The sequence below is a fragment of the Mus caroli genome, unplaced genomic scaffold (genome assembly GCF_978045245.1).
Source record: "Mus caroli unplaced genomic scaffold, Mus_caroli_1 scaffold_4, whole genome shotgun sequence".
Taxonomy (NCBI): domain Eukaryota; kingdom Metazoa; phylum Chordata; class Mammalia; order Rodentia; family Muridae; genus Mus; species Mus caroli.
In genome coordinates this window covers 44232420-44304508 of record NW_028227259.1, presented here as the reverse complement: position 1 = coordinate 44304508, position 72089 = coordinate 44232420, and the positions used below count along the sequence as shown (strand labels likewise).

Below are 72089 nucleotides of genomic sequence, written 5' to 3'. Positions count from 1 at the left end.
AACTACATCAACAGCTGAGAACCAAGAGTAGCTGAGCTACTATCCCTCTGGTAATAGGTCTAGTAACTACCATTCATTGAAATACTTTTATATTTAAACCTTCCAAAAATTGCCCAAGAGATTTGGGATTTGCCTTTATAATTTTCTAACTGAGAAGAATACTGCTGACATGTTTGTTATTTACTGAAGCTATAACATGACTATTGATCTTAAAACTAGTAAAATGCAACCTATTCCTAGAGAGCAGTCAACACTTTGACTTCCTGTTGATAGTAGGCTGGTCAAGTTCATGAAATGCTAGTGAACTCTGTGAGACAGAGAATATTGAACTAGAATTGTTAGAACAAATTGAACTTACAAAAAATAATTTTAAACCGTGTCTTTAAAATGAAGTTGGCTTAGCAATGTCTATTGCTGTGAAGAGACTCTATGTGAAGAGATCACAGCAAACACTCTTCAAAATCTCCAAATCCTTTCAGCTTTGTTGACAGAAATGCACGTCTTTCTCTTGGATTGTTTCTACTCCTCAATAAGGGCTTTCCTTGGCAAGAATCTTCTCTGAAACTTCTTAAGCTGGGCCTCCACAGTGCAAATAACACTCAGAATCACTGTTTTCTAAGCTCCTACTAGGATGCTCCATTAAGCCTTGCTTAGAATGTCCAATTGTTTTTGTAGTCCAGATTCCTAAAATGTTCCATATTCATCCAAACAAAAATGTGTCCAGCCTATCACAGCAAATTGCTATTTCCTGGAATCAACTTCTGTCTTAGTTAGGGTTTCCTTTTTTTTATTGAATATTTTATTTATTTATATTTCAAATGTTATCCCCTTTCCCTGTTTCCCTCTGAAAATCCCCTATCCTATCCCCCTCCCCCTATTTCTATGAGGGGGTACTTCCCCACCCACCCACCCTCTCCCTCCTCACCACTGTGGCATTCTCCTACACTGGGGGCATCGAGCCTACATATGACCAAGGGCCTCTCCTCCCATAGATGCCAGATAAGGCCATCCTCTGCTTCATATGCAGCTGGAGCCATGGGTCCCTCCATGTGTATTCTTTAATTTGTGGTTTAGTCCCTGGGAGCTTTGGGGGGGGGGGTCTGGTTGATAGATATTGTTATTCTTTCTATGGGGTTGCAAACCCCTTCAGCTCCTTCAGTCCTCTTTCTAACTCCTCCATTAGGGTCCCCATGTTTAATCCAATGATTGGCTGTGAGTATCCACATTTGTATTTGTCAGTCTCTGAGAGAGCCTCTCAGGAGACAGCTATATTAAGCTCCTGTCAGCAAGCACTTCTTGGCATTTGCCATAGTGTCTGAGTTTGGTATTGATATATGGGATGGATCCCAGGTGGGGCAGACTCTGGATGGCCTTTCCTTCAGTCTCTGCTCCACATTTTGTCTCCATATTTCCTTTAGACAGGAGCAATTCTGGGATAAAAATTTGGAAAATGAGTGGGTGATCCCATCCCCCAACCTGGTGCCTTGCCTGACCTCTGGGTATGCTCTCTACAGGTTCTCCCTCCCCTTTCTTAGATTAGGTTTTAGATTAGATTACCTTTCTTGGGTATTTCAGCTAATCTCATTCCTGTTGGATCCTGAGAGCCTCATGCTTTCGTGGCATTTGGGACTTTCTGGTGTCTACCCCCAGATTCCCATCCCCCATTGCTGTGAAAAGACACTAATGTAAGACTCTGAGGAATCTTAGCTACTGGGGACCCTCTAAGTGAACCATGTAGAGCAAGAGATCAATGCAAAAACAAGAGGAATTTATTGTTCCAGCGTGCTGGGGTTGCCCTGCACCAGGAGAGGTAGCGACCTGGGGAAGCCCGGACAGCCAGTTTTTATACTGTTTTTAGGGGTAGAATAGAGCAACAGCCACTAGGCACAAAGTGATTGGCAGAACACTGTGACTTTTAAACTGATTGGTCCTTAAGAAATGAGGTCTGCAGGTGGCCAACTGTCAGTGAGCTCTGAGGAATGTGTCTATGTGCTCTGGGCTTCCCTTATCTGCAGGTGGCCAAACCCCCAGTGGTCTTTCTGAGGAATGTAATTAGCCTCTCCCTTCCAGAGGGGAGGGGTGCCTGGTGGAATTTTCCAAAGGTCCTAAGCTAACTTCTTCACTATAACCACAATCCTTAACTTCTTAGCAGTAATTAGAGAAGTCACCCTCCCAAATAAACCCAAGGTTTGACTCATGAAGCATCAATATCAACTAGTTATGTGACCATCTCAGTTATGAAAATTTCACACCTTCAATGGCATTCATCACACTTCAGGTATGCACCTGATGGTAGAGTCCATATTGGACAGCACAGAAAGGGGAATGTTTTTGTTATAGAAGTGTTTTGGACAATAATGTGAAAGTATAGCAAAGTAAAAACAAAATTCTAGGCCTTTAGGCCCAGGCTTGGGAATGTGACCTCTGTGACTCATTGCTCCAAGGTATGCTAATCATAAAACAGATAGCGACATTCCTCCACCCACCCGCTTCCTGGGTTCAAAGAGTGTTCATTCAAAGAAAGTCACCCTGACCATTGAAAGTCACCCTGACCATTGCCAGAACCCGCTATGCAAATGTGCTATGATTAGGGGCTCTTAGAAACTGTCTTGAGAGATAACCTGCACAATTACCAGGTATTCCTTGCGACTCTTGTGACTTTGCACTTCCTTGGGACTCTTAACTGCTATCTTTGGTATTTTCCAACAACGCCCTCCCCACTTCCTTGAGTTGTGGTTTCTCCCTTTAAATAACCCCTTATCCAGCTACTCAGGGCACCACGGTCCTCTATCCCTGCGTGGTGTATGACAGTGGGCCCAAGAGCACTCTTGAATAAAAATCTTCTTGCAGTTTGCAGCAAGACCGTTTCTTGTGGGTGATTTAGGGTGTAGCCTCTCCTGAGTCAGAAGGTGGGGGAGTCCTCACGTTGTGGGTCTTTCAATTGCACGTGAACATGTTCATACTGTCCTTCAGATACAATAATGTAATGCCTTAGCATCATGGGCTTTATATTTTGAGAAAACATTTTCAAAACAGTCTTGTGTTCTTTACAACCTATACCACGAACACATTGCACTTGAGTCATTTTTTTAATTTGCTATAAAATACCATGTTCTTCTCCACATAAAACCAGAAACAGTGAAACTTATAGAAGAGAAAGTGGGGAAAAGTCTTGAAGATATGGGCACAGGGGAAAAATTCCTGAATAGAACAGCAATGCCTTGTGCTGTAAGATCAAGAATCAACAAATGGGATCTCATAAAATTACTAAGCTTCTGTAAGGCAAAAGACACCGTCAATAAGACAAAAAGGCTACCAACAGATTAGGAAAGGACCTTTACCAATTCTAAATCAGATAGGGGACTAATATCCAATATATATAAAGAACTCAAGAAGGTGGACTCCAGAAAATCAAATAACCCCATTAAAAAATGGGGCTCAGAGCTAAACAAGGAATTCTCACCTGAGGAATACCAAATGGCTGAGAAGCACCTGAAAAAATGTTCAGCATCCTTAATCATCAGGGAAATGCAAATCAAAACAACCCTGAGATTCCACCTCACACCAGTCAGAATGGCTAAGATCAAAAATTAAGGTGACAGCAGATGCTGGTGAGGATGTGGAGAAAGAGGAACACTCCTCCATTGTTGGTGGGATTGCAAGCTTGTCCAACCACTCTGGAAATCATTCTGGCGGTTCCTCAGAAAATTGGACATAACACTACCAGAGGACCCTGCAATACCTCTCCTGGGCATATATCCAGAAGATGTTCCAACTGGTAAGAAGGCACATGCTCCACTATGTTCATAGCAGCCTTATTTATAATAGCCAGAAGCTGTTGGGAGCTATTAAGACAACGCTATTGTCCTGATCTCTGAATTGGGCCTCTCGCCAAGAGAAAAGGGGGTCAAAAGTGGGCCACCAATGCACTGTTCTGAGAACAACCATAAAATGTTCCAGCCCTAAGTCAGTGCCAGATGTCCTGACCACACCCTGATACCACCAAGTTCCTGCTTCCCCTTGTAGCTGCCAAAAGAAAAATTTCCACTGCCCCACCCCACCTGCTGAGAAGTACTTGTACTTCCCCTTTTGCTTGTGCATTTCCACTGCCCCACCCCTCCTGCTGAGAAGTACTTCCGCTTTTGCTTGTGCATTTAAGCCTTGAGCCTTTCTGAATACAGGACACCTTGATGCTAATCAGACTGGTCTCCATGTCATTCCTCGCACTTGGTGTCCATCTCTCCCTCTCCCTCCCCATTTGGTTCTTAGGAGAAGGTCCCCTCGAGACCCTTGAATAACTGGACCTGCTGGACGGGTCAAGAAGCTGGAAAGAACCTAGATGTCCCTCAATAGAGGAATGGATACAGAAAAGGTGGTATATTTACACAATGGAGTACTACTCAGCTATTAAAAAGAATGAATTTATGAAATTCCTAGGCAAATGGATGGACCTGGAAGGCATCATCCTGAATGAGGTAACCCAATCACAAAAGAACTCACATGATATGTACTCACTGATAAGTGAATATTAGCCCAGAAACTTAGAATACCCAAGATACAAGATACAATTTGCAAAACACTTGAAACTCAAGAACGAAGACCAAAGTGTGGACACTTTGCCCCTTCTTAGAATTGGGAACAAAACACCCATGAAAGGAGTTACAGAGACAACGTTTGGAGCTGAGACGAAAGGATGGACCATCTAGAGACTGCCATACCCAGGGAACCATCCCATAATCAGCTTCCAAAGGCTGACACCATTGCATACACCAGCAAGATTTTGCTGAAAGGACCCTGATATAGCTGTCTCTTGTGAGGCTATGCCGGGGCCTGGCAAATACAGAAGTGGATGCTCACAGTTGGCTATTGGATGGAACACAGGGCCCCCAATGGAGGAGCTAGAGAAAGTACCCAAGGAGCTAAAGGTCCGCAACCCTAAAGGTGGAACAACAATATGAACTAACCAGTACCCCTGGATCTCATGTCTCTAGCTGCATATGTATCAGAAGATGGCCTAGTTGGCCATCATTGAGAAGAGAGGCCGCTTGGTCTTGCAAACTTTATATGCCTCAGTATGGGGGAATGCCAGGGCCAAAAAGTGGGAGTGGGTGGTTAGGGGAGTGGGGGGGAGGGTCTGGGGGACTTTTGGGATAGCATTTGAAATGTAAATGAAGAAAATACCTAATTAAAAAAAATACCATGTTCCTGATCAGTTTGCTATGAGTTTTGTTTCCAGCTTTGCATCTGTTTCCACGTTTGCCAAAATCATCTTTAAAAGAGATCGACCCCTGATGGATTTTATTTGTTAATTCCCAAGGCATCATTTGCAGATAAATTCAGTCTGCTAAGAGTTTCCAGATATTCTGCTTATTCACAATTGGGTACTCTCTCTCTCAACTTAATTCTAAGCAGTAGCCTCCCTAGGTCAGTGTGGGGTCCCTAGAGACCTTCGTAAGTAAGTGTCCTATTCAAAAGGCATTTCCCATAGAAACATCATGGTATTAGATACTAAGCCATCCCACAGGTTTCTCATGTGTCATATATTAGGCATATAACAGAATTTCTGTAAAGACATTTCTCTGATATTCAGTTAAGAATATCTGTTCCTTCCTCTGTACTCCTGGCAATGGGCAGGAGTTCTTGATGGCTGTAATTTTTGTAATGATATTCTAGAGGTAGAATAAAGAGTTCTGAGGTAGGACAGACTGCACACTCCCTTTCCAATTGACTAACCTACTCTTTACTTTTCTACATTGGTGGTTGTCTGGGCTTCTCTTCCCTAGTATGTGATGAGAGTAAGAAGTCCCTGTTATTTTCTACCTGCACGTCTCCAACACCACTTTGAATGTTTAGTGAAGATTTTAAATTCTTGTTTTGGGGTGGGAAGGATGGCTCAGCAGTTAGGAGTGTGGACCTCTCATGCAGAGGACCTGAGTTCATGGGCCAGCATCCATGTGCAGCAGCTCACAGCCCCTAGAACTCCAGGTCCAGGAGGATCCAAGTGCTCTTTGGCTTTCCACAGGCACCTATCACACATAGAGAAGGAAATAAAAATATTTGAAAAACTTAAAAAAAAATAGCAGGGAATAACCACCACTGGTCTTTAATATTTCTCAACATCAATGGACTCAATTCTAGAATAAACACAGGCTAACAGAATGGATTACAAAACAGGATCCATCATTCTGCTGCATACAAAAAACACACCTCAGGCATAAAGATATTACCTCAGAGTAAATGGCTGGAAAAAGGTTTTCCAAGCAAATGGATCCAAAAGGCAAGCTGAAATATCTATCCTAATATATCATAACATAGAATTTCAACCAAAGTTAGTCAAAAGAGTCAGTGGAAGACACTTCATACTCATCAAAGGAAAAATATACCAAGATGATATCTCTATTCTGAACATCTATGCCCAAAACATAGGGGCACCTACTTTTGTAAAAGAAACATTACTAAAGCTTAAATCACACATTGAACCTCAAACATTAATAGTGGGAGATTTCAACACTCCACTCTCACCAACTGACAGGACATCCAGACAAAAACTAAACAGAGAAAAAATGAAACAAATAGACATTATGAATCAAATGGACCTAACAGACATCTATAGAATATTTCACCCAAACACAAAATAATATACCTTCTTCTCAGCACCTCATGGATTCTTCAAAAATGACCATATTATCAGTCACAAAGCAAGCGTCAACATATACAAGAAAATTGAAATACAGTCTTGTATCTTATCAGACCACCATGGATTAAAAACATTAACAATAGAAACACTGGAAAGCCTACACATTCTTGGAAATTGAACAACTCTCTACTCAATGATCTCTGGGTCAGGGAAGAAATAAAGAAAGACTTTCTAGAATTCAGTGAAAATTAAGGCACAACATACCCAAATTTTATGGGACACAATGAAAGCAGTCCTAAGAAGGAAGTTCATAGCACTAAGTGGCTCCATAAAGTAATTAGAAAGTTCTCATATCAGCAACTTAAAACTACACCTGAAAGCTCAAAAAAGGAGGCGGGGGAGAAGGAATCAAGCACACATGCACATCAAAGATGGCAGGAAATAATCAAAATCAGGGTTGAAATCAATCAGTTAGAAACAAAGAAAACAATACAAAAAAATCAACAAAACCAAGAGCCGTTCTTTCAGAAAATCATCAAGATAAACCCCTAGCAAAACTAACCAAGGGACATTGAGACAGTATCCTGTCGCGTCCGCTCTCGACCAGCAAGAACGACATGACCACAATTTCCACTAAAATCAGGAACAAAACAAGGCTGCCCACTTTCTCCCTATCTATTCAATACGGTTCTTGAAATTCTAGCCAGAGCCATTAGACAACTGAAGGAGATCAAGTGGATACAAATTGTAAAGGAAGAAGTCAAAGTATCACTATTTGTAGATAATATAATAGTATACACAAGCAACCCCCCCTCCCAAATTCCACCAGAGAATTCCTACAGCTGAGAAACACCTTCAGCAAAGTGGCTGGATACAAATTTAACTCAAAGAAAGCAGTAACCCTCCTTTATACAAGCCAAGAAAGAAATTAGGGAAATAACACCCTTTACAATAGCTACACAAAATGTTAAATATCTTGGTGTAACAGGTGAAAGATCTGTATGACAAGAACTTCAAGCCCTTGAAGAAAGAAGTTGAAGAAGATATCAGAAGATGGAAAGATCTCCCATGCTCATGGATAGGTAGCATTAACATAGTGAAAATGGCCATCTTAACAAACGCAATGTACAGATTCAATGCAATTCCCATAAACATTCCAATACAATTTTTATAGACCTTGAAAGAGAAATTCTCAAGCAAAAAAGCCCAGGATCAGCAAAATCATCCTCAACAATAAAAAGAACTTTGGAAGGAATGGCCATCCCTGACCTCAACCTGTACTAAAGAGCAATGGTGATAAAACTGCATGGTATTGGTATAGAAATAGACTCATTGATCAACAAAATCGAATCAAAGACCCAGAAATAAACCCATGCATCTATGGATACTTGATTTTTTATAAAGAAGTCAAATCCATATAATGAAAAAATGAAAATATCTTCAATAAATAGTGCTGAACTAACTGGATGTCTACATGTAGAAGAATTAAAATAGATCCATACTTATCATTCTGTACAAAACTCAACTCAAAGTGGATAAAGCACCTCAACATAAAACTGGATACACTAAATTTCATAGAAGAGAAAGTAGAAAATGCCCTTAAACACATTGGTACAGGAGACAAGTTCCTGAACAGAATACTAATGACTCAGGCTCTAGATCAATATTTGATAAATAGGACCTCATGGAACTGCAAAGCTTTTGTAAGGCAATGAACACTGTCAATTGGACAAATTGTCAGCCCACAGATTAGGAAAGGATCTCAGCAACACTATATCTGACAGAGGGATAATAACAAAAAATTTAGAAAGAACTCAAGAAATTAGACACTCAAATAACCCAATTTTAAAAGAGGGTACAGAATTAAGCAGAGAATTCTCAACAGAGGAATCTCAAATGGCCGAGAAGCACGTAAAGAAATGTTCAAAGTCCTTAGTCATCAGAGAAATGCAAATCAAAACAGTTCTGAGATTCCATCTTACACCCATCAGAATGGCTAAGATCAAAAACTCAAGAGATAGCACATACTGGTAAGGATGTGGAGCAAGGAGAACACTCCTCCATTGCTGGTGGGAATGCAAATTTGTACAACTACTTTGGAAATTAATTTGACATCTTCTCAGAAAGCTGCAAATAGTTTTACCTCAAGACTCGGCTATACCACTCCTGGGCATATACATAAAAGATGCTCCAACATCTCACAAAGACACTTAGTCAGCTATGTTCATAGCAGTTTTATTCATAATAGTCAGAAACTGGAAACAACCCAGGTGTTCCTCAACTGAAGAATAGATACAGAAAATGGGGTACATCTACACAATGGAATACTATTCAGCTATTAACATCAAAGACATCATGAGTTTTGCAGGCAAATGGATAGAACTTGAGAATATCATTCTCAGTGAGGTAACCCAGTCCTAAAAGGGCATGTATGGTATATACTCACTTATAAGTAGATATTAGCCATAAAACACAGGTACCATGTTACACTCCACAGACCAAAGAAGCTAAACAAAGAGGCCCAAGCAAGAATGCTTAACTCTCACTTAGAAGGGGAAATAAAATAATCATAAGAGGCAGATGGAGGGAGGGACCTGGATAGAAGGGAAGGGGGAGAGGACATGGAGTTCAGGATCAGGTGTGGGGAAGAACAGGAGAGTTGGCCATGAAAATGGAGATCTGCAATTGACAGGAGTGAGGAGGTCAGGGGTTAGGGGTGGGGGGGAACATCTCCAGGACAAGACATGGCACCAAAGAATCAATGGAGGTGACCTTTGCTGTGACTCACTACACGGGGGATATGGAACCTGAAGAGGACATTTCCTGTATCGAGACAGGAACCCCAGTGGAGTGATAGAGACACCAAACCCACCCACAAAACTTTCAACCCAAAATGTATTCTGTAATGCAGGCACGTAAGAGGGAACAGAAACTTTGGGAATGGTCAAACAATAACTGACCCAACTTGAGACCCATCTAATGGTCAAGCACCAATCCCTGACACTATTAATGAGTCTCTGATATGCTTGCAGACAAGAGTATGTTGTCCTCTGAGAGGCTCCACTCAGCAGCTAACTTAGACAAATAGAGATACCCAGAGCCAAACAGTGGATGGAGCTTGGGCACCCTTACAGAAGGATTGCAGGCCGGAAGGGGATAGGAACTCCACAGGAAGACCAACAGAGCCAACTAACTTGGACCCTTGGGGCTCTGAGAGTCTGAACCACCAACCAAAGAACACACACAAGCTGGATCTAGGCCTCCCCTCTCAGATGTAACAGATGTACAGCTTGACCTTCATGTGGGTCCTGAAGGACTGGAATGGGGGGCTATCCCCAAAGCTGTTGCCTGTACATGGGATATATTCTACTAGTCAGGTTGCCTTGTCTAGCATAAGTGGAAGAAGTGTCTAGCCTCAGAGAGACTTGAAGTGCCAGGGTGGGGGGTATCCAGGGGACCCCATCTGCTCAGGGGAGAAGGTGAAGGGGGAGGGGAAAGAACTGTGGGATAGGGTGACTGGGAGAAGGGCAGTGAGCAGGATGCAAAGTGAATAAGTAAAAAATAAAATAAAAAGCCAGTCCAGAGCACACAAAGTAAACAGGGCCACTGGCAAGAACTACTTAAACAGCTTTCTAAAAATAAAAATTGTACTGTGCCCCCTTCCCTTTTCTTCAGGTAACTGTAATATCCAGCCCTAGAATCTGCCCTCAAACAGAAAGAAAAAGTGCCTTTGAAACAGGCCAACAATACAGATCAGTGGCCTGGATTCTTTTCAGTCTGTCTGGGAAGTTTTTCAAGGCTAGAGCATTGCTCAAGATACATTGTATCTCGTATGTGAGATCAGTATAACCGGAGCTCCAGAATGCAAGCATGCTACTTCTAAGATTTCAGTAAGTCAGGCATCACACAATTTAGAATATCAATCAGAAATTATCTAATTTATCATCAACTTATACCTGCATACATTTCAGAAATGATTTAGTACCTTTTGTATATTATATGTAAATAATATTTTAAAATTCTTTTTTAAAAGATTTTATATATAATTTATATATATGTATATTTATTGTATGTATATAAGTATGCTGTCTTCACACACACCAAAAGAGGGGATTGGATCCCATTACAGATTGTTGTGATCCACCATGTGGTTGTTGGAAATTGATCTCAGGACCTCTGGAAGAGTAGCCAGTTCACTTAGCCTGGAGCCACAAATTCTTTTTAGCAACAAATACCTTTTATTAATTTTCAAAGTTTAGCCATTGTGCCTAATTAAATTTGTGAAGTTTTTTCAGTTTTATGGATGATTCTTAGCTATTTTAGAAAAGTTGAATTAATTAGTTATATACTTATATACCAAATAAACATTAAGTCTTTTTATATTATATACACACTTGACAACATGCACGTAGTATATTGCATTTCACTGTTAGTACACTAAGGAAAAACAAGTTATAATCTCATCTTGTTGTGAAAACTTATTTTGAAACATATTTATAAAAAGAAAATTATACTAGGCAGGTGTGGTGGTAACACCTTTAATCCCCAGCACTCTGGAGACACAGCCAGGTAGATCTAAATAGTGAATTCAAAGCCAGTGAAATCTACACGGCTAGACCTTGTCTCAAAAAAAAAAAAAATTATAAAAATAAAAAAAGGAAAGAAGAAAGGGAGAAAAGAAGGAATTAAATTATACTTTACACCACTTTAAACTTGACTGATTTTTAATGTTTTTATCTTGTTGTTTGTCTCTTTTTAATTTTTTGTTTTGTTTTTGATACAGAATTTCTCTGAGTAGCTCTAGCTGTCCTGGAACTCTGTAGACCTGTAGACCAGAAGGGCCTTGAACTCAAGAGATTTGCATGCCTCTGCTTCTGGATTAAAAGCACCACCACCCAGCTTTAAGAACAGATTTAAAGTCCCAGGTCAGGCGATTTCCCCCGCTGTGCAACTCTGTATGGCGTACGTGGTTTCCTGATGCGCAAATTGGAATTAGTAGAGTGTCTGAGTGTAACTACTGCTGCGATGAAACACCAGGGCCAAAAGCAACTGGGGTGCGGGGTGCGGGCAATTTGGTTTATACTTTCATTATCACTGTTCATCTTCATCAGAGGAAGTCAGGACAGGAACTCAAACAGGGCAGGAACTAAGCTTCTGGAGGCAGAAGCTAAGGCAAGGGTCCTGGAGGAGTAGCTTGCTCCCCCCACTCTGCATACTTTCTTACAGAACCCAAGACCACTAGCCTAGAGGTAGCCCCCTCCAATGGACTGGACCCTCCTACATCAATTAATTAATTAATCCTACATTAATTCAGAAAACGTCCCACAGGCTTGCCTATAGCCAGATCTTAGGGAGGCATTTTTCTTAACTAAGGTGCTCTCCTCATAAATGACTCTAGCTTGTGTCAAGGTGACATAAAACTAGCCGGATCATACAAGGACTCAGTCTTAGGTGTCACCTAAGGATTAAACGCCTTAACGCGTGTACGGGTCATGCCTGAGACACAACTCTATTCAGATTTCACTCGCTAGTACCGTCATGTGCAGCAAAACCCTCGTAGTTTAAGAGACAGTAATGGGAGGTTGTAGGCTGGAGCAAGTGAGACGGACACACCAGAAACCAGAAGAATGGGATGAGTGGGTGGAAAAATAAATACATAAATAAATAATTAAATAATGAAAAGTCCACGGCTGCTTCGCACTACGGCGGGCTTGGCAGCCGCAACAGTAAAACTAAACCAACGCTTCACTCCTGCCTTCTCTGAGCTGAAGCTACAGGTGGAGAGCCAGCGGGCGCACGCTCCTACCCGGCTCTTAGCTGTTCCGCTTCTCAGCCGCAGCCACCACCACAACTTGTTCCCGCCCGTCTCAGCCTCGTGAGGGCGCCCGCGCCTCGAGGCGGCTGGAATTGGCCCGCCGCGGCCCCGGTAGCCAGACATGAGTTGCTGCTGTCACCGCCTTTTCCTCCTTTCCCTCAGTTCCTTTTCACTTCCGGGGTTGCTCTAGATCCGCTGGTTCCGTAACAACATCCCGTTGGCTTCCCTCAGGCGGCGGGACCTGTGTAGCCGCCTTCCTCGGAGTGCCTGCCCGCCTGGGCTCTCGGGCTCCCCAGTCCGGGACGCCATGGCCACCAACCCGCAGCCACAGCCTCCGCCGCCCGCGCCTCCGCCGCCGCCACCTCAGCCACAGCCGCCACCGCCGCCGCCGGGCCCTGGGGCTGGCCCGGGAGCGAGCGGGCCGGGAGGCGCGGGGGCTGGCGCTGGGGACCCGCAGCTCGTTGCCATGATCGTAAACCACCTCAAGAGCCAGGGGCTCTTCGACCAGTTCCGCAGGGACTGCCTGGCCGATGTGGACACCAAGGTGCGGGGCTGGAGCGGCGGGCGGCGCGGGGACTGGGGTCCCGCATGCTCCGAGGGGCGACTTCCCCGAGCCGGACCCTCGGGACTGCCTTGCTTACCGGGCTCCTTTTGCGGCTGCTTCGTTTGTTGGTTTGTGTGTGTGTGTTTGTTTGTTTGTTAGACTTGCAGCGGTGTGCCATGCACTCTGCAAGGCTTGGAATGTTCATTCATTCCCCTGCCCTTGTGTTCCTTTCTCAGGCTAGAAACACTAGCCTTGAATGCCTACTATGTTGCCAGACAATGCTTGACCTTAGCTAGTGTACCGCTGTGGTAAGCAAGACCCAAGTCGTTGTTCCTAGGGAGACTGGCTTAGAAGCACTAAGGCAAACGGGACTCGGTTTAGAGTTCATTCTTTTGTTTTGCTTTTCGAGACAGGGTTTCTCTGTGTAGCCCTGGCTGTCCTGGAACTCACTTTGTAGACCAGGCTAGCCTTGAACTCAAATCCGCCTGCCTCTGCCTCCCAAGTGCTGGGATTAAAGGCGTGTGCCACCTCTATCTACTTACTTTTTTCACCTAAGTTTGTTTTGTTTTTTTTTGTTTTTTGGGTTTTTTTTTTGTTTTTGTTTTTTTTCCTACCAAAAGTTTCTTCGGCTTGTAAACGCTACAAATGTAGCGTTTGCAGATATCGTAAAATGGTAAGGGAAAGATTTACAATGTATTTTGCTGGATGTTGAGGGGCGGGTGAACTTGCAAAGGTAGAGAGGCAAACTTGGGCAGAGAAAAAAAGTGGGTTGGGAGACGGGACTGTCGTTTGATCTTTTGCAATGACTGCCTGGCTTAGTAGTTTACTAAGATGAGAAGAGGCAGGCAGAGAGAGAGAGAGAGAGAGAGAGCGCCGTTCTGTTGGAACAGAAGGGGAGGGAAGCAGGCACCCAGCACCGACATGGAAGCGTGCTTTAGCAGGGAAACTGTCCTCTTGGCAGCAAGCCAAGGTTGCAGGACTAAGTCAGTGAAGTTGGTGAAAAGCTATGAAAGTGTGTCTGGAAGCAGGCGAAGAGAGAGGTGTTGGTTCCTCTTGTGGGGCATTTGTTGCTTTCCTTTGGTTTTGTTTGGGGGTTTGTGTATCTGTTTACTTTTGCTTCAATGTGGGTTGGTCTGTTGGATTGGAGTTGTGATGATGTAAGGTTTTTTTTCAGACTGGCAGATCTGAATGAAGAACCTTTAAAAGAGGGGAGTTTGCAGGATCTGCATATCCTTGAGCTTTGAGGTCACCAGCACACAGCTCTGTCATCTCCTCTATAATAATTCCTCCGAAGAACCTGAGGATATCTTCTCCAAGGACTCTGGTCCTGGTCCCATTCCCGTAGCCTTTCCAAAATGTTGTAGGTTTTATTCACGGGGACTTCAATTAATTGAATGTGTGTAGGAAATATAATCTCCCCTTGCTTAAGGACTATCACGGCCATATTATAAAGTCCTTGCTGTTGCCTTTTGAAAAGTATTTTAATAGGAAAATATTAGGCATGGTCAGGTAAATGTTTCCCCATAGAAAGCTAGTTGATTGCAAGCAACAGGTGGGTATTACACTCTGATGTTCTTAGAAATCTGTGTGTTTGTGTTGTCACTGTGTGTATTGTGTATAATAAATTTAATGTTTTAATATTTTGATGACAGGTGCAGTTTTTACAATTCAACCTTTTATTTATCTCATCTCCATTAAATATTACCGTTGTCTGTGGTATCCCTGCCCAAACTTCCAAAAGTAGATTATTAAAATGTTCCTTGGGTCAAAGAAGAAAAATTGGTATGACAGTGTAAGGAAAGCTAGGCCTTTCTCTTCAAAAGTGCTGTTTTCAATAGTTGACAGTAGTTGACTGGAGGCAGTTTCATGTGGTTCAACCTTGTGCTATGTATAGAGGGACCACAGAATGTTCTTCTGTAGATAAGAAAGCTTTAAGCTAGATAAGAGTGGAACAGAGAAGACACTCTCTTCCCAGAGAGCAGCACAGCAGGGCATCGTTGCTGAATCTCCTCGATAATCATTCCTTCTCTCTTCCCCTCCGTACCACTGTTTCTATCCGCCCCCCAGTCTTCCTCACCCTTAGATAACAGATGTGTTGGGTTTAACTTAAAATATTTATAATTAAATCACATTTCTATTTTTCCTAATATGTAAAATGCAAACGAATACTACTTAGGAATGTAGCATTTTTAACAACACAATGAGTAGGCCAAAATAGAGGCACTATTCCCTATTCATATAAAGCTCTGTCACTTTAATAGAACTCTTGAGTCTCACCTGCCCCTTGTAGGAAGTATGGTATTCTTCACAATTGAGCATGAAAGACTAGCCTGCTTTCTACCTGAAAGTCTTCCCTGTGGTATATAGGCTATGAACAGTCAGTGGATTGTGTCAGGCACATACATATATAACAGTAGCAGGTGCTGTCTTAGAACAGTCTTCCATTCAGTGTGTCCACACCAGGGTGAGAGGTACCAGTGTCTACTTCCACTCCTGGAGCCATCAAACGGAACTCTCCTGGTAGGCCTCCAGTGGTCCTGAAGCAAGAGCATTTCTACGGCAGATTGACTATCATTCTTGAAAGAGCTGTAGCCTTGGACAGCTCCAAAATCTAGCTACTCCACTAAGGCTGCTCTTTCTAGATAATTAGTCATCAGGTGTCTGACTCAAGCTCTGTGGCTTGAAAGCCATCCTGTCCCCTTTTTATTGATTATCCACTGGAGAATGAAGAGGGACAATTGAGAGGCCCAGCATTCTGTCCTAGACAAGAATCTGATGGACCAAGAAAATTCAGCCTCTATTTTGATGACTGGTGAAGGTAGTTTTGGATACTTTCACAATTATGAATGGTTTCTGGTCAGTTAGTTCATGGATCAAATAGTATTCACTATTCAAATCTTACATAACAGACATATTTTAGAAGCTGGAAATACAACAGTAAACTAGAGTTCTGCTGCTTCATAGTTTATCCTAGCAGAGGAAAAAGAAAGTAAGTAGTGTATAATCAGAGCTGATTATACAAAAGAATAAAGCAAGAAAAGCATGAGCAGGCCTACTGTTTTGTTCTGGATAAGGTTTCAATTAAGATAATATTTGAGCTATCCTTGAAGGAATTGAAAAAAATGGATGCCTTCCAACCCTAGAGCAGAGGAAGTGCCAAAGACCTGAGGCAGGACTGCTGAGAGAGACAGTGGACCCCTCTACACACATTCTAATGCATTGTGAATTCATTGTTTAGGGTTTTTCTTGTAGTGAGAAGTTAGTGAGTTTTGAGGAAAAGTTAATGATCTGACTTGTATTTTAGAAGAGATAATAATTCTTGATCTACTTTGGACTTAAAATGTTTTGTAACCCTAATTTTTAGAAGATTTAATGTACTCTCTTGGAAGATGGAGTTTGGCGTGGGCAGGCAGGAATGTCAGAATGTGAGAAGCCTTGGGACATGGGTGGAAAAGATAGTAGGAAATGGGTCTGAATATCCTCTGATGTGTCTGCTAGAACCTGCAGACTTTGCTGACCAGAAGAACTTGTTGACTTTGAATTTAAGTCAGGAGCTTGCCATATAGCACAAGCTGGCTTTGAATCACTATGTAGCCAGAGTAGACTATGACATTGCTGTCCTTCCTCCTGCCACAGACTTGCAAATGCTGATTACAGACATGGACCATCATGCCATGCAAGTGAAAAAAAAATGTGTAAACAAGAAACGTTTGTGGGGGAGGGGTGAAATTTGAATTTATTTTGAGGGGACTAAAAAGCTAAATGTATTTAAGTCTAATAAATGCTTGTTAGAAGAAGAAATACATGTTATAAATGTTAGAAAGAAATTTTCACATCAATTTAGGGTAAGTGAAGAAGACCATGAATAAATAATTGGGTGATTTTCCTGGGGAAGAGAAAGAAGCAAAACTTGAAAATTAGAAGTGATAGAAGAGCATCTCATAATCTCCAATTCTGGGGAGGTAGTTACCTAGTTACCAAAGGACAGTGTGTTAATCACTGACCTGCCAAACAGTTGGACAAGAGTGTGCAGACATACAGTGCCCTGCAAGAACTGCTGAGTGGTTGTATGTATAGAAGATGACAGGAGTAGAAAGGATGTAAGCTCACTTTGGGCACCAGAATGACCTCCTGATTAGAATGAGAGCTCTAAGGTGAGAATTTTGTCAGGTGGACAGCTAGAGAGAATGGTTAGGTGAGAATTGGTTACTGGGATAGTGCCTTTGACAGGAGGGAGGGAGGAGTGGTACAGGGTGATGCTGCTCTATTTTCCTTAAAATCCTTCCACTTACTTATATTGAAGGGAAAAAAAGATAAGCAAAGATAACCCTGAATGAGTAGATGAGGGGACTGATGTAGGTAAGGACATTTTTTTGTTTTGTTTATTGTGTTTTGGTATTGAGACATTGTTTCTCTGTGTTGCCCTGACTGTCCTGGAACCCAGAGATCTATTTGCCTCTGCCTCCTGAGTGCTGAGGATTAATGGTACATACATCACTGCAACCCAAGCAAATAGTCCAACTTCTTATTTGTTTTGTTTTGTTTTGTTTTGTTTTGTTTTTGAAGACAGAGTGTAGCTCTAGCTGTCCTGTGACTCATTCTGTAGAGCAGGCTAGCCTTGACCTCAGATCCCAAGTGTTGGGACTAAAGGTGTGTGCCCTCACCACCATTTCTTAAATAGAGAAGACTGGATCTCCTTTTCATCTTCCTCTGCTTTTTTCTTTTTCTCTTTTCTTCTTTTTGGGGGGTGGGTGGGTTGGGGGGCAGTGTGGAGAACTGGGGAGGTAGGCTTTCTAAGCCTTAGACAGTGTGGTTACTTGTAGGGTCTGCCCTGAGCTGTGTGCAGTATTCAGTAGCATTCCTGCTCTCTTTCCTCAGTTATAATCTACTGTGCTTTAGACGTTGCTGAATCCCCGTTGAGGGAAGAGAGGTTAAGACTGCTTGAGGACTACTTTTACCCCAGATACAGTACATGGTTCAGTGGTCTGTTCCTGAGTAATTTCTCTCGAGTCTGTAACTTCCACCTCATATCTTACCACCGCAGACCTTCATTATTTTAGTTATTGCATACTTTTCCAGGTGAGTTTTGTATCTACTTACACACAGCTGTTGAACCACTGTGTTCATATGTGTAATGAATTCCCATTCTCAAACCTCCTTGTGCAAGCACCAAGTCCCAGTCTGTTTCTAGCTTTATTTCTGTTGTTGGACTCTCTTCTCTAACTACATTAGAATACCAGCATATGAGTTTTCCTAGTACTTGTAGCATTATTAGCATTATATTTTTTTTCTAGTCCAATGATTCCTTCCTTTTGTTGTTAGCTCTGTCTACAAAGGTCATTCTCATTCCTGGTTACATCATGCAACTTTGAAACTAATTTTCCCTGTAGGTCATATGTTACATTCTTTCTCGGGACTTCTTTCCTCCCCCCTCTTTGTTTCCAGGCCTCTAACATTAACATTTGTGTTTTGCTTCTGTTTGTCTACAAAAAGGGTTGTCTTCTTTATCTTAACTCTATTTACAAACAACTTATCTTAGACAAAACAGGGAGTATTTGTAAATTATAACTACAAAGCTTTCCATCAACTATAAGAAACCTTAGGACTATTAAATATGTTAAAATTATTGAACTGATTTTCAGTATTGTATGAATTAAAGGTTTCTAGCATTTGTGGGTTTTGTTTTTTTTTTCTTTCTAGCCTGCCTATCAGAATCTAAGGCAGAGAGTTGACAACTTCGTTGCAAACCACTTGGCAACTCATACATGGAGTCCTCACCTCAACAAGAACCAACTGAGAAACAATATCCGACAGCAAGTTCTGAAGTAAGTCTGAGTTAGGGGCACAGGCTAGATTTGAAATGCTGTTGTTTACTTTGTCTGAAAGCAACCAGAAATACATTCTCCTCATGTCAGCAGTTTTGGAAGTTTAATGTGACTTAGTCCAGTATATTTTGGAGTATGACCTCATCATTTCATATTTCCTTTATAAATTTTTACTCATCTTTTCCTGTAGACTTAGAGAGGTATTTAAGTATTTGAGAAAAGAAATAGCATGACTTAAAACACATCAGAAAAATCTCTATGTAAATATTAATGCATGTAAATGCTAATAATGTCCTATCCAATTACATTAATGACTATTTTCTTGTCTAACAAGTAGAACGTACATGACACAGCTCTGAAATTTAAAACAATCCCTTGGTTGTACATGTTGTCTTCTAATATATAGTATGTAGCTAAATGAAAGTATTTTGATTTGTTCAGTCATTTTTGTATCAGCATAAGACACAAAGAATAAAAGCTGAAATATTTAGAAAGTCTGGAATATTTACCTTAAAAAGATTGTGAACTTGATTTACAGTCTTCTGCTTGTTTTTGAATATAAATATTTGCTAAGACAAAAAAGTCTTTTTATCCCAGTTATTTAGAGTGCCTATTCATCCTGCTTTGACAAATATTTATACTTAACATTTGTAAAGTGTGGCTTTAAACAGGTGAGCAGTTTAACTCAAGCCTATGTAGTGTGATAGTTCTAAGCTATAGAAAGCACCAGAAATAAAAATGCTCTAGAAAGTTCATTTAGACCCAGGTAATACAGTAATGCTAGAAACCCAGCGCCAGGAAGCTTAGACTGTGTCTCCCTGTACTTAAGGAAACAGCACTAGGTCTCTTGACTGTGTTTTCAAAGCTGTTTGAGAACCTATGAAAGAGTCTAGGTGAGATCAAAAGATGACATTGGAAGGCTGCTTAACAGTACCTCGTGGTAAAAAGTCAAAGCTGTTTCCTGAAAAGAAGAGACTAGAAGGAGTCTATTGAGTGGCAGGCCAAGAAGGCTCCTTATTTCCACAGAGTAGAACAGCAGGCAAAGGAGCACAGGGATGGGAGCGGGGCGCAGCTGTGGTGCCCGACTCACATTTATATGCGGTGCTGCCGGTAATGCAGGGCTCTCTTCCAACACGTCCTAGCTACCAGCCTTCTACAGATGATTGCTTTGCTTCATCACCATCCTGTTTAGAAGCTCTTGCATCCTTCTCAGGAGAAGGGTATCTTTCTCTTTACAGTGATGATCCAGTCCACGGGATCCAGCAAATCTTGCACTATTTTATTATCCAGTGTTGACAGTCTCAAGAAGAACAGTTTTCTGGAGTTTTATTTAGACTTTAGTATACAGAATCTTGAAGACAAAGACTGTCATTTTATTTTAGGTGAGGGAAATGTGAAAAGTCAATCACTTACAACCCTAGTACAATAAAAGACATCTTGACCACAGTTCCTGCTTGGTAAAAGGTAAGGAAGCCAAACACTGCGGCAGCAGTGAGTGAAGGAACCCTGTGGCGAGACTAGAGACTGGGAAGGGAACAGCTGTATTCTGGTAACTCACCAGCCACTCTTCTGAGACTTCTGTACATTGTCGCCTTATTACCTTTTGGGTATGGAGGCCAAAGAAAATCTCCTTCAGAGGAATCCAGGGATTCAACTCAGGCCATTGGGCTTGTACTACAAGAGCTTTTAAGCACTAAGACATCTTGCTTACTCCATTTGCAAAGCTTTATGTTAGAAATAGTAGCATTTTGAAGTTTTCCTTAGAGAAGGATTTTGTTGCAGTTGATTTTTTTTTTTCTTTGTTTGTTTTTGAGACAGGGTATCTCTTTTTTTTGTTGTTTTGATTGGTTTTGGTTTTGGTTTTGTTTTATTGAGACAGGGTATCTCTCTACATAGCTCTGGAAGTCCTAAAAGTCTGTAGACCAGGCTAGAAACTCACAGATCCACCTGCCTTTGCCTTATGAGGAGATGTGCACTACTATGTCCAGCTTAGAGAAGGATTCTTTAGTTGTATGCAAACGAGAACTGTATAGATGGACTAGCCCTATAAATAATTGTAATCTCAAGCAGGTTTTCACACACACTTGAGAAAGTACTCAGCCGACTTAAGCCATTGCAGTTGCCATTTCTATAGAACAAATACCTACTATCAGCAACTTAAAGTGGGGGAACTTAGTAGCTTATTTTCTTATTCAGGAGAAAGGAAATTTTTATTCTGTTTATATATTCATGCTGCAAAATCTGGAAACACTGGATAGCTTTCAGTAATGACTTGGGCAGAATTTTAAAAGAGAAAGAAGTGGATTAGTTTTACTTATGTATTTAGTTTTTTCCTCCAGTATTGGGGGTGGAATCCAGCTCGTCATACATGCAAAAATAAGCACTCTATCACTGAGGTACTATCTTAAAAACAGTAGGGTCTCAGTATGTAGCCATGGCTCTCATATTCTATATGTAGCCTAGGCTGGCCTTGGACTAGAATGATGGAATTACAGGCATCTACCACCTTGCCTGGATTCAGCCCTTTTTGGTTTGTTTCTATTTTGAGAAAAAGTCTCAATTTGTGCAAGATGGCCTTGAACTCTTACCCTAAAATTTTCCCGTTGCTCAGGCCAGTCATAAACTTGTGATTATCCTGCCTCAGCCTCCTAAGTGGTTGGTATTACAGACAGGCACTAACCAGGCCTGCAGGTAAGTAACTCTAACAGTGAATGTATCTGTTGTCAGATAGACTTTAGCTATGGGGGCTGAGACTTTTCTCTCTGAGTGGCAGTTAGGGAATACCCCAAGGCAGTGAGTCTACAGAACAGTAGATCAGTAGCTGTGGACCCTATTTTTGCATAAGATCTTCCTCCATGAGAAGGAAGACTACATTTAAGAGTACTCTTGTTTACAGGACAAGAAGCCAAAATATATGCAAACAGAGAAGGCAACCGAAGCAATATTTTGGGGTTCAGTAGGTTTTCTTCTTTAATTTTATGTCTTTGTACTTATGCCTTACTGAAAAACTTTTTAGTGATTCTTTCTACTACATTCGCAACTCATCTTTAAAGGGGACAAAAAGAGCTTTAAGATACAGCAGTGTTTTCAGGATTTGCATTCTGTTCTTTAATTTTATAACTTGAAAAAGCAGGTAACCTACTTTGTTGCATGTCAGCTCATTTTTCTTTATGTCCCACATAAATAGAATTATGTTATCACATGGCTTCAAAGTGCCTTGGGAATTGAAAATCCAGTCCACCCTCACTTCAGACAGGCACACTCAGAAACAACATTGACAGTATAAAGGTCAACCCCTCCTCACCCATTTTATCCAGAAAGATGGGGGCCAAGAAGCAGGAGGCGACTAGTGCCTCAGTCTCCCAACACTGTCCTGTGCACTTTGATTCCTCCTGGTGCAACCTACAAAGAAATGTGATCTTAAGTCTGTTTTGCTCAGATGTCATTTTACACAAGTGCTACTTAAAACATGTTCTTGTCACTCCTCTGTCTGCCCTCTTAGACTTATAGCCCCTTTCCTCCCTCCCTCTTTTATACGCATCAAGACTCAGTTCCATGAGTTCTCTTTGTGGAGTGTTCCCACCTTATTGTGAACACAGCCAATAATCCTTTACTCTTTTCTTTCCCCACAATACATTGTGTATGTTAATGCCTAGCCTCTTGTACTGTAATTGTATCTGTATCTTTAACCAACACAGGGCCCAGGCTCAGGTCTGGTCTGTAGTGCCTGGTGGCCAGCATGGTGCATTTTATGTAGAAGACATTCATAATCTAACTCTTTAAATGACTAAATCATCCTATTTTATTGCAGGAAAGTAATAAAAAGAAAGCCAGACATCTTGAGTTTTGTTTTTATTTTTCTTGTGTCTTGTTTATCAATTTGACGAAAATATACGTTGTGTATATTGTTCACCTTAACTAGAAACTCTAAGACTTAGAAAAAGTTTATATTTTCTATTTTTTAAGAAGAAAACATTTCAGAGTCAAGAGATTTACTAGGCCTGGAACTCATCTCTCGTGCGATCCTCTTATGTTCCAGGGATGGAGGTTGAGAGAGGCACGACCTCCCTTATTCTCTGTAGTACTGCAGCTACTCCAGAGGCCTTTTTGTGTTTTAGTCTTTCTACCAGCAATGCACTGGGGGACAGTTTACAAATGTCTTTGTAGTATAGCATACTTTTAACCTCTACTGTATTAACTTTCCCAAATAGAGTCTTGAAGGTTGAACACATATATAATAGACACTATTTTCTTCAAAATAATTTGTGCAAATATAAAATTATTTCTTTACCTTCCTGTGAATTGCTTGTATTTCAGATCAGGAATGCTGGAGTCTGGTATTGACCGAATTATTTCTCAGGTTGTGGATCCAAAGATCAACCACACATTCAGGCCTCAGGTAGAAAAAGCTGTGCACGAGTTTCTGGCCACATTGAATCACAAAGAGGAAGCAGCTGGCAGCACAGCTCCTGATGATGAGAAGCCAGAATCTTCTGTCATTACCCAAGGTGCTTTGCTTTTACTCTTGTCAGTGCCCAGGCTCTTCTTGTTCTGATTGCCTGGATAGAGATGTTTGGTTTTTAATACATTGCTCCCTTTGGCTACTTTAGTGAAATTATATGTGCTTTCAATATTGCTCAAGTTCCCTAGCTGGCATGACATTTCTATTTTGAAGTTAATTTCAAAAAACATTATAATAGTGGTGAGTGTGTGTGTGTGTGTGTGCACTCGCTATAAGAGAGAATGTAACTGAAATAGTAAAGACATTATTCTCACAACTGGAATGATCTCACATGTGTTAGCATCTTTCCTATAAGACACTATGTACTTATGAGATAGAAATGTTTGAGTATGTGTACTAGTTTTGTACCCGAAAAGCCTACAGGAAAATGCATTTCTGCTCAGCTTATAACAGTAGTGTGTACTGTCAGTGAAGTAGACGGATCTACTTTTTCATACATTTATTTCAATCTTCTTCCAATTTATTCTTTTTAAATTTATTTGTTAGGGATTTTCTTCATTTACATTTCCAATGCTATCCCAAAAGTTCCCCATACCCTCCTCCCCCCACTCCCCTACCCACCCACTCCCACTTCTTGGCCCTGGAGTTCCCCTGTACTGGGGCATATAAAGTTTGCAATGCCAAAGGGCCTCTCTTCCCAATGATGGCCGACTAGGCCATCTTCTGATACATATGCAGCTAGAGAGACAAGCTCTGGGGGTACTAGTTGGTTCATATTGTTGTCCCACCTATAGGGTTGCAGACCCCTTTAGCTCCTTGGGTACTTTCTCTAGCTCCTCCATTGGGGTCCCTGTGATCCATCCAATAGCTGACTGTGACCAATTTATTCTTATCTTCTCCTTGAAGGTGCTCCTGCTCCTGGGCCCAGTGCTAATGTAGCCAGTGATGCCATGTCAATCTTGGAAACCATAACTTCTCTTAACCAAGAAGCTAACGCTGCCAGAGCTTCAACAGAAATATCAAATGCCAAGGTCAGTGAGAGAATATCCAGAAAACTCTCATCTCAGCCAAGCACTGACGTTAGCACAGACAAGGAGAGAGGCTCAGAAGATGCGATTGAGAGAGAAAAGGCTACCTCTGATTCTGGAGGAGATGGGCTAGAAGCTGCTCCCAAGTCAGAAGAACCTAGTGATCTCCCTTGTCCAGTGGAAGAAACTAAAAATCATATGAAAGAGAATAATAGCTTACTGTTACTAAGTAAGGATGCTCAGCAGGAAAACAGTGACCCAAAAATTAAATCAACGGAAAAAGGAGAAAAGAAACCCGATGGTTATGAGAAAGGAGAGAGAAAGAAAGAAAAAAAGGAAAAGACTGAAAAAAAAATTGATCACTCTAAAAGGAATGAAGATACACAGAAAGTGAAAGATGAGAGACAAGCAAAGGACAAAGAAGTGGAAAGCACAAAGCTTCCTTCTGAAAAGAGCAACAGCAGAGCCAGGGCTGCTGAGGGGACAAAAGAAGGTACATGTACAAGGCCGCATGGCTTCAAGAGGGATTGTTCCTTACAGGAAGAGGACAGTTTCACATTTGGCTTTTGATTGTAATGATTTATTTTGGTGTTTTCATGTCAAAACTTGAAAACTTGTAAAGCAATAAAAGTACTAAGCTGTGCACGGTGGCACCGAGCAGTAATCTCAGGGCTGGACATGCATGCCTAGTATAGAGTTCAGGCTAGCCTGAGCCCAATCATTCTGCCTCGTTTGGCCTTCTTAACTATACTGATGTGTCTGTTGACAAAAGAAAATTTACAGAAAAGCTATAAACTTCATAATTTGTATTATTTTTTTCACACTGTTCCAAGCAACTTAAATTATATATGCTAATCTTCAAAATACTAGGTAGTAATAATAATAATCGGTTACTTAAAATCTACATTTGTATATAGCCTTTCATTATAAATCAATAGTTTTTATAGTTCAAGTGACTATTTTACCTTTGTATTTTATTTATATAGCTGCTTTTCTGATAGTTAAATTTCCTGTTTAAAGCAGGAAATTTTTAATATTGACGGCTTAGGCTTTAAATACCTTCTAGTGATCGGTTGTTTATTTTGCTTCATTTTTTTTCCTTAAAGATTGTTCTTTGTTAGATTCTGATGTGGATGGTCTCACTGATATCACAGTCAGCTCTGTCCACACCAGTGACCTTTCATCCTTTGAAGAAGACACAGAGGAGGAAGTTGTCGTGTCTGAGAGCATGGAAGAAGGAGAGATTACATCAGAGGGTAAGGGTGATACATTTGTCTCAATGGCTCTGTGACAGTGCTGTTAAGCGTTATTTGCGTTCTGTTCTAATGGCTACTTCCTGGCTATGGTATAGCTAGAGTCTGCTACCTTGTGATTGTAAGATTGGCTTCTGATTGAGCTGCAGGGTTGTCTGTCTAATTATCCTTGTACATGTTACCAGCCCTCAACAAGCCTACTTTTCCATGATCAACCCCATCATTTGATGTTATTGCAAAGTTGAGAGGAGATGGTGTACACAGAGCTGCTTTTGTTTGTGTGTGAATGATGCTTGGTGAATACAAGCTGTAAGGCTGTCCTCACTTCTACTACCAGTTACAAATTTGAGGGTCATAAAGAGCCCCCTTGGAAAAACTGATTTCCTAAAAGGCATAACAGAGTGCACCAAAAGCAGGTATATTATACTAGTCAGATATGTTGGCTTGTGCTTAGAATCACAGCAATTAGAAGGCTAAGGCAAAAGAATAACTGTTAAAACTGGTTCTATATTGGGAGTTCTAGGCTATCCTGCTAGTGTAGTGCTCTGCCTCAAATAACTACAAATACTGGTCTACTCAATATAGTTGATCAAGCTAAGGAACACAGTCAAATCAGAGAAAGGATAGTGTGCTCAGGGTCAAGTTTAGAAACTTTCCAAACATGAGCCCTCTGTATGTCCTCTCTGGAACGGTAGGCAACTTGACATCCATTTCTATAATCAGGATAGACTGTGAGAACCTAGAGAAGTTCACTAGAACTTTGGTCTGAAATTCTTATTTTGGGCTAAAGGATATAGTCATAATGACCCACCTGCCCTTGTGCCTGTAGCCCTAAGAGGTCTTGCTGCAGGACCGAATCCCATTCCTCCATCTTAACAATAGTAGATTTTGATTTGACCATAAAAGAACCAGGAAAGCAGAAACACATCAGTCAAGTACAGCATCATGAGAGCCCAGAGATGACCTCTCAGAAGCTTAGGGCAAATGCCAGACCTCTCTGTGCAAAGCTTAAATCATTGTTATACAGTTTGCTTGTCAGCTGACCCTTCCTAAGTGCTTACTGGGTTCCAGAGTCTGTGCTAATGTCTTTCTGGTTCTTAACTTCTGCAGCTCTGGAAAGGAGGCACAACAAAGGGAACAAAGTCTTGAGGTATATCCAGTCCAAAGTCACATAGCCACTGAGCACCAGGGCAGAATTCAAAGCTGAGTCTGCATGTAGTCAGTACATGCTGCTCTTTGCTCTGATATATTCTTGCCAGTGGGCGACATCTTTTACATTTTCTGCTAGCTTTGGATAGGATGTCTAGGAAGAAACTCAGCGGGGAAAGTAGACACTTTTAACTCCACAGATACTTTTCTTAGCCTTTCATATCTTTAAATTGTATGGGTATGTCCAGGAGAAGCAAAGTTATTCAGAATAGGAGCAGCAGTGTACACTAGCTATGATGGTGGTCCTTACTGCCCAGCCCATGTGGGAAGACTAGTCCCTATCCTGTGATTCCTGTGCTTTTTCTATGCTTGGGGTGTGCTAGGGTGCTTTCTTTGTTGGGGTTAGATTTTCTGCGTACATGCTCTAAATATAAGAAGTTCACTAAGAACAATAAGTAATAAATGAAAACATTCCTTTTTCCCTGCCTTTCTACTGTGTCAAGTGGAAAGATTGCCTTCCTAATGTAGAGGTGTTAGTGTAAGGTGTGTGTGATTGATTCCTAAACACATAACTAGGCATTAAGATCTCAGGTGTGAGCTGGGTGTGGTGGTGTACACTTTTAATCCCAACACAATGGGAGGCAGAAGCAAGTGGATATCTGTAAATTGGAGACCAGTCCACATTGTGAGTTCCAGGACAGCCAGAGAAAAATAGTGAGACTCTCAAAAAACTAAAACCATAAGGAAGATTTCAAGTGTGCTTTAAAGTATAGTTTCAAGTGAATTTCTTCAACTTAACAGTGAGAAAAACATTCATATCAAGTCCAAGAATTATTTGTCAAAATACATTGTTTAAAATAACTGATGGGAGGAACAGTAAGTTAAGATGGTTCCAGTAGCTTCAACTAAGTGGGCTCCTGAATTAATAAGCCAGACGGTAAACGGTAAAAGGAGACTTAAGCTTAGAAACCATCTACCATCAGTGGATGCATCATCTACGCAGTGGATGCGTCCCATCAGATCATAAGCAGGTAAAGGCCTAGCGGTAGTACAGCCAATGTGTACTTGGCTTCCATGTAGAGCCTACAAATCCACCCTGCTCTAGGGGCAGAGTCGAGCCTCTGCCTCTTTAGTTCTGAGCCTGTCCTGCTTCTGCCCTGCTCTGTGCAACTCTCCTCTATGCTTCTTTTGTCTTTTAATAACACAAATGTCTAACTTGGTCTGCCTCTATGTGTGAGGTGAACTGTAGTTTTTAAATGTCAATTTCTTTTCTCATACAGACAACCCCTTTGGACCTTTAAATACATTTGAAGTATATTAGTATCTTTTGCTGCATATATGACATGTTTTTGCTTGTTGACAAAAGTACTTTTTATATTGGCTTCTTTCCAGATGAAGAGAAAAACAAGCAGAATAAAACAAAAGCTCAACCTGGTGATTCTAGTGATGGAAAAGCCAGAGGTGTACGGCATGCTTATGTTCACAAACCGTATCTTTACTCAAAGTACTACAGTGATTCTGATGACGAACTCACAGTGGAGCAACGGCGGCAATCCATTGTAAGTCCAGTTGATCACTTGCAGATTTAGAGTGCTTCTAAACTTCCTAATGCTGCAACCCTTTAAACACTGCTGTAGTGACCCCCTCACCATAAAATTATCTTCTTGCTACTTCATAGCTGTAATTTTGCTACTGTTATGAATTATAATAGCTGATATGCAGGATATCTGATATGCAACCTCTGTGAAAGTATTGGTCAACCCTCAAAGAGGTCACAAGCCACAACTGTGATTTAGCCAACTACAACAGATTGACAAAATTTGAATGGCAGTCTGTGCAAGGTATTGTTATGCACACAGCAGACATGGTCTTGCCCTCAGGGAGCTTGCCATGGAACTGCATAGAATAGACACAAAGGGGTATCATTGTTACTAACGAAAGTGAAAAAATGTAACTGTCTGCTTCATATTGTGAAAGTGCTTGTATCCCTGTGACTCATTTCATGCAGAGATACAGTATGTAAGGAGTATAAGGAAATTGAGGGAAATGTAGTCCACCAATTTTCTAGGTTTGAAAATGCTTCCAATTGTCAAGTACCATTCAATTATTGAGTGCTTTTTAAATAAAATTCATTAGTTTTAAAATGGCTTACAATATAAGGAACATAAAAATATAAAAAGTTTCTTATGTCACAATTAGGGAGTTTATAGAAATAACTATTGAAGACAACACTATAAAATGTGATTGCTAGTTAGTTTTCCTTCCAGGCTTATCTCTTAGAGAGGATATTGGATAGGAGTTATGCACCTGTTGGGTTTTTTAATTGGATTTTTGAAAGTTTGGCTTTGAGCCCTGACCAGAAAGGGGTGGTTAGAATAACAAAATGATTGTGAATTCTCTCTAATTGAGATTCTGCCAGCAGAAAGTTCCAAGGCCACGGTTTAGGCCCAGGAGTATAGCCACCAAGTCAGATTAGCTGTAGAATTTACCTGCCACTTGAAGTTCTGAAGACGTACCCACTATGCTTGGTATTTATGTGTCTATAACCTTTCCTCCCTGTTTTAGTTGTAACTACTTTGTTCCATCATGTTTTCTCAGATCATGCTTTTTTCCTTCACACCAATAGCATTCTAAAGTAATAATGAAAATTTTCCTATCTGTGCCTCTATCATCTGGTAGCTTCCAAAACAGAGTAGTCTTATCTGTACCTAGGCACAAACAGTTAATGTCTGTTCCTTTTTTTTTTTTTTAGATTTGTATGTATGTTGTGCTTGTGTGTATGTGTATGCCTAGTGCCTGCCTGCAGAGGTTAGAAGGTGTTAGACTCCCCTGGAAGTGGAGTGAATGATGGTTGTTAGCTATATCGTTGCTGGGAACAGCCTGGGACATCTGTGAGAACAGCACATGCTCTTAGCCACTGAGCCATCTTTGTAAACTGATATATGTGCGCTTCTGCATATTCTGTTAATGTGTAAAAACATCAGAAGAACAAACTTAAACTTAGTCTGTAGGGACAACTTTGAGTACAAGAGGTTTACAACCCAAGGTCTCACTCAAGTGTGCTGAGCCAGATCAATACCTCGGAGAGGTACTCTCGGCTATTTTCTCACATACGTTCTTTCAGAGTGTCTTGGCTTCTACCTGATAATCTACAGGTAATTTTATGGTTTTAGGCTAAAGAAAAAGAAGAGAGACTTTTAAGAAGACGAATCAATAGAGAGAAACTTGAAGAAAAACGAAAGCAGAAAGCAGAAAAGACAAAATCTTCTAAAGTGAAGAGCCAAGGTATAGCAGACATTATTTTTATTTGAGAGTATCTTATCCACACCATCATTTTCTAGTTAGTCTCACATTGCTTGTGGCATATGTACATAAAAAAGTTCCAAAGTATGGATGAATTTATTCTGCTGTACTGGTGGAATAGATTTCAGATAGAAGTAGCTGAGCATTTCTGGAGCTAGCCTATACCTCACATCATCTTTGCCTTTTCCCTTTACTCTTGTTATTTTCTCTGATGCAGGGGATTGAAATCAAGACCACAAACTTAGCTCTGCCCTGACTGTGCTACAGCCCTCATGCTGGCATGCATCTGGCACAGTAAATACAACAAAATTGATGTCTGTTTTTCCTAGCAGAAACTGAGACTCATTCGAAGCTATGTTGTGTTTTATACTGCCTATAAAACTGTAATGAAAAGTAAATATAGCACTGTTACAGAACTGTCTTCTGAACTAAAGCTTCTTTATTTACTTTCTAGGCAAAAGTAGTGTGGACCTCGAAGACTCATCAACCAAGACTTTGGAGCCCAAAGCCCCGAGAATTAAAGAAGTCCTTAAAGAACGGAAAGTTTTAGAGAAGAAAGTAGCCTTAAGCAAAAGAAGAAGAAAAGATTCAAGGTGCATTTTTACCTACTATGTTCTAATTGTCATATTAGTGGTACATTTTCAGAAGAACAGCTTTGAAAGTGGGCATAGGCTGTCTGAAAAAGTAACTGGACATGGTGGGCGGGGGCGGCGGGGGGCGGGGGGGGTGGGGGCAGAGGCATGGGGCCTCTGTGAATCTGAGGCCATCATGATCTACACAGAGAACTCTGGCACAGCCAGGGCTATAGACAGAGACTCTATCTCCCCCCACCCCCCCCCACACACACTTTTTATTTATTTATTTATTTTTTTTAAAAGGGTCCTTTTCACTTAATCTTTGCAGTTTGATGGGCTGTGAATTTCTGTGTTAACCATCATCTTTTGCACAGACATCTCTGTTGAGGTCTGAGAACTATGAGCTCACTCTGATCCTTCTGCCTCAGCCTCTCCAGTGCTGGAATTATTGTGTGCCATCATACTTGGCTTTTTAGAGAGAGGAATTTATAGGGCAGTTTGATTTAATATCTGTTCAGCAAAATAAAGGTAGTATGTTCACCTAGGTTTCATGAGGTCTCTAATCATGCATTTTAAACGTCATTAGTATTTAATAGTAGTATGGCTAATATGTATATTAGTCAAATTTACGGTACCAGGCTTGTGTTTCTTCTTGTGGATCAGGCCTTAATTCCAACCAGAACATGATAAATTATATTCTTAATACTCATGCACTATTGCACCTATGAGCATATCTTGCCATGCTGATGGTTATTGGAACTCTTGGATCCACGCTCTGTAGGACTGTTGATGACTCCCTCCATCCCCAGGGACCTGTTTAATACCTTCTGGCACTTTGAAATTTACCCAGCAGGGAAGTATCTTTCAAAATAGTACCAGCTTGATTTCTCCATGCCCTGTGACCAAGGTCTGTGGTGTTTTCAGCAATAGGATTTTACTATCAAGTTATGGTTGCAACCGAGATCACTGGTAATAGGTAGTATTATTTTGGGAATCTCTGAGACCCCTTCTCAACCAATAACTTGAAGAGAAGTATCTCACACCTAGCACTCGGTCTTTACTTGGCAACCTAGGCTTCTAGGGGAAGCATTATCCTCTGCGTGTCCAGGGATAGAACTCAGGTCACCTATCTTGGCAGGAAGCAGATTTACCTAATGGACCATCCTGCTAACCTTGACATTCTTAATAGAAAAGGAGGAACTGATGCATCTGTGGGATGATTTGTACTGCAACAGGACAGAAATAAAGAAAACAACAACCTGTCAGAAAAAAAAAGAAAAGAAATTAGTCAGAGAGAGCCTCACATTGACTTAGATGTTACTATGTGTTTATGAAGGCCTTGCCTGGAATTTGTTCTTTTTATCATCTTTCATTGTATTGATAGCTATAGCATTTTAAAGTACATTTTTAATAATTTTGTGAAAATCTGACAGAAGCTTTAGATTGTATCCCAGAAAGTATACATACAATAACATTTTCCCTTGTTCAGAGTTCAGTTTCTGGGCTCCTGGAAGTACTTGTAGAAGTATTTTGTCTGGGCCTGTGGGGACCACTTAGTAATAGAGGTTGCATCTGCTCACCAGGCTTCTCAGAACCTATTTTCGACATCACCCCATGATTTCCTCTTCACAGAAAGCTGGGGTTTTGGGTTTTTGTTTTGTTTTTCTCTAGCATTGTATTTTCATTGCTTCCATTATTTATTGAAGAATTACAAAGGCAAAGACACTCTTGAAAGTAGCTATGTTTTAATGTGAACCGTAGTCTACAGTTTTACTGTTCCATTAAATTACAATTATTTCCTTAAACTTGCTTATTTTTATTTTGTGTGTATGTGTATTTGTCTACATGCATTTCTGTGTATCACATGTGCAGGAGCCTGCGGAAGCCAGGAGATAGGGTTGGATACCCTTGAACTGGAGTTAGCAACAGTTGTGAGCTGTCATGTGAGGGTTGGGACCTGAACCCAGGTCTTCTAGAAGAGCACCAGATGCTTTTAGTGGTTGAGCCTCTCTCCAGCCCATCATTACAATTCTGTACATTAGTCATAAACTTAAAGATAAGTGAATTACACAACTTCGAGAGAGGGATCCGTTCTCAGGTTTGTTGTACACTGTTCATATAGCTCTGAGTCAAAAAGGCCTTCCTGCGTTTTCAAAAGATGGTGAGACATTCAAACGTCTGCATAGTGAGCACAGTATTTGCAGGGCAACACATTAGGAACTGTCTTTGTAGCATGTTTTCCTTTAGTTCCAGGAATGTTCATGCCACACTTGAACTGTGCTCTCTAGTGACTAAACATAAGGTTACATTAAAGTGTAACCAGCCTTCACAAATGAAGTGAATAGTAAAGAAAGAGTTTCAACTCTCTTTGTGAGATTCTTAGATTCAGATCAGAAGTTCATATTTGATTTGCTCCCCTCTCAGGAATGTTGATGAAAATTCCAAAAAGAAACCTCTGGCTGAGGAAGAGTCCAAAGATGCCCTCAAAACAACTGAGGTATGTTGTTGAGGTAAATCTCCCATCCACATAAGCCTGGGCAATGAAAACACAACACGATTAATATGAATACATGCTGTGCGCCTGGACTGGGCAGATCTACTGCTACACTACCATCTTCCCCATATAAGAGACCCCTTAGAAATTGCACTTTCCTTCTCCTCCTCTTCCTCCTCCCCTTCCTCTTCCTCCTCCTCCTCCTCCTTTGTTGTCCTCTCTCCTTTTTCTCCCAAAATCTTCAGCTCCACCTTCCCCTCTTTCTCTGCCCAATCACCAGCTTGAGCCTTTATTTTATACATTAAGGAGGGAAGAAGGTTTATAGGAAATCACCTGCGTGCTGACTTATTCCTTGTTTGGAGAAGGGAATTAACATTAAATATAATTAGCCCCAGGGCTGTCTGCAACACTTGTCTTAGGGAAACCCTTGTCAGAGCCCTTTTGTTAGTTGTGGGTCGTTCAGTATTCTTTTGTAGCAAAACAGCATAATATGATCTTTACAGTATTATGTCTTAAAAACCATTCCGCTCAGCATTTTTAGCCTCTTCCTATTCGGCCTGAATTCCCTGTTGTAATGGGTTGATGCATATGATTTAGTTTTGTGTAGAGAGTACATTCTCTTCCCTTACCCTCTTCACCCTGTTTCTTATATACAGCAATAACACAATTGTCAGTAAGAAGAAGAAAGAGAAAGCTAAAATTGCCCAGAGTAGGTCCCCTATTTTATCTCTTTGGTTTCCACATGTATAGATTTTTTTGGAAGGGAAGTATTCTAACAAAAAAAAAAAAGATTTTTTTTTGAGACTTTGCTCACTTTGTGTTACTTCTTAATGTGCATAATTATGTAACAATTGATTACTGAATGAATACATTCTCAATTACGTAAGCACTAGCTTGTATTTGACACTTAAAGTTGTATCCAAAATGTGCACATTTTAAATTGTGAAAAATCCATGCAGTGAATGAATTTCTCCCTGTATTGGGTTATTTTCTTGGGTCAGATTTAGCTTTAGCTGAATTTAAGTCTTTATTTGTATGTATATATTCATAATCCTATGTTCTGAGATAGAGACACTAATAGCTTAGTAATTGTTAATAGCCAGTAAATTTCTTTATTCAGAAACTAGAGTCATATTTAGACATAGTCCTAATATGTTATTTAAATATTTAACTTTCCTTTGTGATAGGTTTTTTTTTTTTTTTTTTTGAAATTATCTCAGGAAGTCTTGCACATGTTAATGTACTAAATGCCAAAACTAGGGTGGAGAGGAAAGTTCAGGTACTTTGCATCTTCCCAGAACATATGAATATACATGTATGTATATGCTTATGTCACATGTATATGTTTACAGTGTTACTCAGTTACTGTATACATTTGGAATTTTATAAATAGAATATTACACAAATAGTCTAAATCCATATGACTTCTGTAAGTGATTTGTGTTTCTAAATTTTAAAATAAAATTAGTCTTTACTTATCTCCCAGCATGTATATTTTTAAACTGAAAAGAACACTGTACCCTAATTAGCTTACATTTACTAAGGACTCAGGTATTAGTGAGCTATAGTCATTTATAGTATTGAAGACTTCCTAAAGGCAAGAACCAGTTAGATGAAATAACTGCTCTGTATAACTGGGAAGAATGTGAAATGCAGAGTGTGATCACCTAGACACTTACACTATACTTCTTGGTGCCTGATACTTACTATGGGCTACCTCATCCATGGAGCAGAAGTGCCTCAGATGTTCTAGAGCTCACATAGTAGCTATACCCAAATGTTAAGTTTGTATCTAAAATGTGTTTCCTAAGTATCCTTTGTTTTCCAACAGTACTGTGAAAAAGAAAAGACCTCTTCCAAGGACCTCAGGCACACTCATGGAAAAGGTGAACCAAGTAGACCTGCCAGGAGGCTGTCAGAGTCTCTGCATTCAGCAGATGAAAACAAAACTGAATCAAAAGTAGAAAGAGAATATAAGCGACGGACATCCACTCCTGTTATATTGGAAGGAGCTCAGGAAGAAACAGATACCAGAGATGGAAAAAAACAATCAGAACGCTCAGAAACTAATGTGGAAGAAACACAGAAGCAGAAAAGCACCCTTAAAAATGAAAAGTATCAAAAGAAAGATGATCCTGAAACACATGGGAAAGGCCTACCTAAAAAAGAGGCAAAGTCTGCCAAGGAGAGGCCTGAGAAAGAGAAAGCTCAATCAGAAGACAAACCATCGTCAAAACACAAACACAAAGGTGACAGTGTGCATAAAATGAGCGACGAGACTGAACTTCACTCTTCTGAGAAGGGTGAAACAGAGGAAAGTGTTCGGAAGCAAGGTCAACAAACGAAACTTTCTTCAGATGATAAAACTGAACGTAAAAGTAAACACAAGAATGAAAGGAAACTGTCAGTATTGGGTAGAGATGGGAAGCCAGTTTCTGAATACACTATAAAAACAGATGAGCATGCACGTAAAGATAACAAAAAGGAGAAGCACCTGTCGTCTGAAAAAACCAAGGCTGAGCACAAATCAAGAAGGTCAAGTGACTCTAAACTTCAGAAAGATGCTCTAAGCTCCAAGCATCACAGTGTAACCTTACAGAAAAGAAGCGAGAGCTGTTCTGAAGATAAGTGTGAGACAGATTCCACGAATGCCGATAGCAGCTTCAAACCAGAAGAGCTTCCTCATAAGGAGAGGCGACGAACGAAGAGCTTGTTAGAAGATAAGGTTGTGTCAAAATCTAAATCAAAAGGTCAAAGCAAACAAACCAAGGCTGCTGAAACAGAAGCACAGGAAGGTGTCACGAGACAGGTGACAACTCCAAAGCCTGATAAAGAGAAAAACACAGAAGACAATGACACAGAAAGGCAGCGCAAGTCCAAACTTGAAGACAGAGCTTCTGAAGAAACTGTCGTTGACCCTGCCTTAGAGAGTGCTGTACCTTCAGCACATAGTGCACAGAAGGACTCTGGGCACAGAGCTAAGTTAGCATCAGTGAAAGAGAAGCATAAGACAGATAAAGACTCAACCTCCTCTAAACTTGAGAGGAAGGTCTCAGATGGGCACAGAAGCAGAAGCTTAAAGCATAGTAATAAAGACATGAAAAAGAAAGAAGAAAATAAGCCAGATGACAAGAATGGTAAAGAAGTTGACAGCAGTCATGAAAAGGGAAGAGGGAATGGCCCAGTCACAGAAAAAAAACTAAGTAGAAGGCTATGTGAAAACCGAAGAGGAAGCACGTCACAAGAAATGGCCAAGGAAGATAAGTTAGTAGCAAACATGTCCGGCACTACCAGTAGTCCCTCTCTGCAGAGACCAAAAAAAAGCACAGAAACCACATCAATCCCCGAACAAGAGCCAATGGAAATTGATTCTGAGGCAGCTGTTGAAAATGTGTCTGAACTTTCTAAAACTGAGGACATCAGTAGTAACAGTTCTCAGCAAGACACTGACTTTGAAAATGTTACAAAACATAAAGCCGCTGCTGGAGTTTTAAAGGATGAGTTAAGAACTTCCATGGTAGATTCAAAACCAGCAGCAGCTGTGACATGTAAATCAGGGCGTGGACTAGCAGTAACGAGCATTTCTGAAAGGCATGCTGACCATAAAAGCACCTTGACTAAGAAAGTGCATAGCCAAGGTAATCCATCAAAAGCGGCTCCTAGGGAGAGAGAGCCAACTCAGCGAGGAGCCCAGGAAGTAAGTGTAGACTCTGAAGTGAGTCGGAAAGCACTCTCTAGGGCCCTATCAGAAAACGAGAAGGGGCAGAAAAATTTGAAAGGCATGTCCAAAACCACTGAAGAATGTGGCACTCACAGAAATGCTTCCCTTGAATACTCTACAGACTCAGACCTCTTGTCATCCTCAGGCTCTGTGACTGTTGTTCCTCAGAAAGAATCTCACAATTCAAATACAATTCCTGTAATTGACAGAGAAGCCATGTCAGAAGGTGGCCGAGCCAGTACCTCCCTTGCAAATCATTCTGATGTCCCTAACCAAAATTTGACTGTTAAGAAGTCAGAAGTCCATAAAGCAAATGGCAGCAAAGAAGGTAATGATGGCTTCACAGTGGATTTGCCAACAAAAGCAAATGGTGGTAGCAAAAGGCATCTTTCTGAAGATAACCAGGCCACGTTGCTGTACAGTAAAGAAGGCAAAATAAGCATACCTCTTGCTGACAAGTCAATGAGTGTGACTGGGGACAATAAGAACATTAACAAACAAAGGAGCCTGATGGGCACAGCCAAGAGAGAGAGTGATCTGAAAGTAAATCCTGATATAAAGCAAGACAGTGCTGCAGGCGAGCATGTCATAGACCTGAGTACAAGAAAGGAGGCTGAGACCATCAGACGTAAGCATAATAAAGAAATACCAACTGATGTTGAAAGGAAGACTGAAAACAGTGAAGTAGACACCAGTGCTAGGCGCGATTCTGCTCCTGTGCCACAGCAAAGGCACGGGAAAATGGAGAGGGGGGCAGCGGGATCTGGTAGACGAGACAAAGCTTTTATTGCTACTAGTACTGAAGGGACGGACAAAGGCATCATGTTAAACACAGTCAAGACTGGAGATGCCACCACCACTTCATCAGAAGTGGGAGAGAAGGGGACAGCCTTACCTTGCACCAGTATTGAGGCGGACGAAGGTTTCATGATGGGTGCGTGCCCTAAAAAACATCCCCTCCAGGTTGGGGCAGAAGCCAGTGAATGCACTGTTTTTGCTGCAGCTGAAGAGGGTAAGGGTGTTGTCACAGAAGGATTTGCTGAAAGTGAGATTTTGCTTACAAGCTCCAAGGAAGGAGAAAGTGGAGAATGTGTTGTAGCTGAGTCAGAAGACAGAGTAGCAGGTCCCTTGGCTGCTCATACAGTTCAAGCTGAAGCCAATGTGAACAGTATTACAACAGAGGAAAAAGATGATGCAGTAACCAGTGCAGGCTCTGAGGAAAAATGTGGTGGTTCTTCATGTACAGTTGAGGGGACAGCTACTTTTATTGGTGAAGTTGAAAGTGATGGAGCCGTTACGAGTGCTGGAACGGAAATAAGAGCAGGATCTCTGAGCAGTGAAGATGTTGATGGGTCCCAAGAAAATAGAATACAAGTTGGTCCTAAAAAAGAAACAGAAGGCACTGTGACATGTACTGAAACCAAAGGAAGAAATGATAACTTCATTTGCTTGGTAACTAGAGTAGGAACCCAAGAGCAACGTGTAGTTACAGGTGCAGATGTGGTCCAAGTAAATGCTGATAAAACCCAAGAGGCAAATGCCAATCAAGGAGATGGTTCTGGAACTGATGGTACAGAAGGTGAGAGTGCAGTCACCAGCACAGGCATTACCGAAGAAGATGGGGAAGCATCAGCAAATTGCACAGGCTCAGAAGACAACAGGGAAGGCTGTGCCATAAGTTCTGAAACAGAAGAAAATGCAGAGAGTGCCATGGACAGCACCGAAGCCAAAGACATTACTAATGCACCTTTAGTGGCTGCTGGTCCCTGTGATGATGAAGGCATTGTGACCAGCACAGGTGCAAAAGAAGAGGATGATGAGGACGAGGGTGTTGTGACTAGTACTGGAAGAGGAAATGAACCTGGACATGCTTCAGCTTGCACAGGGATAGAAGAAAGTGAAGGAATGATGGTTTGTGAGAGTGGAGAGGGCGGTGCTCAGATTGGCCCTACAATAGACCATGTGAATGCTGAGGCTGGGGCAGCAACTGTGAATACAAATGACAGTAATGTTGATAGTATGAGTAGTGCAGAGAAGGAAATCAAGGACACCAACATCTGCTCCAGTGCCAAAGGGATTGTGGAAAGCAGCGTAACCAGTGCCTTGGCAGGAAACAGTGACAGGCCACCAGTTCTACGTGGTAGTGAGGATCCTATGACTAGTGCAACTTCTCACCACAGTGATAGTCGGCTTACCAGGAAAGAAACAGTAGAAGATGCAACTATTTCCCCTGGTTTGGTGAAGGGCAGTGATGATGTTCTTGTGTCTGGTGCAGTTCCAGAATGTGAAGTTGGCCACATGTCACCCAGGGACAATGAAGAGTGTGATGGCCTTATGGCTTCTACAGCAAGTTGTGATGTTTCCAACAAGGACAGTTTAGCAGGGAGTAAAAGTCAGGGCAATGGCTTGATGATTTCTACTAGTACAAATGATTGCACCCCTCAGATAAGTGCAGTCATAGATGTGAGAGGAGGGCATTTGAGCACTCTGAGCACTGAAGAAATTAGGGACAGCGTCAGAGTACACAGGAAAGGATTCGAGGCTCCTATGCCCAGTGCAGTTTCAGGTGAGAACAGCCAGCTCACTGCTAGCAGAAGTGAAGAAAAGGATGAGTGTGCTATGATTTCCACAAGCATAGGGGAAGAATTTGAACTTCCTATTTCTAGCGCTGTTACAGTCACATGTGCTGAAAGGCAGCAGCCAGTTGCAGCAGTTGAGGAAAGCACTACAGGTCCAGCCTTGGTAAGCACCGAGGACTTTGAGGTACCTATGCCCAGTGCTCCCACTGAAGCTGAAAGCCCTCTTGCCTCCACCAGCAAAGAAGAGAAGGATGAATGTGCTCTCATTTCGACCAGCATAGCTGAAGAGTGTGAAGCCTCTGTCTCTGGTGTAAGTGGAAATGCACCATCTGTTACAGACGGAAATGCAGTCATCACAACAAGTTCAGTGGAAGACTGTGAAGGCTCTGTGTCCAGTGCTGTCCCTCAGGAGTCCGTCTGTCCCTCAGTCATACCAGTAGAGGAAACAGGTGACACTGCCATGATTTCCACAAGCACCTCTGAAGGACGCGAAGCTGTTATGGTTGGTACTATCCCTACAGATGATGACCAGGCCACCACTCTGAGAGGGGAAGATTTGAGTGATGCCGCCATTATTTCCACCAGCACAGCAGAGTGTGTGTTGACATGCACTAGCCTAAGCAGGCATGAAGAGAATCCGCAAGCCACACACAACCCAGAAGGAAATGGTGGACATTTAGCTACAAAGCAAAGTAAGTGTGAATTACCCATGCCCAGCCTCATGGCTGAGCGTAATTGTAAGTGCCCTGGGCCATTCAGGATGGGCAAAGGAGTAGGTCCTTTAATGGCAGTAGGCACCAGGGGGGGGCATGACAGGCTGCCAGTCTGTGAGCCCTCAGTGGGACAAGGCCAGCCAGGCACTGCTTTGTGCTTAGGAGAGGAAGAAAGTCATGGCATAGACTGCCCTGGTCAAGACCTCAATGCAAAAGAAAGGAATACATTGCTGAGCTCTGTTCAGAGGGAGAGCAAAAGTGCAGAGGCAGAGGCAGCAGGAGACAGTAGCACAGCCAGGGGAACAGTGAGAAAGGACTCAGAGAGGAATGCCAACTCACTGTCTGAGACAAACTGTCTGAGAGAACCAGAAGAGAAGCCTGCTGAGGACTCCTCTGGCAGTACTCACTGTCTGACAGCAGTAAATCCTGGTGCTGAAGCTGCTGACATGCTGCCCATCACAGATGCTGCATTGGAGTATCCTGACCACCAGGAACCTGAGAACAACTTGAGAACTACCACCAAATGTATTACAGGCCAAGAGTCAAAAATGCCTTCTTCCCACACAGGAGTCCTTCCAGCTGTCCACCATGTAGCTCCATGTGCTTCAGAACAGGAGGGGGGCTTGCCTACAAAAAGGGACCACAGTGGCACGTGGACTAGTGAAGGGTCGGCTGAGAAAATGGGACATGTTGCTGGTGCAAGGCAGTCATTCCACAGGGAAGGAAAGCTTGATGTCACTTTTCCTCCTGAGGATAATGGGTGTGGCATAGGTGAGAGTCCATTTAGAATTGTCTATTCTAACAGAGGTGACTTTATAACAAATCCTGTGTCTTAAACATTAAAACTAGACCATTACTCATGGGTCAATATAGAAGAGTCAGGAGGCTAAGGGGAAGCATCTAAACATGTTGATTTTCATGACTGGCAAGTTTCTGAGCTTCGTCCATCTTAAGATCTGTTTGTCCGTACTTTAATTGGTTGGTTGGGTATTGAACCCTGGACCTGTCACATACTCTACAGCTGAGCCACATACATTTCCAGCTCCTATTTTTATTAACTGAGTTGGCAATTCAAGTAAGATGCAATAATTTCCAGTTTAGAATATTTGGAAGGAGGGTATGCTCCTTCAAATGTACTATTCTTGTGGAAACCAGGAATCTCTTTCGAAAGTATAGTGCAGTGATTATACTATCCAGTTTCAGGTGCTGTATACAGTTTCTGCTATGCTAGGCTCTAGAGGTGCAGATAATCAAAGTGGGAAAGACAGCTATGAATTCTTTCACAGTGACTCAAGTATGACAAGTGTTTAGGATGAGGTAGAGAGCAACATATTCTACAAACTCAGTTTCTGAGTTAAAATTGAAGGAGCCATAGACTTTGATTTATCTCCATTTTAGCTTTATAAACTATGGTATCCTTAACATTTAAAGAGGAACCAACTTTACTTACACTAAGTCTAACTTCAGAAAGCTGCAGCTACTAGATTAAGCCCTGTTTGTTAAGCAGCATAAACAAATGCCCTAAGGTATCTTCTCCAAGGAAGAACATACCAGTTGGTTGTCTAGCACCAAATAGCCCAGAAAATACACATAAGTAATGTTATACACACTGAGCAGGTTATATGTCTAGAAGTGTGTGGTGTGTGTGTGTATTAGAGAGAGAGAGAGGTTATATGTTTAGAAGTGTGTGTGTGTGTGAGAGAGAGAACGCACATGTATATGTATGTACGTACAGATGCACATAACGGCAATTAATGAAAAAGAGGACATGAATTTAAAAGAGCAAGGAGGTGGGGAGGGAGGAGAGGATAGGGAATTTTCAAAGGGGAAACTAGGAAAGGGGATAACATTTGAAATGTAAATAAAGAAAATATCTAATACAAAAAAGCAAGGAGGGGTCTATGGCAGTTTGGAGGGAGGAAGGGGAAAATGATACAATCTCAAGAATAAAAGGGGCTGGAGAGCTGGCTCAGCTTTAAAGCACTGATTGCTCTTTTAGAGGACCCAGGTTCAGTTCCCAGTACCCAAAGGCAGGTCACCACTAACTCCAGTTCCAGAAGGATCTGACACCCTCGCAGAGATGTATATGCAAGCAGAGCAATGTACATAAGTATAAATAAATGTTTTTTAAATCAAAAACCTAGGAATAAACGTATTCTAAGGGTTGAAACAAATAATTTACCTTTCCCATTACATTTAGCCTAGAATGAATTGAATACTCCCAATAGTTGATGTGAATCAGTTACATTACATTCTTTTATTAATCTGTCCCCTGGAAGAGCAAATAGAGGCCTTTTAACAGGAAAAACTTGCAGGCCCTTGGAGAAATGAAGTCTCTTGCTTTTCTTTATCAGCTTCTGTGTGAGACAGGTGAGGGAAATAAGCCACAGCTACAAAGGATGTGATAAAATTGCTCCCTGAGAAGATTTCATTGTCTCTGCATCGGCCTGACAGGTTTTAATTCTGTGTTCAGTTTCACTGTGTCAGGAAGCAAAGTGAGTCTACCATACATCACCTTCTTGGTTGGGTCGGTATTTATAAATCTCAAAGATTCAGAATGTTGCTTAGATAGTTTTAGAGACAAATTTAGTGGAGCTGACTATAGAACAATACTAGGAAGTAAGCACAAATAATATATTTTATCTCCCTTTCTGGGCAGCTTACCTTTTTATGCAAACATTCCCCAGAGATGAGCAAATGACCCTTTTCCCCCACAGTGGACTTCTTTTGCTAACAGTGAAATAAATGAGCAAGCATAGGTGGCTCTGACTACCAGATAACATGCCATTCGTTTTTAGTGTGAGATGTATTTTTGCATTCGGTTTTTAAAATTATGTTAATTCTTTGAGTTTCATTAGGCAATGGAGAGTCACCACCAAAGGGTAGAGGAGGATTGGAACTGTCGACTGGCTTAACAACTGAGGTAAGACCCGACGCATGGTGCTGTTGTCTAAGCTAAGAACTACAGTAATCTTAGTAAAGAGTACTGTTGTCAATTCCATCTCCACGAGGCAGACATGTAGCCATCTTCAGTCTCTCTGTCACCCATGTTTAATTTTCTGTCCGCAAAACATGAGGCGAGTTCCCATAGCTACCACCTATGCCTCAGTGACTTTAGTGGTTTCCCGTTAGACCTTGACTTCTGTTGCTGCCCTTCCTATGGTTTATGTTGCCATGTCCAGTGTCTTTAAAAATGGTAATTGGGTCTTGTCAAAGCTCTGCTTAACTTTTCCCTGGTTTCATGTTTTGAATAAAATTGTTGTTAATTTTGATAGATGTGTACCATACACAATTTAGACTCTTGTTTCCTGTTTCTAGACTGATTCCTCAGTACTGCCAACAGTGTGATGAGCTGGCAGGGAATGGAGGTTATCAACAATGCAGAGGGAGCTAACCCCAAAAGAGCACTGGACAGGCAGCAAGGGGAGTTTGCAAAAGGACATTGGTGCAGAATTCTAAAATAGAGTTGAAGTTCATTGGAAGAGAAAGAAGAGAAAACCTAGGCAAAGAGAGAAAGGATGGAATACACTGTGGTACTTCAGGCTCCCCTCTGTAACACTTCATTCTGGTGAAGGAGTAGGGTTAATCAGGAGAAGGGAGGACCACATGGATTGTGCTAAGCTAGAATTTTAACCTTTTGCCATAAGAGAAGCATTGATGGGTGAAATGTAAGATTGGACTGATTTTCCCTGTTTTGTTTTTAAATGTTGACATGCTAATTTTTCAGTTCATGGAAGTAGATTATTCAATTTATTCTGGATGCTGAGGGAGGAGACATCTAATATATCACAGTCGCCAGCTAGGCTCACCTCACTTATTTTTGTGGTGCTTTGGATTTTCATAGATATCTGTGAGTTCAGAGGAAGATACAAGTCATGGAGTTGTAGCGGCACCCGAGAACCCGTGTGTTGGAAAGCGGAGAGGGGCAGGTAGGCTGCTTCTAGCAGTCATTCACACTGTCTGTTGTTCACACTGTCTGTCTCTGCATTGGTTTGTATCTTTCATTGCAGTTTAAAGTTGGTTGATGGTTTCGAGTAAAACACTGGCAGACAATGAATTTGCCTCTTACCTTTTAAAATAGTTCAGAGAAAATTCCTTTTTCTATTTTTTTTTTTTGTTGTTGTTGTTGTTAAAGATTTGTTTCGAATTTTGTGTATTTGGTGGGTGGGTGGGTGTGCACATGAGTGTTGGCAGGTGACCTGGGAAGCCGAAGCTGTCAGGTCTCCTGCAACTGGAGTTAGAGGCAGTTGTAAGTCACTTTACCTGTGCACTGGGAGCGGAACTTTGATCTTCTGCAAAAGCAGCACACCCTCATAGCTGCTGACTTCTCCCTGGAGCCCTGTATTCTTCCATTTTAACATACCCCCTTTTTTTTTATATAGGATTATTGTTTATATCTAGCATCTCCAAATAATGATGGAAAAAGGAAAACTGGGCGCAAGTGCTTCATTCCCTGCGTGTTTCTCCATGCCCTGCTTCCCTCCCAGGACTGCTGCAGCCTGTTTGCAAAAACCAATCATGTGCCCTAAGCCCTAGCACGCTGTCTGTTGCCCTATTAACAGTATAAAACCACTCTTAGCTTGCATCTCCTCTTTCAAGCTATAACATTCTCTATTGTCAGCCATAAAACTTTTAAGAGAAAGTCTCAGAATTAGAAAAGATTAGGGCTGCAGCTTTCAAATGTTTTTGTCTCAAGACTCTGGACAGTTATGAAGGACTCCATGACCAAAATATTGCCAGTTTGAACGTAGAATGTCCCCACAGGCTTATAAACTTGGACATTTAGTCTCTAGATGGTAGTGCTGTTTGGAAAGGTTATAGAGTCACCATACTGAAAGCGGCGTCTTACTGAAGGAAAATGTTTAGATAGCCTACCTGTTCCTCATTCTTACTCTGCTTCCTGAGCATTGAAGCAACGTGACCAGCCACTTTGTGTTCTGCCAACATGCCTTCCCTGCCACAGTGGACTGTGCACCTCTGCGATTGTAAGCCAGAGTAAACGTTCTTCCTTCTCTGTCAACAGGCTTCATCACAAAAATGAGAAAGTAACTAAAATTCACATTAAGACGACTAAGATGTTATCTGCCCTATGAGTTTGTGATTGTGTTAGGGAGTTTTCAATTGGCCCTGCATCTGCTATGCTCACAGTTAACTAAAAGGGATACCAAATGCCAACAGTGGCTGAAAGTGTAATTCAGTTCAGCAGTAAGTATGGCACTTGCCTAGCATGTGGGAAGCCCATGGTTTTAATCACCAATACCACCACCAACAAAAAAATCTCCAGATAAAATTCACTATAAGTCTACGGTGTACTTTATTCTTATACTATGATTTAAAAAAAAAAAAAAGGAAGAAAAAAAAAGATGAAAAAGGCATCTGAGTAGGTGGAAGCACCTACTGCCCTGGGCTCCACCAGTCTGAGAACCATTAGCGTAAGGCAATAAGGATGAAAACAATTGTAGCAATAGAAAATGGTTTTCTTCTCAGCCATACATTAAGAAGAAAAGAACTGCTCTGTCAGGATGCAGCTGAGTGGCCGATTATGCCTTATCATATAGAAGGTTCTAAATTCAATCTTCAGTACCACAATGGGGGAAGTTACTAGAAACTTCTCTCTCTTGAGAGAAGTTTAACTTTCTCCTCTCTCCCTTCCTTCCTGCCCCCTCCCCCTTTCTCCAGTGTTAAATATCTTACAAGTCAAGTGGCACAGCCAGTGTCATCTGGATGGCAAACAACATAAAACCCTTCAAATACTACCTTAAAGGAAATGTATAGCTCCCAGAGCTGAGATGAGGCAGGCAATATCTGATGCAGGCACAGCCAGTAAAACCTGAATCTCGGCTTTTCCACTCGTCCTCCTATAGATCTGCTTTCTCAAGCAGAGCCTTGAGGAAAACGCTTTGGTACTAGTTCAGACCAGAATCCTAAGGAATATGTTAAGCCGATTGCTGTTTCTGGTATTGAATAGTGTTGCAGAGTCTGGGTTCCTACAGAAGATGCTAGGATGGCAGCAATGACACCTACTGCTGTTAGCTCTTTAAACCATTTCTTCAACAAAACATTAGGCTAGCTTCTATGAAAACCAACTTACATGCCATGAGTAAGGCATGTAAAAGTGGATCATTTAGATTCAAGAAATACTACATATAATCCACAACATGACTGCTGTCTGGAAAGCTGGGGGAAAGGGCATAACTGAGGACCGTTCTGGACAAAGCCATCTGAAATGGCCATAGGAGCCACACAGAAGTTCACAGTCCTCAAGACTACACCAAGATGCCGAGTCATTCATGCAGAAGTTAAATAATCCAAAATATGAATTCATTGGTTAAATGGGTATGGGTTTTTAAATACTGTATAATGTTCACTGTCAAGAAGGAGATGTTTGTGCACTCTCAGTCTTTGGTTCCCATATCTACTTTTAGACTGTTTTACTGTGTTTAGGTACAATTCAATAAGAGATCTATTTACATAGAAGGAGGCTGTTTAAAAGAAAAATGTATATTCTGTCATTGTTGAGAAGAAACAGTAGGCTTTGTACTTCAACTTCCAAAGAATATAAACAGACCATTGCTGTTGGAGGAGAAAGGGTCTAACCTTTCATCTGTTGGCATTATTTTTAAATGAGCCAGTGTTAACTGCAGTATAACAGATAACATTTAAGATCTTCCACCTTTTCCTTAGCTACAGAACATTGAAATGTTAAATCACTGCAGTGTCTTAATGGGCTACAGACATTATTGTAAAAATCCAAGCTGTTTTTCTGGTAATACGCAGAACACAGGTTGTAAAAACTGATTGGTCAGAATTTTACGATTCACAAAAATAGCGGTCACTTGAGATTGTCTTGTTCAACTCCTCTGCTCTGGAAAGCTTTAAATGTGCTGCTCTACATTTCAAACAATGTTGTTTCCTTCTGTCTCATGTTTTTGAACAGCTGAACTACAGATGGAAGCTTTATTGATGAGTGAATCACTAAATGTAAGTAGCTATAATAGTTTGGGCTTTGATGATGTTTTGTGTTTTTTTCATTTAAGGATGAGTAGAGAAGAGTCTATGAGGAACTTGTGTGTACAGGAGGCCATGTGGAAGCATGCTCTCTACTCAAGTTGAGCAGCCTTTACTTGATCTTTTCTACAGTCGCCTACATCCCTGATAAAGAACTCTGAACTTTCTGGGGTTTATTATAATAGGATTGCAAATTCAATTGCAATATCTTAAATTTTCTTGTCACGGTAGACAAAATAATTTGAGAGTTAAACTTCACATTAGAAGACTTGTCTGAATAGACTGAACTGTGATTGCAATAAACATTTTCCGCAGGTGTGATTCTTGTAATTGCTTTGTATCCTTGAAAATTTTGTTTTGTGTTGCCCCAGTGTATCTATAGGGAACCTAACACTGGGGGGTGAACATTTTTATAAAATGCTCACAAATCTCCATTAGCCATTCTTCCCTGTGTCCTAGAAGAAATGGGAAAGCGCTCCTATTGCCAGGCACTGTGGGGTCAGAGTCCTTAGCACAATTTATTGAACCACCCAGTTCTGTACCTAGATGCTCACAGACTATGCTGAAAAGAAAGAGGAGCCCCTGTAGTGGGGCTCTAATTTACCTCTAAGCTGAAACCTACAGGACCAGACCATGTGTGCCACCCCTCACTCCAAGTCCCCAGTAGAGTGCAACCTCCAATACTCATGAGGGATGTAAAATGTTGTAGGTCATAAGACTTTGTATAGTTTAAAGTATGATTGCCAAGTAGGTAATTTTAGAACAAAAATACTTAAGAGTTTTGTTGTTTGAGTTTTTCTAACTTTTTGGAACAGAGTCTTGCTATATAACCTGTTGCTTCATATGTAGACCAGCTGGCCTCAGCCTTACAGCAATCCTTCTGCCTCAGCCTCCCCAGTGCTAGGGTTGCAGATGTGTGCTACACCAAGCTCAAGAGGTTGTATAGCTAAAGAGGTGAACTTGTAAGAGTTCTTTGAGTGAAAAAGAATTCTGAAACATGAACTTTTTTCTTATTTTGCTTTTTCGGAAATCATTTTAAAGACAAGGAGAATAAACATTGAAGCATGATAACTTAGTAGGTTAGATTTTTTTTTTCACAAAGCAGGCCCTCTGTATCCTTGAGCTTTTGGGTAAGCTGAAGAGAACATGCCCCCTAGTCCTGACAGCATTGTTGTAAACAGCCAGGTATACACATAACTTTTTAACCTGCCTTTAAGTTTATGTGAGACTATCGAGAAACAACTTGTTTATTGTATATTTAGGTTGAAAATTCAGAGTCAAGAATCAATGAAGGAATTCACTTTGAATCTCAAAACAAAGAAGGTAAGTTAATGAGTTCCACTGTCATAACTTTAACGTTCATTATAATTACTATTTCTTGAGAGCCTTCTATGTACTATGTATGCTCTGTTCCTTTTCACAGATGTTCTTAAGTAGTTTATATAATCCAATCAAGTGAACATTAAGCATTGCATTTGTAGTTTGGGGAATAACTGAGAGAGATTGAGTAATTTGGTTATACAGCTAATTGGTATTTGACCTTAACTAACTACAACAACTTTGCCAGCAGCCTCACTGTGGGTTCAGTCCAATGCTGGCACAAACTGCAGTGTCATGTGATTTGTATGGTAGAGATACTCACAGGCTCAGTATGATAATAGGTCAGCACATCACATTCATGAGTCAGCCCTTGATATACATCACCTCTGAAGGTCACGAGCTCCAAAAAGAGAATTCTGTTCTCAACCAGCATGTGGAGTTTTGTTGGTTTCTGCTAATTTTGTTGATAACTCAAATATGACATAGTATTTTAGACAATAACAAAACACTGACATTGATTGATAGACACGTGTATGCTCATCACCTCGTTTATCATACCTTAAAATGTAGTATATTTGTCTTACTCAATTGTTAAAATGTTACAAATATAGTGAGTCCCCATAATAGGGCTACCTTGTTACAATCTCTTTCTCTTTCATCCCATCCAAAGGGAACTACTATTCTGCATTAATTAGGTATGGTTTTAGTTTCATAAAGATACATAGCATACGTTGCTTTGTTTAGGTGAATGTTAACCACGTTTTACAAACCATTTCCACAGTATTTGCCTATTTTGCAATATGTTCTGTGGTTCTGTTCTCTTTATTTTATGTAAGTCTAGTTACTTCATTATAACAACAGTTAGCATTACATAGTTGTTTTTTTTTTTCTGTTATGTGTGAATATTACAACCTTTTTGCAGCTTTTTCCAATTGTAGAGTACTATTTTGCATGTCCCTATTCCTCAAAAACATGAGCAGTGTTGGTGTGTTCAGATTTGCTTGGTTACAAGCACGTCATCAGTATACTGAATGCTAGCTTATCTTCAGGCGGCATAGTCATCACTTCACACTTGCATTGTACCTGACCTCATTAGGCTGTGATGCTTGCTGATCTGATGGCTGTGGTGCAATATGTCATGGGGTTTCTTTGGACACCTGACACTGTTTGCCTACAAAGCTGAAGGAAGAAGGCCTTGAACTCTGCTGTGTAAACTTGAGTTTTGTAGCACTGATCTTAATTCACACAACAGTGACAGACAGTGGAATTTTCCTATCATCCTATTATCCACCAAAAGTTATCTGAACTGTTGCTCACAGTGCCGAGTATATAGCTGCTATTCAAAGGTATGACTAGACCTAACATCCAGATGTTTTATTTCAGAGATTTAATGTTTTTTTAAATATGGTTTTAGTTGTTGTATTTACCATTTCAGAAATATGCTGTGGTAGAAAAGGCAGCATGGAAGCTCTGAGCGGTTGCAGTGTTGAAGCAGATCCTGAAGAGGTGTGTTCCCTAGTCCATTTAAGCACGCATGTGTTATATGTAGGGTTTTCCTGTAACATGAAGAAAGGTGGTAGGAAGGTTTTCTTTCTTTTTGTGGTCTTGGATTTTGATTGGTTATCTGAAAGTTTCATTTATAATTTGGTTGTTTGCCCTCCTCCCAGTTCTCCATCGTCCTGTACCCATCCAACTCTGTAGTTGCTGTTGTTTTTTAAGCTCTTCAAGACCAATTGTGCAGCTCAAATACTATCTCTTTATATAAGTTAGGTGGATGTTAGAGTCACTCTCATTTGTGCCTGCTTACTGTTGTGACACTTAGGTACTGTGTCCCTGGTATATGGTCAAAGTGCACCCTTCTTTAAATGACTGGATCCAGGTCCTGCTACCTATATCATGCTCATTCTTAATTCCAGGTTGAAGAGGAAGAAAAGCAAATATCTAAAAGAAACAGAAAGCCGGATTACTCCTCCTCAGAAGAAGAACTAGGTATTCCTATGGGCTTCTGTTTTAGATGTCAGAAAAGTTACATTCTTTATACTTAATAACGTGGGACAAGAAAATAATTCATGAAGATAGTAACTGTTTATTACTTCATAATGTTTGAGGCTAATTGGAGACACCAATAGGATCTTTTCAGACTTGGATCCAGAAATGAAACTATTTCCTGCAGAAAACCCAACTTGTGGACATCTCACAAATCTCTGTAATGGGGACCTATGACCAGGCCAGATGGCAATGTATGCTGCGATTCTCTTATGGGCAGATAATGGGCAGAGATAATGAGGCTCTTTAGCCGAGGCTAATGTAATAATGCTTCTGCTGCATCCTGTTGATAACATGGCCTAGAACAGCCGTGTGATAGAGCTTTCTACGAGGGTGGAAATGGTTCGTTGTTACTGGCTACTGGCTGCTAGAGGCTGTTGACCATTTGGATATGGTCAGTGTGGATGAAAGGCTGAATTGTTTTAATTAATATTTTTTTCAGTATATTAGGTAGTATGGGCCATAGTAATAAATTTATAAATACATAATGACACTGCATCATGAAGTTTTCTGTCTTAATGCTGAGCCTGATACCATGAATCCAGAATCTGAGCTTTTCAAGAGACTGAGCAGGAGAACTGGGCCTAGCTGGGCTACAGAGTAATACTGAAACACATGCAGCTAGTGGCTGCCATGTCAGACATTTCCTAACACAAGTAGAAATTTATTAAATACAAGTGAATGAACATATAGAAAGAATACATATTTTCTCCTTTATAATTAGATGCATGTGGTTATTTTGTGGTAGTAAATTGATTTCATATTTTATATTCAGATACAATTCATGGTACTTTATTAAAGTCCAGTTTATCTTCATCATATCTAGTGAATAGAGGGTAAAGTTCTGAGAAGTTTACTTCATTTCCTCACGCAAACCTGCTCCCACAGCCCAGGTTCTCAGGCTCAAGGCTGTACCCTGTGAGCTTCTTTATTGTTGTTTTGGTTTGGTTTTCGTTTTGAGGCAAGGTCTGAAGATACAGCTGAGACTGTTCCTGAACTGTCAGTGCTCCTGCACCCATTCCTGAGTTCTGGGATAAACTATCCTAGGTTCTCAGAATTAAGTTATCATGCCCTGATAACATTTGGAAGTTTTGGTGTTTTGTTTTGTTTTGTTTTGTTTTGTTTTTTGCTCCCTTTCCAGCAAGCCAGCAAGTCCCATTACATTCTAAAAATATTTAGAATAACTTTTGGCTTTAGTGTATCATAGACAAAAAAAAAAAGTCTACTGTCCTAAAATAGAACTGTATTTCAGTTTCAGTTACTTTTTGTTCTTTCATGATTCTGTCCACACTGATTTACAGATAATAGCCCAGATGTCCTGGATTCCAGAATAGGAACAGCACAGAGACAGTATTCTGAAACTGAGCCACATGACACAAAGGTATTTTTCTACTGATTGGTTTTAAGTTTGGAGCCTAGCTGCATCGTTGCGAATACTTGTAATGTTTATTCTGCTACATTATGCTTCTGACAATAATCAGCTTGTTATAAAAGATGTAATATGAAAGTTAGATATAATGCTTGCTTACTATTTTGCTCAATGGCCTTATTTCTCAAGATTTTCGGATATTTTCTTCTGGCTTGCAGTTTATCATAGAAGTACATGATAAGTGGGGATGCACATTAACTGTTGATGAGCTGCCTCTGATTACTTTTTGCCCAAGTCTGGCATACCCAGATTGGCTTGTCGCTACTTGCCTTCCCTCTGCTCCCCTTCCTTCTAGTCCCAGATGTGCACACTTCCTGCTGTGGACTTCTTGAGTGTTCTCTGAGCCATTTCTGAGACTGGCTACTTTTTATCTTCTCTGTCTTCTCTTGTCCATGTTACTTTCCTCTATGCAAATATAAAATCTGCTAAAGCAGTTCTCCTTGTGTCCACAAGGACTGGTGAACTAAATTTAAAAAGGGATTTTTAACAGCCAAAGAAGGAAAAGTTGTGTAGTACCATGAATTTCAGTTGAGTTGTGCCTAGGAAAGAGTAGGCTTTTAACTCATTCCTCATTGCACTGTTCATGGCTAGGATCGTAAGATAGTAAGTACTCTAAATGGAGAGAGAAGCAATTCGAAGATACTTCATTTTCTCTCAATTTCATGTAAGCTTTTAAATCATTTATTTAAATCTAGTAGCTCAGAGATAGATACAGCATTTGGTTAGAGTACATAGAACCCTGAACATCCATAGATAATATGCTCTGTATTTTCATTGTTTTTCTACACAGAAGCTATGTTCAGAAGCTATTTAATATCCCATTTTACAGTAATAGTGATCTGTAGACTAGGTCAGGGGTGATTTTACCATTCCTAAGACAGTTCATGAAGTAAGGATGTATTACTTTAGAAGCAATAAAGTCTTGGTCCAGCAAATAGTTCCAAGTATGAGTTTCATTTTGCAGAGTGGGACTTTAATCAGAAAGTGATTACACCTGTGGGCATGTCTTGCTAGCCTAGTTGTTACTCTAGCTTTCAGGGTTCACTTGGCATTTTGAGCTCAAAACGTTTTTCAGCTACTGATGAATAATTTACCTGCCAGAGGATACTACTCTAAATTAGTTCAACTAAATCCCCAGATGTCATTTGGACATATTCCCTCTTTCTCTTTCTCTATACCCCTCTCCTCTGCCACTCCATAAAGAAATGCAATTTATAGTATTTCTTCCTTTGGAGTTTCTCTTAAATGGACAAAGTACATTTTGTAGGAAGAAAATAAAACTAAACCTAACCTTGGTATTTTGTATCTAAGTCTGCTTTTCTGCCTTCAGTTTTTGTTATCTTCTTTTAACAGTTCCAGTAACTGCAATGATGGTTATATTTTTAAAAAACATTTATCAAACTATTCTAAATGTCAAGTAGGATTCTAAGTGTCAAATAGGAAATTGTTATTGAGAGGAGCTCAGGAAAGTGTGAATGGATGCAGAATTAAATTTGAAAATGAAACCACTGGTCTTGTTCAACTTCTCTACAGGAAGAGAACTCTGGAGATGTAGAGGAATTCTACTCAGTTACTTCGAAGACAAACAGCAGCACTGGCCTGGAAGACAGAGGTGAGGGAGAGCCCTCTGCGGGATGCCAGGGCCCAGGCCACACAGCGCCACACCTTGCACCAAGCTTCACCTGCTGGAGCATCCTCCTGCCCATTTGCTCCCTCCATATAGCACGGAGCCTTACGCTTACATTTGAAAAGTTGCAATTATTTTTAAGTTTCATCCTCTTCTCAAAGTATATTCTTAGTTGGGTGTATTGGTCTAATTATGGTAATTATGCAAATGAAGTATGCATGTGTGTATGTGTGGCTGGAATTGAGCTGGTCCTCTGAAGCATGATGAACGCTTACCTGGTCACCAGCACAGCGCTGAGCTCTGCCTTTTCCTCAGATGAATTTAGCAGCAGTGAGGGTACAGGAGAAAAGACTGAGCCAAATGAAGATGATGGCAGCATCAAGTCACAGGAGGTGAGAACTGCTTTTCATACTTATTCGCTCAAAATAACTTCCAGTGTGTCATGTGCCTCTTTGTGAGTTTTTCATAAGTACTTTTTTGGCTGTTTTTAATGCAGCAGGACACTTTTAAACAGTATGCTTTATTAATGTCATTCTGATTAATTTTGTTTGCTTGGTAAAACCTATTTATGTCATCATTAGATAGGATCAGTCTAACATTTTGCCAGGGGCAGTGTCAGGTTCCTGGCCTTGTAGCTTAGCGCTGCAGAAGGAAATGGGAACAGCTGCAGGAGGGCCCAAGGAGACCTAGCTCGGTGAGGTACAGTCGTGGCTTCCAGGAGGTTGCAGCTTCCCCATACCAGCCACGTCTGCTTCCAGCCCATTCAAGTTGACAGTTAGCTTCTGCGTCAGAGAATGATAGTGGCCTGAGACAGACCTCTAAATCCCAAAGCATCCATTGCTAGTTTACCAACTCTTTAATGGTTTTTTGTGAGAAATTTACTAGATTTTTTTTTTTGGTAGGAGATAGCATTTGACCACAGGTAGGTTAAAACAAAGCCCAGACATAGTTCTTGTCTGGAACAACACTCACTAAGCATTTGTTACTCGTGTGGGACTCTGGATTCATAGGACTATCAGTACTCAGGAAGCAAGGGGACTGCCTACATACAGGAAGAAGAAATACAACTCTAAAATGCACCTAAGCTGGACTTCATTCCTATTACGTGAGCTCTGAATTGATTCAAGGGAGGGTGAATTATTCTTTTATTGATGGGGATTTTTTTCCCTCATTTCCCTGTTAGGATGATCAGCCAATAATTATTAAAAGGAGAAGAGGAAGACCCCGCAAATACCCTGCAGAAACAGCCTTTAAATCAAGTAGGTGTTAGGCACATCTTCAGGTTATATACAAGAGGTTTCTAAATTGATCTTCTAAGTAAATTTTTACTTTATTTTTTTAGAAGAAGACTCCAAAACAGAGACTGACATTACCACTGTAAGTAACTGTAAAAGATAGGAAAAGAACTATTCAAATATTTGCTCTTGGCCTGTGAACAGCTCCTGTTGTAAACTACTTTGTATTATTTACATACTTCAAAATACTTTGTTAAAATGTGGCTACCCATTCAGATAATGCCTCGATTAGTAGTATTTTCCTATGGACAGTTCTGATAGCTGTTCATGAGCTGACCCCATCCACACCTAGGAGTGCAGTTGTCTAAAGTTAAAGAGCCTTGGTTAAGACACAGAAAGAAACTGACTGTTTTATGTGATTTCGAGTGCAAACTTGTCAAGGGAAGCTTCTGACGGCCTTTGCTGCCTTATGATTTTCTCTTCAATTGTGTTTGTACTCAATATGCACTCATTTTGTGCAGGGGAACCATCATTGCTCTTTGTGTGGGTGTGGGTATAGTATGTGCATAAGTTCATGTGGGAGCACACATGTGTGAATGCATGTGTGTGCATGTACATGCACACATGAAGGCCAGAGGCCTATATCAAATGTCTTCCTTTTAACTCTCCACCTTAGTTTTTGAGATGGGGTCTCTCAGTTAACCTGTAACTCATGATATAAATAGGTTGGCTGACCAGTGGAATCTACCCATCTCTCCCACCAACTCTTGGTTACATATGTGCATTTCTGCACTGTCTTAGTCAGGGTTTTTATTCCTGCACAAACATCATGACCAAGAAGCAAAGTTGGAAAGGAAAAGGTTTATTCGGCTTAGGCTTACATTTCCACATTGCTGTTCATCACCAAAGGAAATCAGGACTGGAACTCAAGCAGGTCAGGAAGCAGGAGCTGATGCAGAGGCCATGGAGGGATGTTCCTTACTGACTTGCTTCCCCTGGCTTGCTCAGCCTGCTCTTTTATAGAACCCAAGACTACCAGCCCAGAGATGGCACCACCCACAAGGGTCCCCCCCACCCGGATCACTAATTGAGAAAATGCCCCACAGCTGGATCTCATTGAGGCACTTCCCCAACTGAAGCTCCTTTGTCTGTGATAACTCCAGCCTGTGTCAAGTTGACACACAAAACCAGCCAGTACATGCACCCAGCTTTTTACATGGGTGCTAGGATCTCAACTGAGACCCTCTTGTCTGTGGAGCAGGCACGTTATTAACTCAGCCATTTCCCAGTACTGCTACTTTATCTCTTTGACTCTGGAGTACATACGCAGTGAAATCATTGTGTGAGGATTTCATTCCATGTACTTCAATGGCAATGAGCAGTGGCTTAGAAAACATCACTTTAGATTTAGATATTAGCTTTGCCACGTACTCCCAGACCTGTGACTCGTGGCCAGTCATGTAATCCTCCGCTTCCTTGGATTGTGAAATAGTACAGTACTGTAGCACCAGAGTGCTTCTCTTAGTACTATAAGGCTGCAGACGCAGAGAACCACATGTGACATGGCGGACTGACCTCAGGGAAAGCTGACAACTTTGAACATAATTCACCACTGTGGCATTCAGTCTCCAGAGATGTACCAAGGTGGTCGGGAAGAGTCCTGTGTTAGAGACTGGTCAGAAGCGTGAGCATCCACACTTGCTAGCTCCGTTTCACTAGCCACAGGAGACAGATCCCCATTACTCTGATTATGTAATAAAGGCCTTAAAATGTACTGCTTGTCTTCCTGTATGATAATGACAAACTGTTCTTATTTTTTGCTCATTTAAACTTAGGTAGAACAATCTTCACCTAGCGGCAAACTAAAAGTCAGCCAAGCAGGTATGTTCCAAGCATCCATCTGCCTGTGGTCTCAGGAGGGGCTGCTGTTTCAGTTCATTTGCAAGAACTCTTAAGAGTGATTTTCTAAATAAGATGTTTTTCCTACTTAAGCAGGGAACCTAGCCTAGCTGTTAAGGAAGATTTTACAATTTTGTTGTTTCTCAATGAAATAAGTTGACTTTTGGTTTAAAAAGAAAGTTATATATACTTACTGTTTTTTCTTTAGTCTGCAGTTGAGTCTGGGACACTGTCGTTGCAGGACAAGGCAGTAGACAGGAAAAGAGTGAAGGCTGGAGATAAATGTAGCACAGTATTAAAGCTGTGGTTTGCTGTATTCTGCTGAGATAATACAGAACAAGTAGCTCTTTGGAGCACTGTTACTATGAAGGTTGTTGCTCATGGCAACAACCTACTGAGCTCAGAGAAGTGATAATTTGTAAGAGAAACCTGTGCACCTTACAGACTGAGATCGTAAAAGATAGAATTATTTCAAGTATTTTTGTCCTCATTCCAAAGAGAGAAAATTCCAAAATGTTAATAATGGTTGCCCCTGGATAGGAGGCTAATAGAAGTATTACTTATTATTTAGTCTGTCTTTTCCAGATTTTTAACAGTTGGTACATTTTAATCTCATAGCTTAAGGATTTTTAAATGAAATAAAGCACTATCAGTGGGTTTAAAGGATTGACAGTATGCAGAAAAGATGACTATCACAGCTGTTTGTAAATAGGTAACAGTCAGTTTGAGAATCATGGAGTCTGACCATCAAGATGCAGCAAGTACAGAACCCATGGACAGTGTTTGCACACCTAATTATACAAGCTTTTCATTCTGCTTCAGGTTTTTTCTTGGCTCTTGGTAAATTAAGGTTTTGTTGTTTTGGTTTGGGTTTGGGTTTTTTGTTTGCTTTGGGAGGGTGGGCTTTTATTTTTGTTTGTTAAGGGAGGAAGAAGGCTTCTACTTTGGTATGGTTTTTAACCTGATTTTATTATAGTATTTTAAATCTGGACAATAAGAAATCTTTATACATTGAACGCACTTTAAAGATTCTGATCTATGTGATCATATGGTGGTTTTGATTTTTTGTTATTTTCTGACTCTGGGTAATGATGACCAGCTTAGGGCAGACTTTGATCTTATTGAATTAACCTTTTCATGTTCATTAGTGTAGTGAATCTTCAGAAAAAAAAGACAGCACTGTATTAGCAGAGGACAGCCTTGTCAGGCATCAATGGGAGGAGAGGTCCTTGGTCCTATGAAGGCCCAGTGTAGGGAAATCGAGGGCAGGGAGGTGGGAGTGGGTGGGTGGGTGTAGGAATACCCTCATAGAAGCAGGGGGTCGGGGGAATAGGATGGGAGGTTTCTTGGAAGGTGGGGAAACCAGGTAAGGGGATAACACTTGAAAATGTAAAGTTTTTAAAAAAGAGGTCCATTTTGGCACCCACTCAAAACATTGCTAAACTCTTCAATATAGGCTATAGTGGAACTTTCTGGACCCACCATTGGTTAAATAGTGATACAGAGACTTATGAATTTTTATTATAGCTTAGACTTTTAGCTGGCTAGCTCAATCTAAATTTATCCCCACCACTCTAGCCCCACGCCCGGCCAATGTGGCCAGCTCTTTACTGATATTTCCATCAGCCCACCTGCTGGGTAATCTTCCTGCCTCTGATTCTTCTCCCAGAGACACTGTCTCAGCCTGGAAGTCCTGTTTCCTTTTCTGCCTATCTACTGTCTGTCAGATCTTTATGACAGGTGAGGGAGGAAGAGTGTTACAAAATGCTGAGGCAGGTGATAAGCCAGAAGAACAACAGTACCAAAATCTGGCCAGAGCTCAGCTCTCTGCTGTTCCAGCAGACAACAATTGAATATACAGAGATAACCTTCACACAGTGCACCCCATAATAGGCAGTTCATTTGTTCTCTGCCAGTAAGCTGGGAGATTGTGTGGCAAAATCACTCTAGGTCAGGGGGTACAGTGGAGCTTGTGATAATATGACTAATTATCCAGTCTTTTTTTGTTCTAAACCTTCACCTGACCACTCATACTTTTAAATTATTGAGAGGAAAAAGGAAAATCCATATTTACAAGAAGCATGCATTTTGGGTGAGTGGCTAGATGAATTTCTATTCCGTCACCACCACACAGGTAGATACAATTCTAGAAAATGCTCTGTATCCATCCATCTTCATTGTGGTGATGGAGTGCCTGAGAGAACAAGTTTGAGAGGGGATGGGATTACTTTGGTTCATAATTCAGAGGGTCAAGATTGTGAATACCTGGCTTCATGTATTAGGGCAGAATATCATGGCAGTGAGAGTGTGGTGTAGGGAAAAAATAAAAATGACAGTACTACTGTCTTCATCTCTGACGAGTAGTGCCTTTGAACCCCTCCCCCAAAATAGTACTTTTGAGTCGAGTACTTGCCCATAATTTGATATTCAAATAATATACCACCTAATCTTTATTTTCCTTATAATAACATGTTCTCATAAAATTGTAACATCTATACCAGACAAATGTTTAAAGAATAAAGTATAGTCTACCAATAGGCTTATGATGTATTTTTTCTTGTTGTTTCCATGGTGTGTGTATATTTGGAGTAAAAAGTCAAAATATTACTCTGCTTATTAATTATGTGACTGAACAAAATATAGAAATCTATTCACTCAACTAGGTTATAGAAACCTAGTTACTCAAGCTTGATTATTTTCAAACTGTAAACTGAAGTTGAATTATTTATAGAGCAATACTGAGACTTAAAAGAAACATTTCAAATCAAAAACCTGAAAGCTTCAGAATCCAAAACCTTTCCAATATTGACATGATAAAGTGGAAAGTTCTATAACTGTCCTGTAATGGTTTGCACTCAGGATACAGATGCACTAAAAATATTGTATAGTCGTACCTTCTAGTCATGTGAATGAGGTATATATGAAATAGAAGTGCATTTTATGTCTGTCTTTTTAATATGTATATGTGAGAGTGGGGCGGGTTGCTGTACTTGTCTGCATGCATGTCTGTACCTACCTGTGGAAACCAGAGGACAAGCTCAGGTGCTGCCTTCAGGTATGCCGCCTGCCTCCTTCCAGACGGGGTCTCCCATCAGCTTCCAATCACCCATTGGGTAAACAGGCTGGCCCTGAGCCATGGCATCCCCCTCCCCCACCTCATCAGTGTGTTCTAGTGTTCTGAGCTTTCAGAGAGGCCCTTGTGCTTTCAAGGCAGGCACTTTCTGACTGAGCTACCTTCTATGTTTGTATGTAGTCACCTACCTAAGATCTTTTATTATGGTGTTTCTGATATTCCTAAATCTGGAGAAAAAAATCCTAAGTAATGAATTATATAATAGTATATTAACATTGGGATGACAGGTAACAGACTAGATCTACTGTGGAAATTTAATTTCTGGTTTGCTTTTTTTAAAGATGAGTCCAATAAAGAAATAGCCAACCCACAAGAAAAAAGTACAAGCAATGTAAGTGCTAGTTTTGTTTTGTTTTTTTATCAAAGTGTATCTTCCATAAATAAAGTTGATAATGCCCAGCTAACCACCCTTTCAACTTTAATGCTGCTGTTTCTAGGACGATAGTGAAGAAAAAATAGCGAGTATGCGTCTGAGAGGAAGAAAGCCCAAACGCTCACTGACTTCATCAGATGATGCTGGTATGAGTCTGGCACACTCTTTTCCCTCCCTGTCTCTCTTTAGAAAACAGCAGGCCAACTTCAGACCAACAGAGGGAAAAAAACAAACCAAGAAACATACAGTCATTTTTATTTTTTCCCTGCACCACACTCTCACTGCCATGATATTCTGCCCTAATACATATATATTTTTAATTACAGTCTTATTTCAGAATCACACTTTTTAACCAATCTTTTTTGGATGAAGAAAAATCCAGCTGGGTGCAGCTAGAATAAATGTTGCATAAATGTGTGTGAAATGGCTCTAATCCCTGCCAGAAATGGCACATCCCAGATGCTTTTCTGAGCACATGTGAATTTTTTGCAAATGCTGGCTGTGAACTGCATAAGTAAACTATCCCAAATGTGTTTGAGATTAAGGTAAACAGTTGTGAACTGCAAGTACTGAAACTAAAAGGAAGTGGAAAACCACTTCTTCTGCTTCCAAGTTGCTAATATCCTAAGTTCTACTCCATGGCTGTCCTTTGGAAGTGTCTTTGGGAATTGTATAGTCCAGGTGTTACCCTTCTGTCTGAACAGAATCCTCAGAGCCAGAAAGAAAGCGCCAGAAATCGGTGTCTGAAACATCGGAGGACAAAAAAGATGAGGAGTCTGATGAAGAAGAAGAGGAGGAAGAGGAGGAGGAGGAGCCCTTGGGAGCCACCACAAGATCAGCCACCAGATCAGAGGCACAGAGGTAATGGGTGCAACCAGAAGCCTTCAGAGGCCTTCCGCAGCTACTCTTGTCTGGAAGCAGCTCTTGGGGTCACAGGACTCTCTCAAAGACGCTTTCTTTCTTTCCGTGTTCTCGTCTTGACTGTCTCCACTCAGAGAGAATGTGTCTCTGTCTCGGTTGCTGGGGTTACTTCAGCGTCCTTGACTGACTTCAGAGCATGTTTGATGAGATTAGTGAGCTCTCTGCAGACAGTTCTTAAGCACCTACTATCTCAGACAGTGTGTCCTGAGGACCATGAAGGAACCGAGGCCCCCACAGACATCACCTATGCTGACCCTGATGAACATGTTCCCTAAAAGATGTGCTCTTAAACCCTGATGGAGGTACAAACCTTCTGGAGGGAAACTGGATATGTGGTCAAATGGGTTTGAAGAAGTCATGAGTTCTCTGCTTCTTCTAAGTCAATGTATGTGAAATCAAATGAAGTATTTTAGGTTTGACGGTGTTCTAAAGGAAGGAAGCTGGTTGTATATTTAGCCACCAGAGTCCTCCCCAGACCCTCCATGTTGTTGGTGCACCTGTTAACACCAGCAGTGCCCCTTCTCCACTTATCACTTAGAGATGATGTGTGTGATGCTGCACGGCTCTCCCTAGTATTCACCAGTATTTTCCATTTTCAGTGTCATTCATAAACTGTGGGTCTTGGCATAATCTTCTGTAATTTCATTCTCCAAAATTAATATAAAAGAACTGAAATGTTTATTTTGAAAGTCTTACCATTAACACCTGTCACCATAATATAATAGTAATGTAGTATCATGTTTATAAAAAGATTTAAAATCAACCAATTTCTAAACCCTCCAAACATAGACATTATTAGCCTCTGGTGGCAGAGTTTGATTTCTCAAAAGAGTCAGATTTAAAATACAAAAGACAAAATCAAGGAGCTTTCATGAGTAACCTTCAAATGGTGTGATGTTTGGGCTTTGGAAGAGAGGGGTTGGAGAGGAGGAATGGGTGATAGGAATAAAGTGACTGAGCCATGAGCCCTATTGAGAGAAAGTGAGCACATCCTATGGGTGCACCACTAGGACCTCTGCGACTCTTAGGCTGAAAATCCTGGGACTCCTTCAGTGTAGTGGGACTCAACTACAGAAAGTTCATTAGACTTTCTGTCTTCCAGAGAATATCTAAAAGTATCTAGCAGGCTTGCCTTTTAAAATAATAGCCAAAGTTTATTATATACATGTATGGCATCATTTATGATAAGGAAAATACATTTTTAAAAGAGTAAGTCATTTAATATGTAGGTTAATGGTCATTTGAGTTACCAGTATTGTCATATTCTTTAGGAATGTTTGATTTATTCACAGACTCTTTTCTGTTTGGTTTAAATTTCTCGGCATTGGTTGGTTGGTCCCACGGCTTTAGTATCTTCATGGTTTCCCAGGTCCTCAGGGTCAGATGTATGCTTTGTGATCCTCTTGTATTGCTAACCTTGGATTCCTGAGCCACAGTACCTCCTCTGTATCGATCATATTCTTGTGCATACTGCAAGGGCCTCTTCTTCCCTGGCCTTCTCTTCCTGTGCACTGTAGATGCTAGCCTCCCTATGACTTCTGTGTGTTTGAACTTCTACTCTTGGGACCTCATAATAATTCCCGCAAGTATTTGAGGGCAGTTTCCAGGCCTTCTTGTCCTGAGCTTCCTTACCAGTGTTTGCTCTCCAATCTATCTAATCCTCTCTAAGAAACAAATGGTCCACACCAGATGTGGGCCAAAAACCCACAAGGGCTGTTCTGCTGATCTTACAGATACTGATACTCAGTATGCATCTGAACGGGAATTGCTTCAAATGGAATTGCATACATACCGTATATTGAATAAGTCCTTTTCTCCCTTTTCTCTGGAAAGTCAGCTTCTCCCTTAATTGGATTTCTTTCTTGTATAACTGACTACCTGGAACATTTAGTGCTGTGAATCATGCCCTCAGTGACCTTAGCCTCTTGCTCTGTTTGATGAGCTCTTTGCTAGCCTTGTCAGCCAGTATATTTGCTATTTTTCAGAGTCATCTTCTTGATTGTGGTAAAATATGCACAGGAAAAGCAAAGACAGTTTCCTGGAGGTAGAATTTAGTCCTGGCTGACACCAATTTACTAGCAATGATCAAGAGACCCAGCCCCTTTGATCCTGTGAGTCTCCATACCTGTCTTGCCCAGGCAAAATCTCTTCCTTTCTAGTAGCCTCCGGACTAGAGAATTTAGTGCTACCATTGCCCAGTGTCTCTATAATGTGTTTCAGAAAGAATCATAGCAAGCCATCTACACGTGCAACATCCAAACTTGGCATCCCAGAAACAATTTCTCCTAGAAATCGCCAAAAGTTAGCAAAAGAGAAGTTATCTACCAGCGAAAAAGTTAGTAAATCTCCCCCATTAGGAAGGTAAGTCCCTGCCTGCCCTTCAAGTTGTTTAACTCCCAAGTAATGCTTTTCCTATTTTCTTAAAGATATCTGTTTCACCAAATAGCTGTCTTGGGGGATCATGGGTTTCCAGAAATAGGAAGGCTTAAAATAAAAGTGTCTTTAGTGGCTTTGCCATGTGGCCCAGCCACACAGACTTGTCCTTGACTCTTGTGAGCCTTATTAGCCAACTCTCATGTCCAGAGATGGAAGTCAGGCATGTTTCTTCCCAAGTGATTGCATGTCTGAGTGCATAGTTCAGTCTGTACAATGTGGTGAATCATGTCACAGTTTAGAGACACTTCTGGTTTAAACTATTGTAGAGGTGACAAAACAAAAAGCATTTTCAAACAGGTAGCTGCGCTTGCACCTTCCACCTCAGCTGGGTTCACCTCTGCTTCCCATGGTCCTCCTCCTTTGCTCTTCTGTGCTTAGGCAGTGGGTGCTCTCTGCCTGCCTCGGTGAGACAGGTCCTTCCTTTCTTTAAGCCCTCTCCTTCAGGGCCTCCTATCTGCTGCAGCCTGTTCTCATCTCCTTCCTACTGTATCTGCAGGCAGCACTAAACAGTTAGCAATGGCAGGTGGCAGTGGTGTAGGTAGCCTAATGTTCTTCTCCCACTGAACTGTTAAGTTTCTTCCTTGAGGTTGGGAACTTGTCTTCCTCTTTGTGTATGTTAACATAAACAAAAGGTGATTCCACGAATATAAAGATTGTTCATGCATACTCTTACAGTGTTTGATCCTAATAGCACACTGTGGTATGTATGTGTCTTAGGAAGGAAGGAAATTCTCTCATTTCATCCTCATTGGATGAGATGAAGTATTCATCCTAATTTTCTATGTGAGTGTCAGACTACCAGGACAGTATGGATACATGTTTCTCAGAATTAAATGTGCAGAGGAATTACATGGTGGAGGTTCCAATTGTGACTGTTAAGAGTTGGGCCTGTGACTGCACTTCCAGAAGGCTTCTGCGTGTAAGGAAAGGGCTTGACTTGGTCAGCCTGGCAAGCTTCCACAAGAGGAGAGACGGAGCCTGACTCAGGATTCTGCTTCCTGCTAACAGCTCACAGCACAACACTGGCTCCTGTTGCACAGCAGCTCTGCAGTGAGTTAGTGGTCCGTGTGGCCAGTGGCTTCCCATGACATAGCTTGGGATGAATTATTAACAGACATCTCAGCCATTCTCAGCTCATTCTTAGGTAACCCATAAGAACCATATCATCTGCAACACCATCCAACTCAATGTTTGCTTCTACTGTCAGAAGAGCAATAACCATGCCTTTGTAGCAAAAACATTGCATTTCTTTTTATCCTGAAGCTTTAGTTTGCCAGCTCTTTAATTTATCAATATAACATTGTCTGCATGTTTACCATATGATGAGCAGATATTAGAAATATAACCAGATAATGTGTCTAATCTTTGCAACTGCCCAGAGAAATGTCTTTTTTAATGACAGAAGTGGATGTGTTTAGAACTTTCAAACTTTTGATCGTTTTATGTTTCACAATTATGTTTCACAATATAACTAGTGCTCACATTCAAACTATTGTAACAGACAAAACACTCACTAGTAAACTTAATAGGTATAGTGACATGGCATTTTCTGTCATCTTCTGTTACCATGTTGCTTGAAAGTATTGGCCGTAATCTGCAGTCTGAAAAGGCACAGCAGATAAATTCTAGTGGCTAGTTCTATATTAAAAGTCTAAAGTACTGTGTAGTTCCTAGGAAGGAAGCTGTTTGCTCTTCTGGAAGGCTTCTCACGAGAGGGCTTTTGAACTGAAGTTGGGGAAAAAAAATGGTCAGATGGATCATATAGGATGACTAGAAAAAAAAGAAAGAAAGAGAAAATTGAGTGTGTGGCGCAGTTGATAGAGTGCTTCCCTAGAAGTCCTGGGTTGAATCACTGGCACTGCATAAACTGGACATGATGGTGCATGCATGTAAGATCACTTAGGAAGTGGAAGATCAGAAGTTGAAACTTGTCATGTGCTACATAGGGAGTTCAAGGCTTGCCTAGGCTAACTACATGACACTCAAAAAGGACTAAAAAGAAAAAAATCACTAATTAAAATGTGGAAAAGGATGACATTTTTTGTTTGAACATAGCAGTGCTTAGACAGCATTGCAGTCCAGAGTGCTGAAAGGAGAGAAGTGGTTGTGTAAACACATGCACTGTGGTCTGATTGTTTTATCCTAGAACAGTGGTTCTCAACCTGGGGGTTGCAGTTCCTTTGAAGGTCATGTGTGCTGCATATCAGGTGTTTACTTTATGATTCATGACAAAAGCAAAAATTACAGTTAGGAAGTAGCAACTAAATAATTTTTATAGTCAGGAGTTGCCACAACATGAGGAAATGTATTAAAGGGGCTCAGCATTGGGAAGGTTGAGAACCACTGTCTGAGAAGCAGAAGAGAGACATCAAGAGCTATATGTGTCTGAGGATGGTAACATGGTTGAATCAGTTACTATGCTTCTCTAAACCTTTTCCTACTGTGCAAGCTGGCTTCTCTAATGCTACTCTGAAACATGATTTGACTGTGTCCGATGCTAGGTTACATTCCTGCTATGTTTGTGCTAGTTGTTTTCAGTGGGGTCTGTGTGTGTTTCAGTAGAAAGGACATGTAGGAAAGGATGCTAACAAGACCAAGGTCAGTACCTCAGGGTGGCAGGTCTGACACAGAGTGCAGGCCTCTGTGAGCTTCCCCCAGAGCCCTGTCTGGTCTATCCAAGGTTGCTGGTGAAGAACCAGACATTCAAGAACTTCTGGTATTAAAGACTGTGGGGATTTCCCTCCAGGGTACTGTGTTAAAAACTCCCAAGTTGTTGGAAGCAACTGATTTTTAACTCTCCTCATTACCTTGGCTTTTGCTCAATACAGATCAAAGGCACAGCTCTCCCCTTCTGTCAAGCGCAAGAGAGAAGTCAGCCCTCCTGGAGCTCGAACAAGAGGCCAGCAGAAAGTAGACGAAAACCCTCTGAAAAAGGCAAAGCGGTAATGATGGCTCTAGCTTTCTGACTAACAACCCAGTGGAAAGAAAATGGACCAGCCTTGCCCCATGGCCTTTTTCTTTTTTAAAAACAAGAGAAGGATCTGCATGTGCTGTAAGTTCCTAGGTGCAAGCTTGTTCATTTTACGTTTTAAACAGCTTTATAAACCATTGTTTATGGACGGTATTATGTACATTCACTTCAGATAAAGGAAGATAAGTTTACTTTGTATCTGAACTCAGCAAAGTAGTTGTATATTTTAACAGCGGAAATTGGGGTTTCCAATGTGACACATCAAGAATGGAATCCTTCCAGCCCATCTGACACCAGGCTGCCCATGGGGATCTGTGTATAGTATATAAACATGTAAAAACAGGCTGTATTTTACTCAATGTATGATGATGCTAATCAATGAACACTTTATTTATTTTACAGAGAAATCTTATCTGTGAACTTTACTATATATCTGTTTATTTTATTTTATTAATTTTTTTTAATAAAAAGAGGGTTTTAAATGCTATGCAGTCATTAATAGAAGAGTTCTAGGACTCTGAGTACCCTGTAACTATCAGCATATGGCCAGGCAGGAGACAGAAATTCACGCATTCATCCGAGTAAAGTAGGTTAGCTAAAGAACGGACTCTGCTGCTTCTGTCCAAGGCCGCGACTGTTTTGTCTTTCGATTACCCTTGCCCCTGTGGCTCTACCTGCCAGCCCCATAACGTAAGTTACCTGGCCCAGGTAAAGCCACACCCTTCACTGCAGGTGGCATGCTCTGTGGGTTCATTCTTTTCATCTGTGTTCACCCCAAGCCTCGGCCACCATCTCCATACTGTCTGTTCAGTGAAGAGAAGTGCTTGAAGATTGGACTGCTCCAGGCTATTCAGCTTCAGGTTGTCATGTTGTTTTATACAGTTCTTTCGGGAGAGAAACTGGTTTTATAGCCAGATTCTTTTTTAAACATGATTTAACTCCCATAATGAACAAACTGTCTGACTTAAGTTTTTCATAAAATAACATTTTCTTAAGATTGGATCTGTTTCTTGCAATGATATGATCAGTTGCCAAATGATTGAAATTTTAAATGCTCTGTTCATATTCTTGTTTTATAATTAAAATTTACATTCATTATGTGTAGGTTTTTTATTGTTTGGGGTTATGTTTTTTTCTTTTTTTCATTGTCTTTTTTTCTAATTTTTTATTTTTTTGTTTTGGCTCTTGTAAGGTGGATATTCTTGTCATTTTGCATTGTTTCTTACTGAAATTTTATATATAAATTATAAAATGTTTCCCTAAAACTTGAGTGACAAGAATTTTTTTTCCCCATGTCTTAAAAGCCAATGCGGTTAGAAATGAGACTGAATCCCAATAATCCTGTTTGCTAGAATAGCAGTGTTAAGTTGATTGGTCCATGACTAGTGCACACCTGAACACAATCTCATTGTGAAGCCATAGAGATTGAATTTTATCCGTGAGGAAAAGCTGCCTCCTAGGAAATGTGGAGCCAAGCAGAAGAACTGCATCATCTGTGCTCTGGTAAAGTCCATCAGCTACCTCTTAGTAATTCCCGGTGGTTCTGAAGCTGAGGGGGAAAAGAGAAATGACCCTGTGGAACGGGGGATGTTGCAAGTGTGAAGAAGAGCAGCTCGCAGTCATGACTTGATGTTGATAGTATGAAGCAGAGTGGAGGAGCTCAGAGCATGAGATATCCTAGTTTACATAGTAGTCCCAGAATCAGCTTCAAGGTGTGTCCACGGTTAAGACCACTTGTTGCTCTTTTTAAAAGATCCAAGTCCCATCACCACCATCCATACCTCCAATTCCAGGGAATCTGATGCCTTCTGGCTTCCAACATGGAAAATGTTCATGGTGTACATGCATGCATGTATACATGTAAGCAAAACACTGGTACACATAAACATAAAAAATGCTCAACTCAGAATTCCTGTGGCTTTCTCCTACAAACCCACTATAAACACAGATTGTCTCCAGCTCTCGTTTTTCTGGGCTTAACATTGCCACCACTGTACTCCATCAGAAGCCTTATCCACCAGCTGCTCCATCACAGAGCCATAGTCAGTCAAGAGTTGCCCCATGCCTGAAGATGCCAGGGTGATGTGGCCCACAGAGGACACCTGCTTGGTCTTGACTCATAACCTACCACTATTCTCCATCTCTGTTTCTGGCCTCTTTCCTCAGATTCTCCAGCTTAGCTCTCACCATCCAGACTTCCTAAATCCAGACCCTAGTAACATTCACCCTAAGTAGGAATGGTCTGCAGGTAGCACCACTCTTCGAATGAGACCTCTCATAGTGACTTGAATCAAACTGGAAACCACCCTAGTCTCCAAGCGCTGATCCAGAAGGGTGTTTCCTTTGCCTGCAGAAAGGAGGTGCTAAACTTTCTGCAGGGGAACCCTGCCCTCAGGACCAGCAGGAGCAGAGTTTTCCTCCAGGCATCTTTGCAAAAGATGGAAACCCAACTCAATTGAGATCCAAGGAGAGAATACTAAATGAAATAAAGGCCAAAAACAGTTTGCTGTTGCTTTTGTCTTTTTTGTTCATCCTTGATGCAACAATACGTCACTTTTTCTAAAAATCACTGCTCAATCATCTTTAAACCTAAACTACAGACTTGGGATAAGGAAGCGTTACAGCAGGCATCTTTCCACCAAGACCAGTCACTGTTCTGGGAAGTAGACGTCTGTCTAGGACTGTGTGTACACCAGGGATGTATCACCATCTGAAGGCTTCAAGAGTGGCAGCAACAACAGAGACACATCTACAGAACACAGCAAGGGGCAAAGCACCAACTACTGGCCAGATTTGTAATTCAAGTTTTAAATGTTCCAAGCAAAGTTGGATCTAAAGAAAAGAGCATTGTTGAGGTTGAGATGGGAAGATAAGTCAAAGGTGCTGTTTTTATCACCACACCAAATTTCCAGAATCTTGCTGGAGAGGACAGTAAATAATGGCATAAAATACTGATTCTAGGAGATACGCTTTCTCCAGGTCCTACCTAGACATTCTATATGCACATTAACTGTTGTGTCCAGTCAGCAGCTCACATGTCTGGGTTCTAGTCTGGAAAGGCATCTTAGAAACCTGGAAGAGAAGAGGGGACTAGGCAGCGCGAGATAAAGACGGAACAAGACAAGGCTCTGCTCAATGTTCCATTTTCCTATTCTGACACGCAGTTATGAAGGAGGGGAGAGGGGCCCGATTCCTGCTCATCTTGGAGTAAGGTTGCAGGTGGACACATGATGGTTCCTGAGCGGCAGGCTCCAGCAGTGGGCGTGGCAGAACGATTGATCGGCAAGCTCCACCCCTGAACAAGCAGGTTTCAGGCTGGGGAGGGGAGGCTTTGATCACCTCAGTTAAGCATGGCCTTATTAAACTTAATGGGGGGAGGGGGGAGAGGTTAGAGACTGTACTGTTGGAAGGGCAAGCCCTTCACAGCCTCCCACCCTAAAAAGCCAATTGGCCTTGTACTACGGAGCCGGTCATAACCCCCTCCTCCCTGTTCCCTGCCTGTCATCCAAGAATGCAGAGGAATATCCACATACTCTCCTTCAGTGTTATTCATAATAAAGTGCCTTTCAATTCATACAGTCTTCACCAGGGTTCCAACGCCCTTGTTAATACCTTATAGGTATTAACAAGTATTAAGACATCAGGAAGCTAGGCACAGTGACACATGCCTTTAATCCTAGCATTCAAAGGCAGGCAGATCTATGAGTTCTAGGCCAACCTGATCTACATAGGGAGATCCAGGACAGCCAGGGCTACATAAAGAGACTTTTAAAATCAAGAAAATATGACAGACTGGAGGGCTCAGTGGTCAAGAGAGATTATGGCTTTTACAGAAGACTGGAATTCAGTTTCTATCGCCTATGTCAGGCAACTCACAACCACCTGTAACTCCAGCTCCAAGGAACGCCAAACACCTTTGACCTCTATAGGCACTGGACTTATGTTCACATATCCATGAATACACATAATTAAAAATATTTTTAAAAAAAATCTTAAGGGCTGGTGAGATGGTTCAGTGGGTAAGAGTACCCGACTGCTCTTCCAAAGGTCCAGAGTTCAAATCCCAGCAACCACATGGTGGCTCACAACCATCCGTACCGAGATCTGACGCCCTCTTCTGGTGTGTCTGAAGACAGCTACAGTGTACTTACATATAATAAATAAATAAATAAATCTTTAAAAAAGAAATCTTAAGAAGAATCTGATTAATTCAGCATTCTTCCCCAGCAGGCATGGACCCTAACAACATCCATGGAAATCAATATTGTGTATCATCTTGAAAAACGCTAAGGCAAAGGAGACTTTGTGGAGGATTATCACATTCTATATTTTAAATTTGAAGAATTGGGATGCACAGTGACATAATAGCTTCCTCGAGGACATGACGAGCAAGCATGAATGGGTCTGGCAACAAGATCATCTCTATAGTGTTTAGGCCTTCTTCCGTCTCAGTCAAGTAACCACAGGGGACTCTAATATTTTCTTTCATCCTCTTGCAATGAGCTTGATTTTTTTAAAGCAGATGTTATATCAACAATTAATAATACTGTCAAGTCATGTCTGAATTGTCCTCTTGCAATGAACTTGTTTTGTTTTTTTTTTTTAAGCAGATGTTATAAAATATCAACAATTAATACTATCAAGTCATGTCTGGATTGTCCTCTTGCAATGAACTTGTTTTGGTTTGTTTGTTTGTTTGTTTGTTTGTTTGTTTGTTTGTTTTAAGCAGATGTTATAAAATATCAACAGTTAATAATTGTACCATCAAGTCATGCCTGAATTGTAAAAAAGTAGAGATCATCAAACAACGAAGAAAGTCACTCCCAACAGTCTACAAAGCCGGATGTTTAACCTCACTTTGCTATACATGCACATGTCTCTGAAGAATTCTAACTTTGGTGTTTTATGCATTATATGACTTCACTAACTTATATTAGTTATATATAGCCCTGGGAATCTATGGGAAGACCAAATGAGGTTGTAGATGTCCACACTCCTATCTTTAATTAGTCTTCTTTGCCTGAAGTAACCTCTAAAGCAGTCACATCCTCTCCCATCACAGCATGGGGCTGCCCCACCCTCATCTGTCTGAAACCACTGACTGAACTGCTAGGAAGAAACAGAATGTCCTCCACTGAGGCAGGTACCAAGAAAGACAACTTTAGGTATTCTCAGGATCCACTCCTTCCTCCTCCTTTGCTTTGAAACATATAACATGATTACATTACAAAAAAAAAAAAAATTTAGTTTTCTAATTTTAATGATGTAGACTAGTAATGGGGAAGAAAATACAAAGCTACTTCAGGCAAAGTACAATGGTGTGGGCCCCCTCAGGGCAGATTCTGACTTCACTGTTCTAACTTGGAGAGTTAGGAAATATACTAACAGCTTTGTTCATTCCTTCACTCATTCATCTGTTTAACTGACTACAACATGGATCAAAGGATGGCCTACCACAAGCAAACTGGAGATACCTAGTTCCCCTTACTACAGACATGATGCAAAAGCCTCAGGGGATTATCAAGAAAGACTGGACTATCATCACATAATACCTACTGTCTTAGTCAGGGTTTCTATTCCTGAATAAAACATC

At 41.0% G+C, this 72089-nt stretch overlaps 1 protein-coding gene across 8 annotated transcripts; it reads left to right on the top strand.

Annotated features, from left to right (window-relative positions):
- Window positions 1–12638: 12638 nt before the first annotated feature.
- On the top strand, window positions 12639–67596 carry Bod1l1 (biorientation of chromosomes in cell division 1 like 1). 8 transcript variants are annotated; one of them, XM_085836662.1, is made up of 28 exons: window positions 12639–12996; window positions 18697–18821; window positions 23139–23329; window positions 24190–24804; window positions 25418–25567; window positions 28106–28272; window positions 29887–29998; window positions 30471–30609; window positions 33016–33088; window positions 34917–40077; window positions 40666–40869; window positions 42957–43021; window positions 43943–44027; window positions 47036–47079; window positions 48369–48429; window positions 49862–49932; window positions 50343–50415; window positions 51774–51853; window positions 53435–53513; window positions 53844–53920; window positions 54712–54787; window positions 54871–54905; window positions 56599–56644; window positions 60077–60126; window positions 60233–60314; window positions 60873–61029; window positions 63310–63450; window positions 66354–67596. In XM_085836662.1, exons 1-28 carry the CDS (start codon window positions 12760–12762, stop codon window positions 66469–66471), a joined length of 8514 nt encoding a protein of 2837 aa, XP_085692788.1. In that variant the 5' UTR covers window positions 12639–12759; the 3' UTR covers window positions 66472–67596. The 8 variants fall into 8 exon arrangements, with proteins under 8 accessions (XP_085692788.1, XP_029333078.1, XP_021017985.1 ...); XM_029477218.2 differs by having other exon boundaries at window positions 42948–43021; XM_021162326.3 differs by lacking the exon at window positions 40666–40869.
- The last annotated feature ends 4493 nt before the right edge of the window (window positions 67597–72089 follow it).

Coding starts and splice junctions, on each gene's coding strand:
- Bod1l1 (XM_021162321.3), top strand. CDS start 12,760: ATGGCCACCAACCCGCAGCCACAGCCTCCGCCGCCCGCGCCTCCGCCG. Junction 53,514..53,843: donor CACTGGCCTGGAAGACAGAG/GTGAGGGAGAGC, acceptor CCTTTTCCTCAG/ATGAATTTAGCAGCAGTGAG. Junction 61,030..63,309: donor ACCAGATCAGAGGCACAGAG/GTAATGGGTGCA, acceptor AATGTGTTTCAG/AAAGAATCATAGCAAGCCAT.